Genomic DNA, 72,089 nt, shown 5'->3' on the forward strand with positions numbered 1-72,089 from the left:
AAGGTCGACTATCTGGTCGATAACATCGGGCAAGGTGGCGGAAAGTAACTCTTGAATTTAAATTTAAGAAAATATCAAGAGCAAAGTAAGGAGGTATCATGGGAAGTTTCGAGCGGGCAGACAACCGTTCGATTCCTGAAACAGAGTGTGAAAGGAGTCCAAAGCAATGTGAATAAGTATTGAGTCTGATACCAGAATTGATGATCTCTCGGAAGGTGGCTCATGAATTACATACGAGGCCATGCGCGAGGAATAGCTTTGGGAACAAGGGGGTGTACAAGATAGTCAGGTTTCGATCCTGTGGAACTGTGGGTTATGGGCCCACCATGTAGGTTAAAAGTAAGAAGGGCGATGACGTCTTGCACGGTTATGATAGCAAGGCATGCCAGAGAATAGCCTGATAGTTATGTTGGCAACAACATCGGTACCAAGGGCGAGGAACGAAGAGAACCATTTCCTGCTTGTTGAACGAGGCGGACCAATAGGCAAAGTTCTCATCCATCAGTGGTTACCGGAATGTTTTCAATAATAGTAACAGGGTCTTACTGACAGAGTTGTACACCGACGTGTTTACATAAGAAGTGAATTAATACTGCTTAGATCATATAGATCACAAGAAATATTAAACAAAACAATGGAAAGGAAAAGGTTTTCATCAGATTAAACAGAACAATGGAAAGGAAAATGTGTTTAAACACATATTTCAGGGTATATCCTTCCCAAGGACAAGCAGAGCATTTATTTATGATATGCATGGGTATCTGTGTAAATGGGCAATATCGGTGGACTGAACTGCAGAATGCCAGAATAAGAGGGGGATAGCTAGTCCTGTCGAAGACTACGCTTCTGGCAGCCTCCATCTTGCAGCATGTGGAAGAGAGTAGATGGTAAGTTCACCAAGTATCATCGCATAGCACAATCCTACCCGGTGATCCCCTCCTCATTGCCCTGTGAGAGAGTGATCACCGGGTTGTATCTGGCACTTGAAAGGGTGTGTTTTATTAAGTATCCGGTTCTAGTTGTCATAAGGTCAAGGTACAACTCTGGGTCGTCCTTTTACTGAGGGACACGGCTATTCGAATTGATAAACTTCCCTGTAGGGGTGCACCACATTGCCCAAGACGCTTGACCCCTCTGGCCGGACAGACTTTCCTAGGTCATGCCCGGCCTCGGAAGATCAACACGTCGCAGCCCTACCTAGGCACAACAGAGAGGTCAGCACGCCGGTCTAAATCCTATGCGCGCAGGGGTGTGGGCCCATCGCCCATTGCACACCTACACGTTGTGAACGCGACCGGTAAGCAGACCTAGCCTCCCTAATACAAGAGCAGGTGTTCCAGTCCAATCCGGCGCGCGCCGCTCAATCGCTGATGTCAAGAAGTCTTCGGCTGATACCACGATGTCGAGTTCCCATAACTGTTCCCGCGTAGTTGGTTAGTGCCTATAGGCCAGTGGCCAGACTCAGATCAAATACCAAGATCTCGTTAAGCGTGTTAATTGATGTAACCGCATACGCCGACCAGGGCCAGGCCCACCTCTCACCTAGGTGGTCTCAACCGGCCCTGTCGCTCCTCCACAAAGTAATAGTCGGGGGCCGTCGGGAACCCAGGCCCACCACTACCGGGATGGAACCACCTGTCCTTTCGGCCCCCACATCGGAATCACTTGCGGGTACTCTACGAGCCGACCCGACTTTAGTCACGACATGTATCATATAATATGTATGTAAGTATATACCTGTGATTACCTCCCGAGTGATCACGACCCGGTAGTATAGCATGGCGACGGACAAGAATGTAGGGCCACTGATGGAATACTAGCATCCTATACTAAGCATTTAGGATTGCAGGTAAGGGTAATAACAGTACTAGCAAAGACAAGCTATGTAGTAGAATAGGATTACCCGAAAGCAGTAACATGCTACACTACTCTAGTGCAAGCAGTAGAGAAGGATTAGGCGATATCGGGTTGATCAAAGGGGGGGCTTGCCTGGAAGCTCTGTTGCACATGAAGGAGGGTCGTCAGTGACGTAGTCGTACTCAGTGGCATCAGCGTCGGTCTCGGGGTCGACCGGAGAAGAAGAGGGGGGAAGAAATAGTAAATATGGAGCAAACAAAGCATCACAAAACATAACATGACAATACGCGGTCATATGTGTGCCTAACGCGATAGTAGGTGCTACTGGCGAAGGGTGAAAATATCCAGGAAAATCTTCCCGGTGTTTGACGTTTTTCAGACAGACGAACCGGAGGGGGTTGTTGCATGTTCGCTATGCTAGGAGCATGCGGCGAATGAACGGACTATGTATTCGGATTCGTCTCGTCGTTTTGAGCAACTTTCATGTATAAAGTATTTTCATCCGAGGTACAATTTATTTTATATTAATTTTCAAAGCTTTATTCATTTTTTGAATTTAATTTAATTCGAAAATAAAAAAATACAAGGGGCTGACATGTGGGTCCAAGGGGTAGGTTGTAACACCCCGGTGTAATGATGCTACAGTAATCCATGAGATCAAACTAGTCATTTTGCTATAACAGTGCTTAGTCACTTTGATCAATATTCCATTCCCAATTCCAGTTGAGTTCAATTTCAAATGCTGAGTGAAATTCGAAATTGCTCAAACTTGAAAATTAAAATGTTCATCTTGTGCCAAATAATACATAATTAATATTGGTGGTGAACCAACATTTTTGGAATGTGTTTAACTGGCCTAAACTATTTGAAACAGAAGTTTAAAAAGATAAAAAGACAACTAAAAGAAGAAGAGGAGGTGAGAGAGAGAGAGAAAAGGCCCCTGAACCCCCTGGGCCTAAACCCCCGGGCTAGGCCCAACATGCCATGTGGCCCACTCCCCCTCCCTTGTCGTCTCCCACCTCCCACTGTTCGACCGACCGGGCGCCTCGGCGCCACCCGCCCACCTCGCCGGCCTCGCCGGGAGAGGATAAGGGCGACGCCTCGAGTCCTCCCCCTCACCTACCGCCACATCTACTCCCCTAGACGCCTCGCCATTTCCCCCTTCTCTCTTCCTCGCTCGCTCACCCCCCTCTCTCTGACCCGAGCGCGCCCGCTGCCATCCTCCATCGTCACCGCGGCCACCGGAGCCGTCTCGTCCTCCTGACCTGTCCACCAGCACCGTCGACGTCTTCTCCCTCTTCCCCGGCCTCGCGTCCGAGCCAGAGGCCACTACACCGTGGATCGCCGGAGTTCCTCCGCTCCGTCCGTCACCGACTCCGTCGACCCATTGCGCTCCTAAACATCCAAGGGCCACCGTGAGCCGCACCATAAGCCGCCGCACCGAACCCCTCTCTTTCTCCTCTCTCCCCGTGCTCGCAATCGTCGTTCTTCTTCATGGCCGAACCGCCGCCGCGCCGTTCGTCGCCGTCGTTTCGGTCGACATTGAGCTCGACCGAGTTATCGGCCGTGCTCGTCGACACCGTAGGGACCCGTAGCATCCTCCATTTCGTGCAACCGCCCTCTCTAGCATTGATTCCGCCGTTACCCGGAAGCCGCCGCTGCTGCAACTCATTGCCGACGCCCTTTCCGGCCTCCCCAGCTGCTGCCGCTACCGCCACTCGACGTGGTTCGTTCACCGCGTCCGAATGGCGCCTCTCACGCGTCAAATAGGCCCCAGACGGCTATTTCTGAACCTCGCCGGCGATGCGCCGCCGCGAAACGGCCCGACGGAGTTACTCCGGTCACCAGCACCGGCGTGGGCTGACGAGGACGCCTAGGGCCCGTCCCCTGAGCCACTGGCCGTGGGCCTGTGGGGCCCTGTTGACTGAGTTGACTCAGTCAACTCTGTTGACTGGGCACCCCTTGTTAATGACAGGCGGGCCCCTCCCACTAATTAACTTCAGTGTTTTTTTAAAATCTTTAATTAACCTAAGCAGCCACTGACACCCGGGGCCCACCCCCCTTAATTAGCTCTGTTTAAATAAAATGAACTTTGTTAGCTCTTTGTCTATGACATGCGGGTCCCATTGGACCCACAGGTCAGTTTTGACCTGGTCAGCGAGTCTGTTGACCGCTGACATCATCCCCACGCAATGCTGACATCATATTCCTTTTCTGTTAAGTCTGTTATTTAAATAATTCCAGAAAATGCTTTAATCTTTGAAAAATCATATAAAATAAACCATAATTCAGATGAAAATGTTTTCTATATGAAAGTTGCTCAGGAAAATCCAACGAATTCGAATACGCAGTCCGTTTAACTGTCAGATGCTTCTAAATATCTAAACATGGAACATTTCCCCTCCGGTCCTCTGTCTGACACAGGTCCGGAACCGGGAATACAATCCCAGTTGATTTCTCCCTGCACCTATATCGTGTAGCCATACGTTAGTTCACCTCTAGCACCGCGTATTGCCATGTTATGCCTTGTGATGCCTTCTTTGCTCTGTATTGACTGTTTCTTCCCCCTCTTCTCTCCGATAGACCCCGAGACCGATGCTGCCCCTGTGATCGACTACGTCTCCAACGACCCTTCTTCCTTTTCAGCAGAGCTTCCAGGCAAGCCCCCCCTTTGATCATCCCGATATCGCCCATTCCATTCTCTCATGCTTGCATTAGATTTTGCTACTGTTATTGTTTGCTCCAATTCTGATGCACGACCTGCTTTTGTAACCTGCTTATTGTTACCTTACCTGCTTATCCTAAACTGCTCAGTATAGGTTGGTTAGTGATCCATTAGTGACCCCCACCTTGTCCTTGTTGCTCCTGCTTCATCATCGAAGACCCGATCAATGGGATTCCGCCTTGACCACTTCCGATACGGCTCTGTCGTGCAACCCCTCAAGTGTGAACCTCGAGGGTGGATCCTCTTACGTTCACTTTGATGATTACATCGAGTGGAATTCACCGGGGGTGATTCCTCGGGTTTTCCCCTTGATGTTTGGACACATAGATACTTAGACTTTACAACTATTACTTGGAAAGGCGGGTCGACCCTGTGGGGTACCGCCGAGTGATGTGGAGATGGGTTGACCTAGAAGGTGCCCGCGAGATACTTACGAGGCGTGGCCGGGCATTCTTAGCCCTTGCCGCAAGTCCTCGAGACGGGGCGACATGGTCACATCTTTCGTGAGTCTCTGCTTGTTACAGCGCGTTCCTAAACCACTACGATTTGGATATTTGTTCAGAGGGGCCTCTGGCCTGATAGCACTAACCATCACGTGGGCATAGTATGGTCGTTCTGCGTCGTATGCATCAGCGGAAGCTTAATAGACGTTAGCGACTGAGCGACACGTGCCGGCTTGGACTGGTAAGCACCTGCCTTTTTAAGGAGGTAGCTAGGTCTGCTGACCGTCCGCGTTCGCAACGTGCAGGAGTTCCCGGGGCGATGGCCCATGACCCCTGGGGGCATAGGTTTAGTCCGGCGTGCTTGACCTCTCTATTAAGCCTAGGTCGGTTTGCGCCGTATTGTTTGGCCGAGGCCGGGCATGACCCAGTAAAGTGTGTCCGACCGGAGTTAATCAAGCGTGGTGGGTAAGTTGCTGCACCCCTGCAGGGAAGAAAACATCAATCGATAGCCTATCCTACGGTAACGGACACTTGGAGTTGTATCCCGATTGATACAACTAGAACTGGATACTTGAGGTGATAACTGGATAGTATGGCTCTGGGATTCCATTGTCACAGGGAGTCGAGAAAGGATCTCTGGCCAAGGTTGATAACACTACTACTACTTTACTTTATGCTACTCTTATCTCTTCTGATGCTGCAAGATGCTTGGAGCTGCTTGAAGATGCTAGTCTTCGATAGGCTGGGCTTTCCCCTTCTCTTCTGGCATTCTGCAGTCCAGTCCATAGATACAGCCCATTTCATTGATACCAATGCACATGTAGTGTAGATCCTTGCTTGCGAGTAGTTTGGATGAGTACTCACGGTTGCTTTGCTCCCCTTTTTCCACCTCTTTCCATTCTTCCCGGATGCTGCAACCAGATGGTGGAGTCTAGGAGCCAGATGCCACCACCGACGGCTACTACAACCCCGAGGGTGCCTACTACTACGTGGAGGCCGCCGACGACTAGGAGTAGTTAGGAGGCTCCCAGGCAGGAGGCCTTGCCTTTTCTATCGTTGTTGCTTTTGTGCTAGCATTCTTGAGGCAAACTTGTCTAACTTATGTCTGTACTCAGATATTGTTGCTTCCGCTGACTCGTTTGTATTCGAGCTTATGTATTCGAGCCCTCGAGGCCCCTGGCTTGTAATATAAAGCTTGTATTATTTTAATTTGTGTCTAGAGTTGTGTTGTGATATCTTCCCGTGAGTCCCTGATCTTGATCGTACACATGTGCGTGTATGATTAGTGTACGATTGAATCGGGGGCGTCACATAGGTTGACCCAGTCAACATTTGACTGGTCAACATAGGAATAGCGAAGCGGGTCCCGTGTGTCATAGACTTGGGCAGTTTTAATTTAATTTGTTACTTTAATTTACAGGGTCCACATGTCATAGGCACTACACCTAACCATTATTTATCCTAACTAGTAAAATGCCCGTGTGTTGCCACGGGCGATAATACATGTATAAATTATAGACGTGTCCGTCTAATTGAATGACAAAGTTTAGTTGAGGATTATCTTGATTGTATAATACATGTATTATTGCCCGAGAACCAAAAGAATCGAGTACTTGTATCTCGTGTTGTTTGACAACAGATAGATACCAATGCTTTTGGTTCATATTGATTGGAATGAACAACTAACACAAAATATATAATTCGTTGCCCCGGCTAGGTAAACAAATTGATAACAAATGATATGATAGAACCATAGGTAGAAAAATTAGTCTAACCATGTCATGATGTAGATACTTAAGCACCTTTTCAACGATGTGGTGATGACTCTCAAGGCTTATGGGAATTTCACCATCTCGCTTAAGTATTCCAGAATCATATGTACTTTCCAAGAAAACACGTGAACAATGTCTACAAAATTTATCCTGGACCCTTAGACAGTAAATATATGCATTTATGGCCTATAGTAGAAAAAGTAACAAATAAATTTGACATTCTTGAATTGTGTAAGTATGACCATCGAAATATATTTTAGCTGATCTCGCTCTCCACCCATATCTCGTCTTCTAAAAGACATTCCAAATCTCGACATGTCAAGGTTGTGTCATGGATATTCACTAACTTGGTTTTGCTAGGGAAGGACATGATGTATTCCTTCATTTCAGTAAATTTAATAGCACATGCATTTTCTTTTATCTCATTCAGATCCATCCGAAACAACATAGACATAAGTAAAGCTTAATTGAATAAAAAAATGTGGTGGTTGTTTTTATAGCGCCTATGGAAGCTGATCCGCCGGTTGCTAATATGTGAATGCAAGGATCTCACCTCGGCGGGTGCGACGGACATGGGGCACACCTTCCTTCGGGATATCAGTATGCCACCCAAGTTCACCTCTAGGGAAGAAAAGAGGGTACGACAACGCATCATAGCATCCATGGTAGGACTTGATGCCATATATATCTCTATTCTTCCCTTGTAGGATGACGCTATTGTTGAATTGTCTTCGACATTCACTACCCTCCGCCCACACAACAGCTACTTCTAAAGTGGTCGACGTGTTATATCTTCTTTGATCCATCCGTTGGTCAAGGTTAAGTGTTATGTGATAGTCATCAACATCATCAACATGGTCCATACTCCAGAGATGTTCAGAGTATGGGTTGCCATGAAGTATGTTGACCAATTGTGTGATTATTTCTTTGCCTTTCTGGCACTGCTCTTTACGGCAACTGCGATACATGCGTTCTAAACTGGGGTCATCATCATAGAAGTAGAGCTCCAAGTGACTACAGTCCAAACCATCTTGTTTGCCGAATGACCGTATGTTGTGGTACATTTGGCCATGGGCACGAAATGTATAGATATGGTGCTTTGATATGTTAGTGGTATCACTATCAAGGTGACAATATAGTGAGGTGAATGAGAAGTGGCCGTTGAAAAACCTGATATTGTCACGAAAATGCCTGGAATCAGAGTCTGCACTTGTCCATAGCCTCATGAGCTCGGGTGGCGTATCTGGGTTGGCCAGTTTGATCTTCCTCTTCCGGCAGCAAAAACCCATGGACTCACGCTCGAACTTCTTTGCATAGCAGTGTTTGCAGTCCTCCACCGACTTCAGCTTGTGTGTGTTGGTTGGGAGTTTGCTATAAACCATATCATAGGGATCTGGAACATTTGAAATGGAAGTAGTGTCGTTGTCATCGTCAACATCCTCCATTTCAACATCCTCGTCATTGTCCTCCTCTGAAATTGTTCAACGCACTGGCAATATGAGTACAAAAAACATGCACATAATATACACGGGACGTCGTGGAACATGATTAAAATACCCATCCCAGCGAACATGTAGCCTTCCTCGTCTTCCGGGTCGTCCTTCAATATGACACCCTCTCCATCACCTATCCCACAATTATTTATGAGGCTCATGTCTCCGATAAATCTTCGTGCATGAATTTACTAAAAAAAGCATACAATGGTCATTGGATCGTGAGTGTGTTGTATGTTCTTGCATCGCAAAGTTATATGGAGATGTATTCTCTATGAATACAACATAAAACTATAATCAATATGATTATGAACGACTTATCTTAGAATGTTCGAACAATTAAGAGAAAACATTACCATTATTGACAAGGACAGATTGTGAAGGAAGTTCAAAACCATTAACACCTTCCACCGTCATTGTTGGATTTTGACCTAACGATGCATTCACATCATTGTTGGGTGCTAGATGTATTTCTCTAGGCTCACAGAATTGCGATGTACTTTCTGTTATTAGAACATAAAAATTTTAGTGAATAATTCTAGAGAATCAGAATACTGAAGTCAAGAACATTACCATTGTTAATGATGACCGATTGTGTTGGATGTTCAAACCCATTTACGCCGTCTAGCACAATCGATGGGTTTTCATCGATCGATGTGGGTCGATTCTTCCTACCACTTGCATGGAAAGCTTGGTTTCGACGATCCATCAAAGCTTGCCTTTCCCCGGGTGTCAGATGTTTTCTTTGTGGCTCCATACTGACAACCATATCTGGTGTGTCCACGCACAATATATCCTCAGAAGCGGACTGGATATAAATAGGGGAACTAGTGAGCTCGGGAATAGAACAATCACGTTTGACTACGGAGCCATCGGGACCAAATAAACTTGCATTTTCGCGAACTATCTTGGGGATGTAAATGAGTTCTCCATGGCCAAGGAATCTTGGTTGAGAGTGTTGCGCAAAGACGTGCGGCGAGCGCTCTTTGCATCTTTTTTCTCATGAGTCATACTGGCATACTGCTCCCTATCATTAGCACGTTTACTTTCCATTTTCTCTGTTGAAATCAAATGTAAGTATAACACCATAAGAGTACTGATTGTGTGATCTCGGCTATTAGGGAACAATTCTGATTGGTGTTGTGTAATTATTACCTGTCGAAGATTTTGTCTGCTGATAGGCTTGACGCTTACTTTCTAGCAGTGCATCTTTCTTGTTGTTATCCATGTGAGCATACCGTTCCCTATCATTAGCACGTGTATCGTTGACTTTCTCTGTTGAATCACATGAAAGCGGCAACATTTTCAGAGTGCTGGTTTGTTACATGCAACGAATTTACAATTTTGACTGGTGTGGCGCAAATTTACTTGTTGATGATTTCGTTTTTTGATAGGCTTGACGTTGTCTTTCCAATGGAGCTTCTTTTTTATTGCTCTCCACGTTCGCATATCGTTCCCTATCTCGTTGCCTCCTTCGCTCTTTGGGATCTATGGGTTGTGGCTGAATATGGGATGATGTGGGACTAACAGTACTGCAACTGTTGAAGTCCATAATATCTACAGAATAATGAATCATTACATACGTAGAAAAATGAGTAATGAATTATTAGCATATAGAGTAAGATTTATTGGTTGTATTTATACCAGTCTGATGGTTTTCTTCGCTTTGAACCGTCAATTCAATCAATTGCCTCCTGTATGTGTCATTTCTGCTTAGCCATTCATTATCTTCAAGAGGAACCATATTTTCCTTCTTGCAAGAAGTGTCTTCTTGTTCTAACAAAGGCACGCGTCAGGTTTAGTTGCTTAGAAACATGGAACAATGGAATTGATATATTTGCAAGTAATATTATGCCTACTATTAAGCACCTTTAACAACCGACATGTGTGGACCTGATCGTGTCTCTTGGGAATTAACCAATAGTCGAGCTTTCTTATCTTGATAGGCTTCACGACGGTTCTTAAGTAGTTCATTTCTTTTCTCTTCACCCATCTGTGCGTATCGTTCCCTAGCACGTTGCCGCTTGCGCTCTTTCGCATCCATAGGTTCTGCTCCATTACTAATATCGACGACACCTAAACAACAAAACAATAACAATAATATTTCTTGTGAGATTGTACACTTACACATCATTAGATCATTAAATAGTACTTTTTGCTCATAGAGTTCGACATGATAAATATTACTTTGGTTTATAGATCTCGTCATTTCTTTCAAGTGAGTACGATCACTCGATCGTGCCGGAGACTTCATCTGCAAGGAAGACGGTGTCAAAAAAAGTTTTAATTACATGGCCACCGTGATAAGTTTGTAGAGTGCACGCTTATTCTACATTACACTTCATATACGACTTATGCACTACCATTTATTATATCACATTTCATATAAATTTCACGCTTATTACACATGATGAATGACTTTAAAGTTATTCATGCTTTTAGCTATTTGCCAAAAGTCGTCAACAGTAGTGAAACGCAGTTGATATTAATATACCTGAACATGATAAATTATAATTTGTTGCCACAAAAAATGATTTTACACGGTGATACATATTTCCCTTCCGTAACACTAATAGCACATGGTAATACAAACATATTGTTCACATCTTGCTGTTTACATTTCATCAGACTATTCATTGAGGATCGTTTACATGTCACCATGTATTCTAAACATGCGAATATATATATTTAATTTCGGCCCAGTTGCACAACAGAGAACACGAAGCCTATTATGACATTTGGCCCGCCCGCGAGATCTAATTTGTTCAATGGCCTATTACAACAAGGGCCACCATCCATTCTGAATTGGCCGAACTTGGGCCTGCCACCACCGTTGTGCCACGATGCGCACCGCCCGATCCTCTGGACGGCACAGATCAACCCTCGGATCACAAAATCAGCTCCGGTCGAAAACCTACGCAAAATATCACCCAATGATCGCCGACATTCATGGAAAGGAAGGAGATAGAGCGGCTGTGACGGCGCCGAAATCCATGCCGCTGCGGCGGGCAATTTGGGACGCTCGTCGGCGACGTCGTGTCCGGCGTCGCTCTACCTCGCTCTGCTTGTTGAGGATGTGCGGGCCGCCGTCCTTGAAGGTAGACGTTCTGGCCATGGTGATGAGGGCTGCGTGTGCGGTCGCCCGTGATGGCAGGCGCGGTGGTCAGGAAACGGTGGCTGCGCGTGATACGGTGACGACGGGTCGGGAGATGGCGTCTGCGCATAAGACGGAGGCTGAGCGGCCTCTGTGTGCTGGAGTTTGCTCCCGCGGCGTGGAGAGGAGCTGCAGCCCGCACATCGCAAAGGGATGGAGGCCCCCTTCTCCCATCCAGTTGCTGATTTTATGTGGGTATGTGTCCTTCTGCAACCTCACGTGTTAGTTTGAATCATACTATTGTATTCTGCTCGAAGCCCAAATAGTAAATAGGATGCATTTTGCTTAGAGTCGATGCTCACAAACATAGGACTTATCGAAGCAAATTAGATAGGAGTCTGTGTGCGTTTATCTCAGCGGCGTGGCACCCAGGAAAGATCAGCTAGCAAGGAAGAACAGGGGAACAATTTTTTGAAACCAATGACATGGAGTGTGCGTGAGGTTTGTATGCTTATAACGTTGTGCGTGGAATTAGGCTTATATGCAACGCACGGGATAGGAAGGTGATGATCCCGTATTAATTAATTAAAGTTAATGCGCAGATTCTTGTGTGTCATTTATATGCTATGCATGGGAGAGGAAGGAATTAATGGGGAAAGTAGAAAAATGGAAAGAACATAGATAGTCAAAGAAGGAAGACTATTGATCACGGTTTCAATGAAAGAAGGAAGGAGATTGAATGAATTGATTGCGTTTGAATTGATTGTGTCTGGTTACCTTAGGTGAATTGATTGCGTTTGGAATGATTGCCTCTAGTTACCTTATGTGATTGACTGCGTCTTGTTTGTCCGGCCAGAGGGAGAAAACCGGGACGGGGGAAAGAAAATCGGGACAGGGTTGAGGGTGTGGTACGAGAGGTTAGACGAAGCGGGGAACATAACAGGGGAAACGAAACACTACGTTTATTTTAGATAGTAGAGATAGAGAAGAGACTAGTACTACTAATCAGCTAACTAAACTAAACAGGGCCGGCCTCATCCAGAGAGTCAGCCGGTCATGCGCGCACACACACCATACACATACACACACGCTAGAAGCAGCAAAGCAGAGCAGCAACTGGCAGCGGCAACAACTAAGCAATAGCAGCGGCGGCATAGAGCAGCAGCAAGCGCGGCTAGCAGAAGCAGCAAGGCACCAACAAGGAGCAGTGGAAGCAGCTACGCAGCCGAGCAGCAGCAACAACAAGGCAATAGCAGCGGCAAGGCAGCAGCTTCAGGCGGCAATGGGAGCAGCAGCGCAGTAGCAGCGAGCAGTAGCAGAGAGCAGCGGCAGCCTACGAGCGAACGAGGCGGGCGCGGGCGGCGCGCGGCTGTGGGGAGCCGCGGCCAGGGAGGCTGTGCGGGGGTGTAGGGGAGCGCCCGGGCGACGGTGGCCATGGGCGTGGGTGGAGGGCGACGACGGCTTCGACAGCTACGGAGTGGCAGCGAGGGTGCTCGAGCTCGAATCCGAGCTTGGGAATAATCGGGGAAGTGCCTGAGCCTGCAGATGTGCTTAGTGGGCTCGGGGAAGGCTCGGAGGTGCCGGAATCAACGGCGAAGCTCGACGGGGCCGAGGAAGAAGAAGGCGGTGCGGGGCTCGACGCGGTGGCTCCCGGCGGGGAGGTGGCGTCCGCGAGGTGGTGGCGAGGGCGGGGGCTGGTGCGGCGGCGATGGCGGGATCGGGCCCCCGAGTGCCCCGATCCAGAATCGGGAGGGGGAAGGAGAGAGACGTGGGGTCGTGGGGGGAGATGTGGGTGCGGTTAGGGTTTGATGCTGGGCAGGGGAGGTCATACAGGCCTGCTTAGCTGGGCCGGATAGCGCAGCGGTCAGCTGGGCCGTGGCCTAGTTGGGCCAAGGGGGGATTGCTTTATGTTCTACTTTTTCTCTTTGTTTATTTTTCCCTTTTACTTATTTTCCTATATTGTTTTATTTTAATCTCTAATTTATTTTCAATTCAAGAAATATAAAAGTAGTTCCTAATTTGGTATAACTAAATATCCTACTGCCACATTAACTATGGCACCCAAATAAAATAGCTTAGTATTTTATTAAATATAAAAGGCATTTATTTAATTGTTTAAGATTTTGTTTTATTTATTTTAGTATATTTAAATAATTTATAAAATGTGGTTTCTCCACCATAATTACCTATGCATTATTTGGCTCCACCCGAACATTTAGTTTTAATATTTGAAAACTTTTATTGTTTGACTTAAATTCAAATTTGAATTTGAATCGATTTTGAACTAACTCGAGATTAACAATAGTAACCATGGTGATGTGGCAACATTAACGTGTTATTAGTGTAGCCTAATTATCCGGGCGTCACAGAAAGTGACAACATAGGAGACTCTCCATATGAAAAACATGGTGCTACTTTGAAGCACAAGTGTGGAACTAGCATGCCCCTTCTCTCTTTATTTCTTTTATTTCTTTTCTTTATTTTTTCTCTCATTGTCCGGAGTCTCATCCCGACTTGTAGGGGAATTATAGTCTTCATCATCCTTTCCTCACTGGGGCAATGCTCTAATAATGAATAATGATGATCATCACACTTCTATTTAATTTACTTACAACTCGATACCTATAACAAAATATGACTCTATAGGAATGCCTCTGGCAGTGTACCAGGATGTGCAATGATCTAGCGTAAAATGTATGAAAAATGATGAACGGTGCCTGAGCCATAAATACTATGTCAACTATATGATCATGCAAAGCAATATGACAATGAATGCTCAAGTTATCAAAACAGAAGCGGTGGAAGTTGCATGGCAATATATCTCGGAATGGCTATGGAAACGCCATAATAGGTAGGTATGGTGGCTGTTTTGAGCAAGATATAATAAGGCTTATGTGCGATAGAGCGTATCATATCACGGGGTTTGGATGCACCTGCGAAGTTTGCACCGACTCTCGAGGTGAGAAAGGGCAATGCACGGTACCGTTGAGGCTGAAAATTGCAGAAAGGTAAGAGTGTGTATAATCCATGGACTCACATTAGTCATAAAGAACTCATATACTTATTGTAAAAGTTTAGGAGCCCTCGAAGCAAAGTACTACTACGCATGCCCCTAGGGGATAGATTGGTAGGAAAAGACTATCGCTCGTCCCGACCGCCACTCATAAGGAAGACAATAAATAATAAAGCATGCTCCAACTTCAGAGCATAACGAGAGACTATACGTGCATGCTTCGGGAATCACAAACCTTAACACCAATATTTTTACTAACCACAACCGTTACTAGTACCTCCCACATATTCCATCTCTATATCGCAAAACTATTGCAAGGAATCAAACATATCATATTCAGTGATCCACAAGTTTTATGTAGGATTTTATGACTAACCATGCAAATGACCAATTCCTGTTGACTCTCTAAATAGATAAAAGTGAAGCATGAGAGTTTAATTCTTTCTACAAAATACCATGCGCTAACAAATATAAGTGAAGCAAAAGAGCATTCTACAAATAACGGTTTTCTATGTGAAGAGAAACAGGCAATCCAAACTTCAAATGATATAAGTGAAGCACATGAAGCATTCTATAAAGCCATACTCAAAAGATACAAGTGAAGTGCAATGAGCATCCTATAAATCAACCATGGACTATCTCATACCAGCATGGTGCATAAAAGAAAAGTGAAAAATAAACACAAAAGTCGCTCCAAGATTTACACATATCACATGAACGAAACGAGAACGAAAACATACCGATACTTGTTGAAGAAAGATGGGATGCCTTTCGGGGCATCCCCAAGCTTATACGCTTGAGTCTCCTTGATATTTACTTGGGGTGCCTTGGGCATCCCCAAGCCTGAGCTCTTGCCTCTCCTCCTTCTCCTTATATCGAGACCTCCTCGATCTTTGATAACTTCATCCACACAAAACTCAATAGAAAGCTCGGTAAGATCCGTTAGTATAATAAAGCAAATCACTACTCTAAGTACTATTGAAAACCAATTCATATTTTGTTTTTGCATTGTAGCTACTGTATTATAACTTTTCCATGGCTTATACCACCGATAAAATGGATAGTTTCATCAAAACAAGCAAAACAATGCATCAAAAACATAATCTGTCTTAAACAGGACAGTTTGTAGCAATCTGAACCTCTACCAGACTTCTGGTACTCCAAAAATTCTGAAAAATTAGGACAAAATAAACAATTTTTATAGAAATACTATGCAGAAATTTTCAGAAACTTTCAACATTCCAGTAAAAAAATGGAAAATCACGCACTAGAGCCAAAGTTTCTGTTTTTGCACCGCACATACCAACAAGAAATCTACTTATCCTAAAGGCAATTCTTGGCATAATAATTTTACAATACAAAGGATTTGTACAAGGGGATAATTATTTTTGTTGAAAAGTTTCTGAAATTAAGATTCACAAAGTTTCCATGGGCATGAACAAAGTTCAAGGCTAGCTCCCACTTTCACAATGCTCGTCCCTCTCACTTTCACTTTTCTTTTTGTGAAGTTTTAAGTACCCCTCTATATTTTTTTGGTTTTAAAACTTTATAAAAGTAATCAATAGAAATAAATGACTCTCTAAAACTTCCGGGTTGTCTCCCTGGCAGCGCTTTCTTTAAAGCCATTAAGCTAGGCATAAAGTGCTCAAGTAGTGGATCCACCCGGATCCCAAGGTATATCAAAGCCAATTTTAATTAACAATGATTTGGCATTTAGTAGTGAGCACAAAGCAACATATATCATGCAATGATGAAGTCTAACTCTCTTCCTATGCATCGGCATGTCATACAAGAACAATTCATGAACATCAAGTAAAGGCCAATACATAGCATAAGAAGTTTCTTGCAATTTTATCGTATTGGAAACATAAAGAGGCGGAGATCTAGTTCCTCTCTCATAATAATTGCAAGTAGGAGCAGCAAGCACATGCATATTATATTCATCAAAATCATCATGTGCAACAGTAAAACGCAACCCATCAATGTAATCCTTAATAATTAAGTGCAAATTTCTCTGATATAGTGTAGTTTGGAGAATTCAAAAGATAATAGGACTATCATGTGTGGATGCCATAGCAACAATTTCATTCTTAACATAAGGAACTATAGCAAGTTCATCTCCACTAGCATAATTCATATTGGCATCATGGCCACAAGCATCAAGTTCATCAAAAAGGGATGTTTCAAACGAATCCAAGGGATCATAGCAATTATCATAACATTCATCCTTCGGTAAGAACGAAGGGACATTAAACAATGTATGAGTTGAAGAGTCACTCTCATTAGAAGGTGGGCACGGGTAGATAATCCGTTCTTCCTCCGTTTGTTCTTCGCTTTGCTCATCATCTTTTTCATCCAATGAGCTTGCAGTTTCATCAATTGCGTCTTCCATAGACTCTTGCAAAATATTAGTCTCTTCTTGGACAGCGGAGACGTTCTCAATAAATACATCAATATTGTAATTGTATTTATAATTATCATAGCAATATTTAAGGATAGCAAAATTTCCAGGTCTATAAACTGAATCATCAAAATCTTCAAACTTTAAAAACAAAGATTCAATTTCATAAGCACCCTTAAATGCAGCAAATTCTTCTATTCGTTCCACATCATAGTAATCATATATACCATTAGCATAAGAAGCCAAGGTTTCATTATCTCTAAATTCACATGAAAAGGGGAGGTGTCGAGCCTTCATTCTAGAGCAACAAGTATAATCATATCTCGAGCATAAATTCCAAGCATACCATTGCAACATTTCAATTTGATCCCACAAAAGTTTTCCTTTTTGAGTCAAGCGATAATCCCTAAAGTATTCACGTTGATCCAATGTTACTCCCATTATCAAATTGAATGGGGCTTTCTCAGGATTATCAAAGTAGTGCATAATATTTTTCACATAACGAGCATCGAGGGTTTTAGGAGGTTCCCCATCTCCATGAGTAGCAAGTACCACTAATTTTTTTGGTGTTTCGTGTCCCATATCCATAACTAAAGATAGAGAACAACTTAGAATAGGAAATAAAAACTACTTAGTGATAAAGCAAACAAGCACACACGAGAATATTCATCCCACGCTATTGCTCCCCGTAACGGCACCAGAAAAAGGTCTTGATAACCCACAAGTATAGGGGATCATTTGTAGCCTTCTTTGATAAATAAGAGTGTCGAACGCAACGAGGAGCTAAAGGTAGAACAAATATTCCCTCAAGTTCTATCGACCACCGATACAACTCTACGCACACTTGACGTTTGCTTTACCGAAAACAAGTATGAAACTATTTTGCAAGAATAAAACTATAAGTACTTTGAGAGAATAAAACTACGAATAAATTGTGAGATAATAAAAGTGGATAGCTTTTTTCAACAAGAAAGTCATTTGTCCCTAGGCAATCGATAACAAGTACCGGTAATCATTCTTGCAATTTTACATGAGGGAGAGGAATGAGCTAACATAGTTTATCTACTTGGATCATATGTACTTATGATTAGACCCCTAGCAAGCATCCGCAACTACTAAAGACCATTAAGGTTGTGAAACCCAATCATAGCATTAAGTATCAAGTCCTCTTTACTCCAATACGCCATAACCCACTTATCCGCGTTTAGGCTGCTGTCACCCCCGCAACACTGAAAATAAGCAAACCATGAACATATTGCAACACCCTACAGCAGGGACCCCTCCGTTTGCGTGACACGGAGGGCACCATATAGGACATCACCATAAATAAAATATACAATCATACCAACCAAGATCACGATTAACCCATAGGACAAAACAGATCTACTCAAACTGAAGGAAATATGCACTAGAGGCAATAATAAAGTTGTTATTTTATATTTCCTTATATCATGATAAATGTTTATGATTCATGCTAGAATTGTATTAACCGGAAACTTGATACATGTGTGGATACATAGACAAAACACTGTGTCCCTAGTAAGCCTCTACTAGACTAGCTGATTAATCAAAGATGGTTAAGTTTCCTAACAATAGACATGTGTTGTCATTTGATGAACGGGATCACATCATTAGCAGAATGATGTGATGGACAAGACCCATCCGTTAGCTTAGCATAATGATCGTTCAGTTTTAGTGCTATTGCTTTCTTCATGTCAAATACATATTCCTTCAACTATGAGATTATGCAACTCCCAGATACCGGAGGAATACCTTGTGTGCTATCAAATGTCACAACGTAACTGGGTGATTATAAAGATGCTCTACAGGTATCTCCGAAGGTGTTTGTTGGGTTGGCATATATCAAGATTAGGATTTGTCACTTCGAGTATCAGAGAGGTATCTCTGGGCCCTCTCGGTAATACACATCATAAGCTTGCAAGCAAACGACTAAGGAGTTATTCATGAGGTGATGTATTAAAGAACGAGTAAAGAGACTTGCCGGTAACGAGGTTGAACTAGGTATGAGGATACCGATGATCGAATCTCGGGCAAGTAACATACCGATAGACAAAGGGAATAACATATGTTGTCATAGCGGTTCGACCGATAAAGATCTTCGTAGAATATGTATGAGCCAATATCACTACATGAAACAGATAATTTGCCATCTGTGGGTCTCTTTGCCGTCTGCTTTTCGTCGGGGCAGATGGCAAAGAAAAATTTTGCCATCATCTATAGACGGCAAAGAAAAACAGACGACAAAATAAACTTTGCCGTCTGCGAAAAAATCACAGACGGCAAAGAGCTCACTTTGCCGTCTGCCAAGGAAAACACAGACGGCAAAAAATCTTTGCCGTCTGTGTTAGTTTTCATAGACGGTAAAGAATCTTTGCCGTCTGTGTTATTTTGGCAGACGGCAAAGTGAGCTCTTTGCCGTCTGTATTGTTTTTCGCAGAGGGCAAAGAGAAAGCACACCACGCGGATCAATCACGTGGATCGATGACGTGGCACAAATCCAACGGCGCCCCCGCCAGCCTCTCTCTCTCTCATCCCACGATGCACACACCCCCACCCACCTACTGGCCCACAACCACCAACTCCCCTGCCTTATCCCTCACCCTCCAGTTCACTCCTCTGCCCACCCCCTCTCTCTTTCTCTTCGCTCGACGCCAGCCCACCGCTCGATGCCACCCTCGCCTAACTAGAAGTCGCCGCTGCGTGTGCCCTCCTCCGCGCGCCGCCCGCCTCTGCCGGCTCCGCCCTCCTCCGCTCAGCTCGGCCCGCGCCACCCGCATCTGCGCGCCGCCCGCCTCCGCCGGCATCTGTGCTCCCGCCAGCGCCGCCCCCAGCCTCCACTCGGCTCCGCCAGCGCCGTCCCCCGCCTCTGCTCGGCTCGGCCCGCGCCGTCCCCCGCCTCGTCTCGGATTTGCCCGCATCGTCCGCCCGCCTCCGCCAGGCTCCGACAAGACCCCGCACCACCTCACGGCTGGCGCCCTGGACTGCAGCGAGGCAACGGCGCCCGGCTGCTTCGGCGATCCCTTCGGACTGCAGCGAGGCAACGGCGACCGACGACGGCAAGGCTCAACCGTGCAGGAGCTTTCAAGGACTCGATTACTTTTTTCTTTCTCTGTTTAGGATCCTCCCTGCATTACTCAAGTAATGCTTTGTAATTTCTTGGTTACTTTGGGCCCCGTAGTAGCATGCATTGTACCGACATGTTCTAATATGCACTGTACCGCCATGTTATTCTTAATAATGCAGTTCTCGGGTCTTCCAGGTCCTTCTTGTCCAAAAAGCCATGGAAAGTGGCAAGAAACGGCCAAGCCATATCTTTTTTTATTAAAATAATTCTTTTTTTTGTGTGGAACAAAAATCCTTTGCCGTCTATGTGTATTTGAGGCTGACGGCAAAGATGGATTTTGGCAGACGGCAAAGGTACTTTTCTTTGCCGTCAGTTTTTATGCAGGTTGATAGCAAAAACAGTTATGGCTGACGGCAAAGACTTTGCCGTCTGCCCGATAAAAAGCTGACGGCAAAGCAGCCTTTGCCGGCATCCTCTTTGCCGTCACTCTTTGCCGTTAGTCGGCTGACAGCAAACTCTTTGCCGTCAGTCGGCTGACAGCAAACTCTTTGCCGTCTGTATTTTGCTCTTTGCCGTCTGTACTTCCCAGACAACAAACTAGCTGATTCTTGTAGTGTATGAGCATCTAGGTTCTGCTGTTGGTTATTGACCGGAGAGGTGTCTTGGTCATGACTACATAATTCCCGAACCCGCAGGGTCGCACATTTAACATTCATTGATGCTAGAGTAGTATTGGGATATTTGATGAGTGGTAACCAAATGTTTTTCAGAGTCCCGGATGAGATCCCAGATGTCACGAGGAGTCTCGGAATGGTCGAGAGGTAAAGATTTATATATGGGAAGTCATATTTTGGGTTCCGGAAAAAGATGCAGTTTTTTTCGGTATTGTACCAGGAAGCTTCTAGAAGGTTCTGGAGGATTTCGGAGGGGTCCGGAAGTTCACAAGTGGTTCCAGCACGACCCAAGGGCTAGCATGGGCTGCGGGGAGGCGCCCTGTCCTTATTGGGCTAGGCACACCAAGACCTCAAAAGCCCATGTGGCTAGGGAAGGCGAATACGGAAGGAGTCCTAGTAGGAGTCCTCTCCCCCTTAGCTGCGCCCTAGGGCTTGGAGGGGCTGTTTACCATGCCCCTCCACCTATATATAGAGGGGAGGCGGTGCCCCAAGAGAACACACTAATACGTCTCCAACGTATTTATAATTTTTGATTGTTCCATGCTATTATATTATCTGTTTTGGATGTTTAATGGGCTTTAATATGCTCTTCTATATTATTTTTGGGACTAACCTATTAACCGGAGGCCCAGTGCCAGTTTCTGTTTTTTGCCTATTTCAGTGTTTCACAGAAAAGGAATATCAAATAGAATCCAAAGGGAACGAATCCTTTGCGAGGATCTTTCTTGGAACAAACGCAATCCAGGAGACTTGGAGTGGAAGTCAGAGATGCAACGAGGCGGCCATGAGGCAGGAGGGCGCGCCCAGGGGGTAGGCGCGCCCCCACCCTTGTGGGCCCCTCGTAGCTCCACCGACGTACTTCTTTCGCCTATATATACCCTTGTACCCTAAAAACATCCAAGAGAGCCACGAAACCACTTTTCCACCGCCGCAACCTTCTGTACCCGTGAGATCCCATCTTGGGGCCTTTTCCGGCGCTTCGCCGGAGGGGGAATCGATCACGGAGGGCTTCTACATCAACACCATAGCCTCTCTGATGATGTGTGAGTAGTTTACCACAGACCTTCGGGTCCATAGTTATTAGCTAGATGGCTTCTTCTCTCTCTTTGGTTCTCAATACAAAGTTCTCCTCGATGTTCTTGGAGATCTATTTGATGTAATATTCTTTTGTGGTGTGTTTGCCGAGATCTGATGAATTGTGGATTTCTGATCAAGTTTATCTATGAACAATATTTGGTTCTTATCTGAATTCTTATATGCATGATTTGTTATCTTTGCAAGTCCCTTTGAATTATCGGTTTTGTTTGGCCTACTAGATTGATCTTTCTTGCAATGGGATAAGTGCTTAGCTTTGGGTTCAATCTTGCGGTGTCCTTTCCCAGTGACAGTAGGGGCAGCAAGGCACGTATTGTATTGTTGCCATCGAGGATAAAAAGATGGGTTTTATATCATATTGCTTGAGTTTATCCCTCTACATCATGTCATCTTGCCTAATGCGTTACTATGTTCTTATGAACTTAATACTCTAGATGCATGCTGGATAGCGGTCGATGTGTGGAGTAATAGTAGTAGATGCAGAATCGTTTCGGTCTACTTGACGCAGACGTGATGCCTATATTCATGATCATGCCTAGATATTCTCATAACTACGCGCTTTTCTATCAATTTCTCGGCAGTAATTTGTTCACCCACCGTAATATATGTTATCTTGAGAGAAGCCACTAGTGAAACCTATGGCCCCCGGGTCTATTCTACATCATATAAGTTTCCGATCTATGATTCTAGTTTACTATTTATTTTATTTTGCAATATTTACTTTCCAATCTATACAACAAAAATTCCAAAAATATTTATCTTACTATCTTTATTAGAGGTCACTTTTGCAAGTGGCCGTGAAGGGATTGACAACCCCTTTATCGCGTTGGTTGCAAGGTTCTTGATTGTTGGTGCAGGTACTAGGTGACTTGCGTGTAATCTCCTACGGGATTGATACCTTGGTTATCAAAAACTGAGGGAAACCTACTGGATTGATACTTACGCTACTTTGTTGCATCACCCTTTCCTCTTCAAGGGAAACCAACGCATGCTCAAGAGGTAGCTAGAAGATTTCTGGCGCCGTTGCTGGGGAGATCTATGCTCAAGTCAAGACATACCAAGTACCCATCACAAACTCTTCTCCCTCGCATTACATTATTTGCCATTCGCCTCTCGTTTTCCTCTCCCCCACTTCTAAAACGATTTTCGAAAAGATTTGCCTTTTCTTTGCCCTTCTTCTGTTCGATCTTGTGTTACGATGTGCCTTCTTTTTGCTTGCATCTTCACTTGCTAAAAGTTTATGGATCCTCATCCGCTTGCCAATCTTTTTAAGAGATCCAATTATGATCAACCAATTGCTAGTAAGTTGAGTGCACTAGATTATCCTTATGGAGTTTTGCTTGAAATCCGTGAATCTAAAAATTGTGATGAAGTGCTTTATAGAGTGATTCACGATAGCTCCTTGAATGAAAAACATGATTGCAATGATGTTATTATAAATTCTATTAATGTCAATTGTGCTAATAATATGCAAAACCCTAAGCTTGGGGATGCTAGTTTTGCTATGTCCACTACTTGTTGCAATGATCATGATCGGGGTGATTCTTCTTATGATCTTGAAAATTCATTCGAGCCCCATGATGAATATGAGATTGATAATAATGTTTGCAATAATATTAAAAGTGGGTTTGGAAGAGTGTCAACTTTATATCCCACACATTTGGAGAATGTTCAATCTTATGAAATTTTTGATAAAAGTGGGTTTGGAGAGGTCATGACTTTAGTTAATGTTAATCCCACTATTTTGGAAGCGTGTCAACTTTGCATGCATGTCGATCGTGTTGAAAATATTTTATATGATAGCTATATTGTTGAATCTGATTATGATCCTACATGTAATTATGATGAGAGAGGAAAATATGATTGTAGAAATTTTCATGTTACAAAATTACCTCTCGTTATGTTGAGATTGCTATTGTTTCTTTCTTCTTCCTTGCATATGGTAGTTTTTTCTTGCCTTGATAATTTGTTTGCTTATAAAATGCCTATGCATAGGAAGTATGTTAGACTTAAGTGTGTTTGTCACATGTTTTATAATTCTCTCTTTGTGCTTCAATTCTTGTCTTTCATGTGAGCATCATTGAAATTTTCAATGCCTAGCTAGGGGCATTAAACGATAGCGCTTGTTGGGACGCAACCCAATTTTATTTTTTTTCTTGCTTTTTGTTCCTGTTTAGTAATAAATAATTCATATATCCTCTGATTAGATGTTGTTTTATGTTTTAATTAGTGTTTGTGCCAAGTAGAACCTTTGGGAAGACATGGGTGAAGTCTTTGCAATCTTGCTGTAAAAAACAGAAACTTTTGCGCTCACGAGATTAGATGCCATTTTTTACTGGAGAGTGCTTTTAAGTTGATTATTTTTTCAGATGATTAATAGACAAATTCCTCACGTCCACCAATTTATTACAGAATTTTTGAAGTTCCATAAGTATTTGTTTGATACAGATTGCTACAGACTGTTCTGTTTTTCGTGTGTTGTTTGCTTATTTTGATGAATCTATGGCTAGTATCGGGGGGCTTGTACCATAGAGAAGTTGGAATACAGTAGTTTTAACACCAATATAATTAAATAATGAATTCATTACAGTACCTTAAAGTGGTGGTTTGTTTTCATATACTAACGGAGCTCATGAGATTTTCTGTTTAAGTTTTGTGTTGTGAAGTTTTCAAGTTTTTGGGTAAAGATTTGATGGATTTTGGAATAAGGAGTAGCACGAGCCTAAGATTGAGGTTAACCAAGGATCCCCAAGGTAAAATTCAAGGACAACCAAAAGCCTAAGCTTGGGGATGCCCCGGAAGGCATCCCCTCTTTCGTCTTCGTCTATCGGTACCTTTACTTGAGGCTATATTTTTATTCACCACATGATATGTGTTTTGCTTGGAGCATCTTGTATGATTTGAGTCTTTGATTTTTAGTTTACCACAATCATCCTTGCTGTACACACCTTTTGGGAGACACACACATGAATCGGAATTTATTAGAATACTCTATGTGCTTCACTTATATCTTTTGAGCTACATAATTTTTTCTCTAGTGCTTCACTTATATCTTTTTAGAGCATGGTGGTGGTTTTATTTTATAGAAATTTTTGATCTCTCATGCTTCACTTATATTATTTTGAGATTCTTTTAGAACAGCATGGTAATTTGCTTTGGCTATAAAATTAGTCCTAATATGATAGGCATCTAAGATGGGTATAATAAAAACTTTCATATAGAGTGCATTGAATACTATGAGAAGTTTGATACTTGATGATTGTTTTGAGATATGAAGATGGTGATATTAGAGTCATGCTAGTTGAGTATTTGTGAATTTGAAAAATACTTGTGTTGAGGTTTGCAAGTCCCGTAGCATGCACGTATGGTAACCGTTGTGTAACAAATTTGAAGCATGAGGTGTTTCTTTGATTGTCCTCCTTATGAGTGCTGTCGGGGATGAGCGATGGTCTTTTCCTACCAATCTATCCCCCTAGGAGCATGCGCGTAGTGCTAGGTTTTGATGACTTGTAGATTTTTTCGATAAGTATGTGAGTTCTTTATGACTAATGTTGAGTCCATGGATTATACGCACTCTCACCCTTCCATCATTGCTAGCCTCTTCGGTACCGTGCATTGCCCTTTCTCACCTCGAGAGTTGGTGCAAACTTCGCCGGTGCATCCAAACCCCGTGATATGATACACTCTATCACACATAAGCCTCCTTATATCTTCCTCAAAACAACCACCATACCTACCTATTATGGCATTTCCATAGCCATTCCGAGATATATTGCCATGCAACTTTCCACTGTTTCGTTTATTATGACACGCTTCATCATTGTCATATTGCCTTGCATGATCATGTAGTTGACATCGTATTTGTGACAAAACCACCATTCATAATTTTTCATACATGTCACTCTTGAGTCATTGCCCATCCCGGTACACCGCTGGAGTCACTCATATAGAGTCATATTTTGTTGTAATCTTTGAGTTGTAAATAAATAGAAGTGTGATGATCATCATTATTAGAGCATTGTCCCGTGTGAGGAAAAAAAGAGAAAGGCAAAAAAAGAGAGAAGGCCCAAAAAAAGAGAGAAAGGCCAAAAAAAAGAGAAGGCCCAAAAAAGAGAGAAAAAGAGAGAAGGGACAATGTTACTATCCTTTTTCCACACTTGTGCTTCAAAGTAGCACCATGATCTTCATGATAGAGAGTCTCTTATTTTGTCACTTTCATTTACTAGTGGGAGATTTTCATTATAGAACTTGGCTTGTATATTCCAACAATGGGCTTCCTCAAAATGCCATAGGTCTTCGTGAGCAAGCAAGTTGGATGCACACCCACTGGTTTCTTTTGTTGAGCTTTCATACATTTATAGCTCTAGTGCATCCGTTGCATGGCAATCCCTACTCCTCCCATTGACATCAATTGACGGGCATCTCCATAGCCCGTTGATGAGCCGCGTCGATGTGATACTTTCTCCTTTTTTGTCTTATCCACATAACCTCCATCATCATAGTCTGTTCCACCTATAGTGCTATGCCCATGGCTAGCGCTCATGTATTGCGTGAAAGTTGAAAAAGTTTGAGAATACTAAAGTATGAAACAATTGCTTGGCTTGTCATCGGGGCTGTGCATGATTTGAGCATTTTGTGTAAAGAAGATGGAACATAACCAAACTATATGATTTTGTAGGGATGAACTTTCTTTGGCCATGTTATCTTGAGAAGACATGATTACTTTGTTAGTATGCTTGAAGTATTATTACTTTTATGTTAATATTAAACTTTTGTCTTGAATCTTTCGGATCTGAACATTCATGACACAATAAAGAAAATTACATTGAAAATTATGTTAGGTAGCGCCACATCAAAAATTCTGTTTTTATCATTTACCTACTCGAGGACGAGCAGGAATTAAGCTTGGGGATGCTGATACGTCTCCAACACATCTATAATTTTTGATTGTTCCATGCTATTATATTATCTGTTTTGGATGTTTAATGGGCTTTACTATGCTCTTTTATATTATTTTTGGGACTAACCTATTAACCGGAGGCCCATTGCTAGCTTCTGTTTTTTTGCCTATTTCAGTGTTTCGCAGAAAAGGAATATCAAACGGAATGTACCCTTCGCGAGGATCTTTCTTGGAACAAACGCAATCCAGGAGACTTGGAGTGGAAGTCAGAGACGCAATGAGGCGGCCACGAGGCAGGAGGGCCCAGCCCCACTCTCGTGGCCCCCTCGTAGCTCCACCGACGTAATTCTTTCGCCTATATATACCCCTATACCCTAAAAACATCCAAGAGAGCCACGAAACCACTTTTCCACCACCGCAACCTTCTGTACCCGTTAGATCCCATCTTGGGGCCTTTTCCGGCGCTCCGCCGGAGGGGGAATCGATCATGGAGGGCTTCTACATCAACACCATAGCCTCTCCGATGATGTGTGAGTAGTTTACCACAGACCTTCGGGTCCATAGTTATTAGCTAGATGGCTTCTTCTCTCTCTCTTTGGTTCTCAATACAAAGTTCTCCTCGATGTTCTTGGAGATCTATTTGATGTAATATTCTTTTGCGGTGTGTTTGTCGAGATCCGATGAATTGTGGATTTATGATCAAGTTTATCTATGAACAATATTTGGTTCTTCTCTGAATTCTTATATGCATGATTTGTTATCTTTGCAAGTCCCTTTGAATTATCGGTTTAGTTTGGCCTACTAGATTGATCTTTCTTGCAATGGGAGAAGTGCTTAGCTTTGGGTTCGATCTTGCGGTGTCCTTTCCCAGTGACAGTAGGGGCAGCAAGGCACGTATTGTATTGTTGCCATCGAGGATAAAAAGACGGGGTTTATATCATATTGCTTGAGTTTATCCCTCTACACCATGTCATCTTGCCTAATGCGTTAATCTGTTCTTATGAACTTAATACTCTAGATGCATGCTGGATAGCGGTCGATGTGTGGAGTAATAGTAGTAGATGCAGGCAGGAGTCGGTCTACTTGTCTCGGACGTGATGCCTATATACATGATCATACCTAGATATTCTCATAACTATGGTCAATTCTATCAATTGCTCAACAATAATTTGTTCACCCACCGTAATACTAATGCTCTTGAGAGAAGCCACTAGTGAAACCTATGGCCCCCGGGTCTATTTTCCATCATATTAATCTTCCAACACTTAGTTATTTTATTGCTTTCTATTTTACTTTGCATCTTTATCATAAAAATACCAAAAAAATTATCTTATCATATCTATCAGATCTCACTCTCGTAAGTGACCGTGTAGGGATTGACAACCCCTTATCGCGTTGGTTGCGAGGATTTATTTGCTTGTGTAGGTGCGAGGGACTCGTGTGTGGCCTCCTACTGGATTGATACCTTGCTTCTCAAAAACCGAGGGAAATACTTACGCTGCTTTACTGCATCACCCTTTCCTCTTCAAGGGAAAACCAACGCAGTGCTCAAGAGGTAGCATGCATCACCCTTTCCTCTTCAAGGGAAAAATCAGCGTAAGCTCAAGAAGTAGCAGGTAGAATTTCTGGCGCCGTTTTCGGGGAAGTTCTATATCAAGCCTACCAAGTACCTATCATAAACTCTCATCTCTTGCACTTACATTATTTGCCATTTGCCTCTCGTTTTCCTCTCCCCCACTTCTAAAACATTTTCAAAAGAACACAAAAATATTTGCTTGTGCGCTAGATTGCTTGCTTGATCTTGATGTCTCAAGAAAATACCAAGTTGTGTGACTTTTCCAACACTAATAATAATGATTTTATTAGTACTCTGATTGGTCCCGCCACTAGTGCAGAATCTTATTAAATTAATACCGCTTTGTTGAATCTTTTTATGAAAGATTAATTTTCTGGTAGTCCTAATGAAGATGCTACATCCCATCTAAATACTTTCGCTGAGTTGTGTGATATGCAAAAGAAAAATATGTGGATAAAGATATTGTCAAATTGAAGCTATTTCCGTTCTCACTACGAGATCGTGCTAAAACTTGGTTTTTCATCTTTGCCTAAAAATAGTATTGATTCATGGAATAAGTGTAAAGATGCTTTTATTTCGAAGTATTTTCCTCCCGCTAAGATCGTCTCCCTTAGGAATGATATAATGAATTTTAAGCAACTTGATCATGAACATGTTGCACAATCTTGGGAGAGGATATAATTGATGAAAAGACATTGCCTTACTCATGGTTTAAGTTTTATGCCACATCAAATTTTGCATCTAGAAATCTTTTAGATTCCTCCACGGGAGGTGTTTTTTATGGAAATCACATTAGGATAAGCTACTAAACTCCTAGATAATATTATGACAAATTACTCTCAATGGCATACAAAAAGATCTTCTACTAGTAAAAAAGTGCATGAAATTGAAGAATTAATACTTTGAGTGGGAAGATGGATGAACTTATGAAATTGTTTGCTAGTAAGAGTGCTACTGTTGATCCTAATGATAGGCCTTTGTCCACTTTAATTGAGAATAATAATGAATCTATGGATGTGAATTTTGTTGGTAGGAATAATTTTGGTAATAACGCGTATAGAGGAAGCTTCAACCCTAGGCCATTTCCTAGTAATTCCTATAATAATAGTGGTAATTCCTACAACAATTCTTATTGAAATTATAATAAAATACCCTCTGATCTTGACAAAAATATTAAAGATTTCATTGATTCTCAAAAGAATTTTAATGCTATGGTTCAAGAAAAATTGCTTACGATTGATGATTTGGCTAGAAAAGTTGATAAAATTTCTCATGAGATTGATTATTTTAAGATTAGATCTATGCCACCCAAGATTGATATTAATTAAGCTCTAAAAGCTATTCAAAATTGTATTAATGAAATTAGAGAGAGAACCGCTAGGATGCGTGCTAAGAGAGATTGGCTAGAAAAAGCATGTTTTTCTAGTTTTCGTGATAATAATGATGAAGATCTTAAAGTGATTGGTGTGAATCCTCTTGAATCTTTGTTTGCTAATATAAAACTTGATAAATATGGGAATGGAGATGAGTCAACCTAACTAGAAGGCGTCCAAATAATTTGGAGGGTGAAGATCTTAATGACAAAATTGATAAAAGTGGGATTGGAGAGGTCAAAACTTTAGGTAGCGATGAACCCACTCTTTTGGATTTCAAGGATTTTAATTATGATCATTGTTATTTAATAGATTGCATATCCTTGTTGCAATCCATGTTTAATTCCCCTCATGCTTATAATAAAAATAAGGCTTTTACTAAACATATCGTTGATGCTATGATGAAATCTTTTGAAGAAAAACTTGAGTTGGAAGTTTCAATCCCTAGAAAACTTTATGATGAATGGGAACCTACTATTAAAATTAAGATTAAAGATTACGAGTGCAATGCTTTATGTGATTTGGGTGCTAGCGTTTCAACTATTCCAAAAACTCTATGTGATGTGCTAGGTTTCCATAAATTTGATGATTGTTCGTTGAATTTGCATCTAGAGGATTCCACTATTAAGAAACCTATGGGAAGGATTAATGATGTTCTTATTGTTGAAAATAGGAATTCTGTGCCCGTAGATTTTATTGTGCTTGATATACATGTTAATCCTTCATTCCCTAATATTCTTGGCAGAACTTTCATTAGAATGATTGGCGCAATTATTGACATGAAAGAAGGAAACATTAGATTTCAATTTCCGTTAAGGAAGGGCATGGAACACTTTCCAAGAAAGAAAATTAAGTTACCATATGAATCTATTATGAGGGCTACTTGTGGATTAAATACCAAAGATGACAATACCTAGATCTTTGCATTATGGCTAGCTAGGGGCATAAAACAATAGCGCTTGTTGGGAGGTGACCCAATTTTATTTTGTGTTTTTGCTTCTGTTTTTCAATAAATACACAACATTACTTCTGTAATATTTTTGTTTTGGTGTTTTAATTAGTGTTTGAGCCAAGCAAGACCTTTGGGATGTTTTGGTATATCATTGATTTGATTTTGCTGAAAAATAGAAACTTTTGTCTCTAGTAACAGAATTGTTAAAATTCACTAGAGCGTGGAAAAATTCTGTATTTTTTACAGAATATTGATATATGAATTGCCTCTATTTTCCTATTTTTTCAGAATTTTTGAGTTACAGAAGTATACGAAATTTCGGGATTACTACAGACTGTTCTGTTTTTGAAAGATTCTGTTTTCATTGTGTTGTTTACTTATTTTGAGAAATCTATGGGAAGTATTGGGGGGTATGAACCATGGAGAAGTTGGAATACAGTAGATGTAACACCAATATAAATTTAGAATGAGTTCACAACAGTACCTAAAGTGGTGATTTGCTTTACTATATTAAAGGACAACCAAGCATCTAAGCTTGGGGATGCCCCAGATGGCATCCCCTCTTTTGTCTTCAATCCATCGGTAAATTTACTTGAGGCTATATTTTTATTCACCACATGATATGCGTTTTGCTTGGAGCGTCTTGTATTATATGAGTCTTTTCTTTTTAGTTTGCCACAACATCCTTGCCATACACACCTTTTGAGAGGGACACACATTAATCGTGAATTTATTAGAATACTCTATCTGCTTCACTTATATCTTTTGAGCTAGGCAGTTGCTCTAGTGCTTCACTTATATATTTTTAGAGCACGGCGGTGGTTTTATTTTGTAGATATTGATGAACTCTCATGCTTCACTTATATTATTTTGAGAGTCTTAAAAATAGTATGGCAATTTTCTTAGGTTATGAATTTGGTCCTAATATGATGGGCATCCAAGAAGGATATAATAAAAACTTTCATAAAGAGCATTGAATATACGAGAAGTTTGATTCCTTGCATTTGTTTTGAGATATAAAGATGGTGATATTAGAGTCATGCTAGAGAGTAATTGTGGATTAGTAGAAATACTGATGTTAAAGTTTGTGATTCCCGAAGCATGCACACATGGTCTATCGTTCTGCGATGAAGTTAGAGCATGATTTATTTTTGATTGTCTTCCTTATGAGTGGTGGTCGGGGACGAGCAATGGTCTTTTCCTACCAATCTATCCCCCTAGGGGACTTCCACCGTTCCGTTTATTATGACATGTACCATCATTGTCATATTGCTTTGCAGGATCCTGTAGTTGGCATAGTATTTGTGGCCTGGCCACCGTTCATATTTTTTATACATGTCACGCTAGATCATTGGACATCCCGGTATACCACCGGAGGCATTCATATAGAGTCATATCTTTGTTCTAGTATCGAGTTGTAATTCTTGAGTTGTAAGTAAATAAAAGTGTGATGATCATCATTATTAGACCATTGTCCCATGTGAGGAAAGGATGATGGAGGCTATGATTCTCCCACAAGTCGAGATGAGACTCCAGACTTAAAATAAAAAAGAGGCCGAAGAGCCCAATAAAAAAAGAGGCCAAAGAGCCCAAAAGAAAAAAGAGAAAAAATGAATGAGAGAAAAAGAGAGAAGGGACAATTTTACTACAATTTTCCACACTTGTGCTTCAAAATAGCACCATGTCCTTCATTATAGAGAGTCTCCTATTTTATCACTTTCATCTACTAGTGGGTATTTTTCATTATAGAACTTGGCTTGTATATTCCAATTATGGGCTTCCTCAAATTGCCCTAGGTCTTCATGAACAAGAAAGTTGGATGCACACCCACTTAATTTTCTTTTGAGCTTTCATACACTTATAGCTCTAGTGCATCCGTTCACTAAAAAAATACACTTCCGTGATGATACGTGTTTGTCACAGTAGGTCACGTTTTCTGTCATGCATGTACATCCATGACGATTTTATGACAGAATCAAGATAGTCATACATGTGTTGTCGTAGAAGTGTTCCATGACATTACGAAAATTATCATCACGGAAGTGTCCACTTCCATGACGATAAATCACGCGTCATAGAAGTGCTTTCGTCAAGGGTAACCGACACGTGGCATCCACAGTAACAGGTCGCCGTTAAGTTACCGGGTTCTGGTTTGGATCCAATAACCCGTTAACAGCCCGAACCAATGGGGATTTTCCACGTGTAAAATTCTCATTCGCCGGCAGATCCACGTGTCGGCCCGGCGTTCAGACAGTTGTCATCCAGCGAATGGATGGAACGCGCCTATGATACGTCGACATGTGTCTCGGACCAACAGTGGCCCATTCAGGTTAAAAGGCTGGGCCTGTCAAAATAAGTGGGCCGGCCCATTAGCGTCCTACTTGAGTCAGGCCCATTCACAAGCACGGCCCATACAAGTTACACAGAATCGGCCCATCAAAGGCCCAATATAGATTTGACAATTTCCAGCCATCGTCAGTTTCAGCCCGTTAACGGCCCGCTACGTCTTTGGGCCCGAGCTTCTTTCGGCCTGTTAGCAGCCCATCGTCAGTTCCAGCCCGTTAACGGCCCGGAATGTCTTTCGGCCTTTTCTCTGCCCATTCTGAAGTTGGGCCAATTCTAGCCCATTGTGACTTTAGGGCTGTCCTCGGCCCATTCGGTAAATGGGCCAATTCCTAGCCCATTTTGTCTTTGTCCTGTTAATGGCTCGTATATTAGTTCGGCCTTTGACATTGGGTCCATTAGGGGCCCCTGTCCGTAGGGCAAAATTTCAGCCCGACGCGACTTTCGGCCTGTTCAAAGCCTAGTTTGCAAATTGGGCCTCCTCTGGCCCATAACACTTTCAGCCTCTTACTGGCCCGTAAAGTAAAAGGGCCAAGGCAAAATTGACATTTAGTTCGGCCTGCTAGAGGCCCGCGGGCCAATTCCATTTATATAGCCCTATCGAGCTTTTGGCCTGTTAATGGCCTGCTAAGAGCCGTTGTTACGGTGGGCCACATCATTTAGGATCCACTAAATATTATTTTGACCAGCCCAATTAAGGGCCGCTTTGACTACACATGTTTGTTCGTTCGTATGGCATCTAGGAAATTTTTGGGCGTGTTGGCCCCCATTTCAATGATATAGCATATTCAAAGAGTTATCCTACTCTATACCATCGCCTCTAAAAAACATACACTATACAATAAAAAGACTAAGGCATAGAAACATAGAATAATCCTACACTATACAATAAAGAAATTACAGCCGAATATACCCACTAAGCATTATAGTTCGGCACCAGTGATAATAAAGCATACACAAACAGCAAATTACATACACTGGACAAATAAAGCTCATACTGTTGGGGGGCAGTAATTTCAAAAAAATTCCTACGATCATGCAAGATCTATCTAGGTGATGCATAGCAACGAGTGGGGAGAGTGTGTGCACATACCGTCGTAGACCGAAAGCGAAAGCGTTTTATCAATGCGGTTGATGTAGTCGTACGTCTTCACGATCCGACCGATCCTAGCACCGAACGTACGGCACCTCCGTGTTCAGCACACGTTCAGCTCGATGACGTCCCTCGTACTCTTGATCCAGTTGAGGCCGAGGGAGAGTTCCGTCAGCACGGCGGCGTGGCGACGGTGATAATGAAGTTACCGGCGCTGGGCTTCGCCTAAGCACTACGACGATATGACCGAGGTGTGTAACTATGGAGGGGGGCACCGCACACGGCTAAAAGATCAACTTGTGTGTCTATGGGGTGCCCCCTAGCCACATATATGAAGGAGGGGGGAAGAGGAGGCCGGCCTAGGAGAGGCGCACCTATAGGGGGAGTCCAACTAGGATTCCCAATCCTAGTTGGAGTCCCCTGCCTTTTCCAAGAGGGGAGAGAGGGAAGGTAGGAGAGGGAGAAGGAAAGAGGGGGTGCCGCCCCCTTCCTAGTCCAATTCGGACCAGCCCATGGGGGGCGCGCGGCCTCCCCTTGTGGCCCTTCTCTCCTTTCCACTAAGGCCCATGAAGGCCCAATACTTCCCCCCGGAGAATTCCCGTAACTCTCCGGTACTCCGAAAAATACCCAAACCACTCAGAACATTTCCGATGTTCGAAAATAGCCTTCCAATATATCAATCTTTACGTCTCGACCATTTCGAGACTCCTCGTCATGTCCGCGATGTCACCCGGGACTCCGAAAAAACCTCGGTACATCAAATCACATAACTCATAATACAAATCATCATCGAACGTTATGCGTGCGGACCCTACGGGTTCGAGAACTATGTAGACATGACCGAGACACATCTCCGGTCAATAACCAATAGCGGAACCTGGATGCTCATATTGGCTCCTACATATTGTACGAAGATCTTTATTGGTCAAAACGCATAACAACATATGTTGTTCCCGTTATCATCGGTATGTTACTTGCCCGAGATTCGATCATCGGTATCATCATACCTAGTTCAATCTCGTTACCGACAAGTCTCTTTACTCATTCCGTAATGCATCATCCCGCAACTAACTCATTAGTCACATTGCTTGCAAGGCTTATAGTGATGTGTATTACCGAGAGGGCCCAGAGATACCTCTCCGATATACGGAGTGACAAATCCTTATCTTGATCTATGCCAACCCAACAAACACCATCGGAGACACCTGTAGAGCATCTTTATAATCACCCAATTACGTTGTGATGTTTGATAGCACACAAGGTGTTCCTCCGGTATTCGGGAGTTGCATAATCTCATAGTCAGAGGAACATGTATAAGTCATGAAGAAAGCAACAACAATAAAACTAAACAATCATTATGCCAAGCTAACAGATGGGTCTTGTCCATCACATCATTCTCTAATGATGTGATCCCGTTCATCAAATGACAACACATGTCTATGGCAAGGAAACTTAACCATGTTTGATTAACGAGCTAGGTTTAGAAAAGATGAGAGTTTAGAATAGAATGAGGTCTAGAGAGAAAACACTACCCATATGCTCATGAGACAAACACAAACAATATCACTCCATCAATTCAAACAAGGCATACAATCGATCTAACTAGCGTTACAAAAGTGCTTGAACTATACTATATATATGGGGGAAAACTACTACTGATATGGTGGTCTACTAGAAATTTGATCAGTCGAAGACTCCATGATATCTGCTCTAGCTTCATCAACAAAGTCATCTTCACTAGGGTCCGAGTCGGTGTCGTCGATGATGATGTAGTTATCCGGGCGAGCGCATTCATCATCTTCTGCTTTTGGCACTGGATTTCCCATGAATACTCCAATCTTCTTCTCCAGGTCGTGATTCTTCCCTACTAGCACGACGATTTCTTCCAAATAATCCTCGCGTGTAGCCTTGTGTTCTTCCTCCAACTCCTTGATCTTTGTCAATGCCTTCTTCAGATCTATCTTGTCTGAGCATATCTGGTTCTCCTGGCGACGAATGTGTTGGTTTTGCTCCTGGATGAAAGCTGCAATTGATCCATCCTTCTTGGTGCTGATCATCTCCCATTGCTCGTCTCGGTGTCCACAAATCTGATAAATAGTATCCTTCAGATCCCTGTGGTAGACTTCTCCAATGCGTCCCATAGAGATGTGGGCTGCCATGCTCTTCCCTAAACTCCAGGTTGGTGCTTCAAAAGCCAACTTTATAGGCTCGGTGACTGGCGTAAACGTCCTTCCTGGAACTTGAACTTGAATCTTCCAGCTCTCCTCTTCAGGTACTGTGGCATTGTAGGTTCCGGTGATGCTTGGTATTCCAATGTTCAAGTACTTAGTGACTTCCTTCAAGTGTCGTCCAAAAGGCGTATCTTCATCTGGTTGCATGAACTTGCTCCTTGCATCCGCCATTCCTAAAAGAGTAGAAAGTGGAGAGGAGTCAGAAATGAGAAGAGAGAAGTGTTCTAGGGTTTAAGCTTAGTGGTCGTGTCCTACAGTCAGCGTGTGCTCTGATACCACCTTTGTAGCGACCAGACCTCAAACAGTCTGTGCTGCTGTGCACCAGTGTCATCCCTGGATCAGTAATGCTGACACGCACAGTACAAATGGAGGATTTATAACAGAGTAGCAATCACACACTTATTACAACGAATATCTCAAAAGAGAATAAGTATGATAAATATGGCTTAAGGCCATCTAATACGATAACAGCGGAAGACTTGGAAGATAAGTGAGTCCATCAACTCCAACGGCATCACTGAGTATAAGACCACGACCTAAGGCACCTTACTCGTCGTCTGAAAAGTCTGCAACATGAAACGTTGCAGCCCGAAAACGGGTCAGCACATGGAATATGCTGGCAATGTAACACACAGAGAATAATGAACATAATAATGCTATACTACATGCATATATGGCTGGTAGAAGGCTCTATGGTTACAGTTTTGCGAAAAGCCAATTTTTCCCTACTGCAAAGGAATAAATTTTATTTAACTATCATGGTGGTTGTGAAACATTGAGAAGGTACCTCCAACTCAATCCCAATTAAGTATCATCATTAACCCAAAAAAATTAATTAAAGTAACATGGTGATGAGATTCATATGATAATCCAAGTACTAGATACTCAAGTTGTCCATAACCGGGGACACGGCTAACCATGATTAGTTTATACACTCTGCAGAGGTTTGTGCACATTTCCCCACAAGACTCGATCGCCTCCGCTTGATTCTCGCACTACATGATGTTTGAGAAACGGATGACCGAGACACAGTCTTTCAGAAGCGTTAACTCTCTACTCCGGGTAGACAGTACCACCTACATCCCCTACATCTGCTAGTCTACCTCTTCAAGAGCTCACACAACCTACTCAACTATGCTAGAGCCCATAATAGCTTGTGGCTGCACACGGAAGTTTCTAGCATGAATAATCTCATGATCCCTTTGAGCCTGGGTGGCGGTCCATAGGATGATCACACGGGTACTCCGGGATATCCAAAAATACAGGCAACACTGGGTTCTCCAGGTGCCTCAATCCACCCAGATGTGAGTTTTAGTTGCCACCTTAAGTAAACCATTAGTTAACAATCTCACATCTGTCGTGAATATCTCTCAGACCCAATCCACGTCTACAAGCATAGCATGGCAATATAAGCAACGTAGAAGTAACTCCCAAGGGTTTGATAATAAAGGGCAATAGGTACTACCTCAACTACTTCCCAATACCCACAATTTAATTAGATCCTAACCATGCAATGTTTGAGGATTGATCTAATGCAATAAAACTGGGTAGTGAAAAGTATGATCAAAGTGTTACTTGCCTTGCTGATGATCCGTGAAACCTAGAGATTCGAAGTAGCAAGCGGCGCACTCCGGGTACTCTATCGCAAACAAACAAGAAAACAATAAGTACTCATCTAATGCACAAGTAAAACTCAAATAAAGATCCAACCAGAAAGTTCAACTTAAGAACTCCGGTTTGCAAAAAGATTCAACTCAAACGAAGCAACGAAAGTCAAACGGCGAAAGAATCAAGCTTCGTTTACTAATCTGGTTCTAGGTCAAAGTTTACAGTAGCAAAAACTTGTTTGAGTAGGTTAAACAAAAAGAGAATTTCGAGACGAAACTCTAGGCGCTTGAATCGCCTGATTCCGATAAACGAGTGAGAAGTTAAACGAAAACGAAGATCTGATCAGAAATCGCGATCGGGATAATCGAAAAAAAATCCAATGAAAAAGAAAATTGACGAACAGTTAAACGAACGAACGTTCGTTAACAGCGACAATCTGACGAACATGTTCGTTCAAACGAACGGGTCGGTGAACGTTCACTAACTAATAAAACCAGAAAAATAAACCGATCTATAAAAAAACTAGGGTTTAGAAAAAAATAAACCGAATCGGTTTTTTTTAAAACCAGACTCGGCGGCGGCGGCTTCGGCTACCTCGGCGGGCAGCTCCGGCGGGGCGGGCGAGGGGCGGTGAGGGCGGTGGGGCTCGGGCGGCGACGGGGCTCGACGGGAGGCGGCGGGCTGCGGCGCGGGCGCTCCTGCGGGCGGCGGCGGGTGAGGAGAGGTGGCGGGGCAGGGGGTATTTAAGCAGGGGGAGGGGGTGGCGTGGAGGAGGGGGCAAGGCGGCGGCGGGCGGCGCCTACGAGCCGGACTCGGGCGGCGGCGCGGTGGCGTGCTCGGGAGGGAGACGACGCGGGAACGGGCCGGCCTGGCTCGGCTGGGCCTCGGCCCAGTCGGGCGCGGGATTTTATAAAAAAAATATTCGCCGAATCTAAAAAAAAATCGTAGAAAAATAAATAAAAATCCAAAAATGTTAAAACAAAATTTTCCCGTCTAATTAAAATAATTAGAACAAGATGAACATTTTCTTGGCCAAAAAAATGCATTTTTGAAAACGTGCAATTTTTTTAATGCAATTAAAATTGCAAATAAAATCCGAGTAAAATCAAATATTTGATTTTAATATTTTTCCTCCAATATTTCAATTATTGTGGAGAATTCATATTTTCTCCTCTCATTTATTTTAGTATGAAATATTTTTGGAGAGAAAATAATCAAAACCAAAAATCCTCGTTTTATTATTTGATAAAAATCAAATATGAAAAACCGGGAAAATCCCCAACTCTCTCCGAGGGTCCTTGAGTTGCTTAGGATTTATCGAGGATTTGCCAAAATGCAATAAAATATGCTATGCAATGATGATCTAATGTATAACATTCCAAATTGAAAATTTGGGATGTTACAAACCTACCCCCTTAAGATGAATCTCGCCCTCGGGATTCGGGTTGGCAAGAAAATAGGTGAGAGTGGTTCTTCCGTAGATCTTCCTCTCGCTCCCAGGTGGCTTCATCTTCGGTATGGTGACTCCACTAGACTTTGCAAAACTTGATAACCTTGCTGCGGGTGACACGGCTGGCATACTCAAGAATCTTAACTGGTTTCTCCTCATAGGTCAAATCACTTTCCAGCTGAATCGCTTCCAGTGGCATTGTATCTCTCAGTGGTATCTCAGCCATCTCTGCGTGGCACTTCTTCAACTGCGAAACGTGAAATACATCATGAACTCTGACAATCCTTCAGGCAATTCCAGCTTGTAGGCAACTTCTCCCATACGTTCCAAAACTCTGTATGGTCCTACAAAACGAGGCGCTAACTTTCCCTTAACTCCAAAGCGCTTCACTCCTCGAAGTGGTGATACTCGAAGATAAACTCTGTCTCCGACTTCGTGAACTGTCTCCTTACGTTTAGAATCCGCATAACTCTTCTGCCTGGACTGGGCTACCTTGAGCCTATCGCGAATCAACCTCACTTTCTGTTCAGACTCCTTAATCAAATCTGGTCCAAACAACTGACGGTCCCCAACTTCGTCCCATAACAATGGTGTTCTACACCTCCTTCCGTACAAAGCTTCGAAAGGGGCCATCTTCAAACTGGTTTGATAACTGTTGTTGTAAGAAAACTCTGCATATGGCAAATTGTCGTCCCAACTAGATCCATAATCTAGCGCACAAGCTCTCAACATGTCTTCCAAAATCTGATTGACTCTCTCGGTCTGTCCATCTGTCTGTGGGTGAAAGGCTGTACTGAATTCTAGCCTGGTTCCCAAAGTTTCATGTAACTGATTCCAAAACTTCGAGGTAAACTGGGTTCCTCTATCTGATACAATGGTCCTCGGAACTCCATGCAAACATACGATTCTGGTCATGTATATCTTTGCCAACTTAGCACTGGTGTAAGTGGTCTTCACTGGGATGAAATGAGCTACTTTCGTCAAACGGTCGACTACAACCCATATTGAGTCATAGCCTGAACGAGTCCTGGGCAATCCCGTGATAAAATCCATGCCTAGTTTATCCCACTTCCATTCGGGTATCGGCAATGGTTGTAGCAATCCCGCTGGCTTCTGATGTTCTGCCTTCACTCTCTGACATACATCACAAACTGCTACATACTCCGCAATATCCTTCTTCATTCCGGTCCACCAGAAAGTATCCTTCAAATCCAAATACATCTTGGTATTTCCTGGGTGAATCGAGTACGGTGAATCATGGGCCTCTTGCAAGATCAACTTCCTGATCTCCGGATCATTGGGCACGTAAACGCGGTCCTCAAACCATAAGGTATCGTGCTCATCCTCACGAAATCCCTTGGCTTTTCCTTTGCTCATCTTTCTCCTTGTCTGTCTTATGATCTTCTCTGATCTTTTCCATCAAGGTAGACTGAATCTCCAATGTTGCTAAATAGCCTCTTGGAACTATCTCCAAACATAGCTCGCGAAGATCCTCGGCTAACTCCTGGGGTAACTCTCCTGTCATGAGTGTGTTGACATGGCTCTTGCGGCTCAACGCATCTGCTACTACGTTAGCCTTCCCTGGGTGATAATGCAATCTCATATCATAGTCCTTACTAAGCTCCAACCATCTCCTCTGCCTGAGATTCAACTCCTTCTGCGTGAAAATGTACTTCAAACTCTTGTGATCCGTGTACACCTCACAATGGTTTCCGATGAGAAAATGTCTCCATGTCTTCAACGCATGCACTACGGCTGCTAATTCCAAATCATGCGTGGCATAATTCTTCTCATGGGGTTTAAGTTGTCGTGAAGCATATGACACAACTCTTCCTTCCTGCATAAGCACTGCTCCAAGTCCTCGACGAGAAGCGTCGCAATAAACTTCATAATCCTTGCGTTGATCTGGCAGAATCAACACTGGTGATGTAACCAATCGTTTCTTCAATTCTTGGAAACTAGCTTCACATTCCTCAGTCCAATTGAATTTGGTGTCCTTCTTCAATAGCTCAGTCATGGGCTTTGCAATCTTTGAGAAATTCTCAATGAATCTCCGGTAGTATCCTGCGAGTCCAAGAAAACTCCGGATCTCTCCAACTGACGTGGGTGATTCCCAACTTGTTACTGTGTCAACTTTGGCGGGGTCTACTGCTATTCCTTCTCCGGATATAACATGTCCGAGGAATCCAACTTCCTTCAGCCAAAATTCACATTTGCTGAACTTGGCGTATAGTTGATGTTCTCTGAGCTTCTCAAGTACCAAACGCAAATGCTCCTTATGCTCTTCTTCATTCTTGGAGTAGACTAAAATATCGTCAATGAACACCACGACGAACTTATCCAAAAACTCCATAAACACTTTGTTCATCAGGTTCATGAAATAGGCAGGTGCGTTAGTCAGACCAAATGACATAACGGTATACTCATATAGCCCATACCTGGTGGTAAAAGCCGTCTTAGGTATATCCTGCTCTCGAATCTTTAACTGATGGTATCCTGATCGTAGATCGATCTTGGAAAATACCTTAGCTCCTTGTAAGCGGTCAAACAAATCATTGATCATCGGCAGTGGGTACTTGTTTTTGATGGTCACTTCATTCAATCCACGATAATCAACAACCATCCTCAACGATCCATTTTTCTTCTCCACTAGAAGTACTGGTGATCCCCAAGGTGACGAACTTGGGCGAATATAGCCTTTATCCAGTAACTCCTTAATCTGCTTCTTAATTTCCTCCAAATCTTTTGCGGGCATCCTGTACGGTCTCTTAGATATTGGCCCTGTGCCTGGCAAAAGTTCAATCAAGAACTCAATGTATCTATCCGGTGGCATGCCTGGAAACTCTTCTGGAAATACATCCGGGTAATCCTTCACCACTGGTACTTCCTCCTGTACAACTCCTAATAAGGAATTCACTTGAGTCCTCTTCGGCATATGCCGGGATACATACTTAATCCTCCTTCCTTCTGGGGTGGTAAGCAAAATCGACTTACTGGCATACTCAATGTTCCCTTCATACTTTGATAACCAATCCATGCCTAATATCACATCCAATCCTTGCGATTCCAATATTATTAGGTCTGAGGGAAACACGTAGTTACCAATCCTTAATGGTAACCGTTCACACCATAAACTAGCCATATACTCTGCTCCTGGCGAGGTTACTAACATGGGTGACCTAAGGGCTTGGGTTGGCAGTTTGTACTTATCCACAAATCCCCTTGATATGTATGAATGCGATGCACCAGTATGAAAAAGAACGAGTGCAGTAAATGACTTAACCAAAAACTTACCTATTACTGCATCAGGCTGTGCTTCAACCTCTTCCACGCTAACGTGGTTCACATGTCCTTTGTTGAAAGGGTTCGGCTTCTTCCCAGAGCTTCCATTGCCATTTCCATTCTGGGCTTCAGGACAGTCAGTTGCATAATGTCCAGTCTTCTGGCACTTGAAACAAGTAATGTGACTTAGATCCCTCTTGGCTGGGGTAGATGGGTTATTACGGTTCTGCCCGTTGCTTCCTCCGTTCCCATTACCATTCTTGGGTCCACTATGGTTGTGCGAACTACCTCCTCCATGGGTATGCTAAAACTGTCCTCCCGATTTCGGGGTAAAACGTGGCTTCTGCTGGGCTCCAGAATTATACTTCCCTTGTCCATACTTCCTCTTACGGTTTTCAATCTGCTGCTGCTTCCCTTCAATCATGAGTGCTCTATCTACCAACTCCTGGTAGTTGTTGAAGGTTGCTACCATTAGCTGGATGCTCAGCTCATCATTCAATCCTTCCAAAAACTTCTCCTGCTTGGCTACATCTGTGGCAACGTCATCTGGTGCATAACGTGCTAACTTACTGAAATCCTCCACATACTGGCCTACGGTGCGTCCTCCTTGGCGTAGGTTGCGAAACTCACGCTTCTTCATAGACATAGCTCCTGCTGAAACATGGGTTGTACGGAAAGGTTGCTGAAACTGGTCCCACGTGACAGTGTCAATAGGGTGTGTGGCTGTGTAATTCTCCCACCATGATGCTGCGGGTCCATCAAGCTGATGTGCGGCAAAACGCACTCTTTCCGCATCTGTGCATCCTGCAGTGGTCAACTCCCTTCCAACTTTGCGGAGCCAATCATCTGCAACAATCGGCTCGGTGCTGCTGGAAAACACCGGCGGATTTAGCCTCAAGAAACGGGCTAAGTGATCAACAGGTGGTGGTGGTGGGTTGTTGTTGTTGTTGTTGCCTTGGTTCTGTACTAACACTTGCATCAGGGCATTCTGTTGCTGAATCAACTGGGTGATCTCCGGTGGGAAAACAAATCCGGTGTCGCGTCTCGGAGGCATCTGATAGGTTAGAAAAGATGAGAGTTTAGAATAGAATGAGGTCTAGAGAGAAAACACTACCCATATGCTCATGAGACAAACACAATCAATATCACTCAATCAATTCAAACAAGGCATACAATCGATCTAACTAGCGTTACAAAAGTGCTTGAACTATACTATATATATGGGGGAAAACTACTACTGATATGGTGGTCTACTAGAAATTTGATCAGTCGAAGACTCCATGATATCTGCTCCAGCTTCATCAACAAAGTCATCTTCACTGGGGTCCGAGTCGGTGTCGTCGATGATGATGTAGTTATCCGGGCAAGCGCATTCATCATCTTCTGCTTTTGGCACTGGATTTCCCATGAATACTCCAATCTTCTTCTCCAGGTCGTCATTCTTCCCTACTAGCGCGACGATTTCCTCCAAATAATCCTTGCGTGTAGCCTTGAGTTCTTCCTCCAACTCCTTGATCTTCGTCAATGCCTTCTTCAGATCTATCTTGTCTGAGCACATATGGTTCTCCTGGCGACGAATGTGTTGGTTTTGCTCCTGGATGAAAGCTGCAATTGATCCATCCTTCTTGGTGCTGATCATCTCCCATTGCTCGTCTCGGCGTCCACAAATCTGATAAATAGTATCCTTAAGCTCCCTGTGGTAGACTTCTCCAATGCGTCCCATAGAGATGTGGGCTGCCATGCTCTTCCCTAAACTCCAGGTTGGTGCTTCAAAAGCCAACTTTATAGGCTCAGTGACTGGCGTAAACGTCCTTCCTGGAACTTGAACTTGAATCTTCCAGCTCTCCTCTTCAGGTAATGTGGCGTTGTAGGTTCCGGTGATGCTTGGTATTCCAATGTTCAAGTACTTAGTGACTTCCTTCAAGTGTCGTCCAAAAGGCGTATCTTCATCTGGTTGCATGAACTTGCTCCTTGCATCCGCCATTCCTAAAAGAGTAGAAAGTGGAGAGGAGTCAGAAATGAGAAGAGAGAAGTGTTCTAGGGTTTAAGCTTAGTGGTCGTGTCCTACAGTCAGCGTGTGCTCTGATACCACCTTTGTAGCGACCAGACCTCAAACAGTCTGTGCTGCTGTGCACCAGTGTCATCCCTGGATCAGTAATGCTGACACGCACAGTACAAATGGAGGATTTATAACAGAGTAGCAATCACACACTTATTACAACGAATATCTCAAAAGAGAATAAGTATGATAAATATGGCTTAAGGCCATCTAATACGATAACAGCGGAAGGCTTGGAAGATAAGTGAGTCCATCAACTCCAACGGCATCACTGAGTATAAGACCACGACCTAAGGCACCTTACTCGTCGTCTGAAAAGTCTGCAACATGAAACGTTGCAGCCCGAAAACGGGTCAGCACATGGAATATGCTGGCAATGTAACACATAGAGAATAATGAACATAATAATGCTATACTACATGCATATATGGCTGGTAGAAGGCTCTATGGTTACAGTTTTGCGAAAAGCCAATTTTTCCCTACTGCAAAGGAATAAATTTTATTTAACTATCATGGTGGTTGTGAAACATTGAGAAGGTACCTCCAACTCAATCCCAATTAAGTATCATCATTAACCCACAAAATTAATTAAAGTAACATGGTGATGAGATTCATATGATAATCCAAGTACTAGATACTCAAGTTGTCCATAACCGGGGACACGGCTAACCATGATTAGTTTATACACTCTGTAGAGGTTTGTGCACTTTTCCCCACAAGACTCGATCGCCTCCGCTTGATTCTCGCACTACATGATGTTTGAGAAACGGATGACCGAGACACAGTCTTTCAGAAGCGTTAACTCTCTACTCCGGGTAGACAGTACCACCTACATCCCCTACATCTGCTAGTCTACCTCTTCAAGAGCTCACACAACCTACTCAACTATGCTAGAGCCCATAATAGCTTGTGGCTGCACACGGAAGTTTCTAGCATGAATAATCTCATGATCCCTTTGAGCCTGGGTGGCGGTCCATAGGATGATCACACGGGTACTCCGGGATATCCAAAAATACAGGCAACACTGGGTTCTCCAGGTGCCTCAATCCACCCAGATGTGAGTTTTAGTTGCCACCTTAAGTAAACCATTAGTTAACAATCTCACATCTGTCGTGAATATCTCTCAAACCCAATCCACGTCTACAAGCATAGCATGGCAATATAAGCAACGTAGAAGTAACTCCCAAGGGTTTGATAATAAAAGGGCAATAGGTACTACCTCAACTACTTCCCAATACCCACAATTTAATTAGATCCTAACCATGCAATGTTTGAGGATTGATCTAATGCAATAAAACTGGGTAGTGAAAAGTATGATCAAAGTGTTACTTGCCTTGCTGATGATCCGTGAAACCTAGAGATTCGAAGTAGCAAGCGGCGCACTCCGGGTAATCTATCGCAAACAAACAAGCAAACAATAAGTACTCATCTAATGCACAAGTAAAACTCAAATAAAGATCCAACCAGAAAGACTTAAGAACTCCGGTTTGCAAAAAGATTCAACTCAAACGAAGCAACGAAAGTCAAACAGCGAAAGAATCAAGCTTCATTTACTAATCTGGTTCTAGGTCAAATTTTACAGTAGCAAAAACTTGTTTGAGTAGGGTAAACGGAAAGAGAATTTCGAGACGAAACTCTAGGCGCTTGAATCGCCTGATTCCGATAAACGAGCAAAAAGTTAAACGAAAACGAAGATCTGATCAGAAATCGGGATAATCGAAAAAAAATCCGACGAAAAGAAAAACTGACGAACAGTTAAACGAACGAACGTTCGTTAACAGCGACAATCCGACGAACACGTTCGTTAAAACGAACGGGTCAGTGAACGTTCACTAACTAATAAAACCAAAAAAATAAACCGATCTATAAAAAAACTAGGGTTTAGAAAAAAATAAACCGAATCGTTTTTTTTAACCGGACTCGGCGGCGGCTTCGGCTACCTCGGCGGGCAGCTCCGGCGGGGCGGGCAAGGGTGGCTCGGGCGGCGACGGGGCTCGACGGGAGGCGGCGGGCGGTGGCGCACGGGCTCCGGGGCGGCGGCGGCGCGGGCGCTCCTGCGGGCGGCGCTGGGTGAGGAGAGGTGGCGGGGCAGGGGGGTATTTAAGGAGGGGGAGGGGGTGGCGTGGAGGAGGGGGCAAGGCGGCGGCGGGCGGCGTCTACGAGCCGGACTCGGGCGGCGGCGCGGTGGCGTGCTCGGGAGGGAGACGACGCGGGAACGGGCCGGCCTGGCTCGGCTGGGCCTCGGCCCAGTCGGGCGCCGGATTTTTTTTAAACATTAGCCGAATCTAAAAAAATTGCAGAAAAATAAATAAAAATCCAAAAATGTTAAAACAAATTTTTCCCGTCTAATTAAAATAATTAGAACAAGATGAACATTTTCTTGGCCAAAAAAATGCAGTTTTGAAAACGTACAATTTTTTTAATGCAATTATAATTGCAAATAAAATCCGAATAAAATCAAATATTTGATTTTAATATTTTCCTCCAATATTTCAATTATTGTGGAGAAGTCATATTTTCTCCTCTCATTTATTTTAGTATGAAATATTTTTCGGAGAGAAAAATAATTAAAACCAAAAGCCTCGTTTTATTATTTGATAAAAATCAAATATGAAAAACCGGGAAAATCCCCAACTCTCTCCGAGGGTCCTTGAGTTGCTTAGGATTTATCGAGGATTTGCCAAAATGCAATAAAATATGCTATGCAATGATGATCTAATGTATAACATTCCAAATTCAAAATTTGGGATGTTACAACACCCAAAGAGTACTAAGGTGTGATCATGTTTTGCTTGTGAGAGAGTTTAGTCAACGGGTCTGCCACATCAGATCCGTATGTATTTTGCAAATTTCTATGTCTACAATGCTCTGGATGGAGCTACTCTAGCTAAACGCTCCCACTTTCAATATGTATCCATATCGAGACTCAGAGTCATCCAGATCGGTGTCAAAGCTTGCATCAATGTAACTCTTCACGACGAACTCTTTATCACCTCCATAACCGAGAAATATTTCCTTAGTCTTCTAAGGATAATTTTGACCAATGTCCAGTGATCTACTCCTAGATCACTATTGTACTCCCTTGCCAAACTCAGGGTAGGGTATACAATAGGTCTGGTACACAGCATGGCATATTTTATAGAACCTATGGCTGAGGCATAGGGAATGACTTTCATTCTCTCTCTATCTTCTGCCTTGGTCAGGCTTTGAGTCTTACTCAACTTCACACCTTGCAACACAGGCAAGAACTCCTTTCTTCGACTGTTCCATTTTGAACTACTTCAAAAAGTTGTCAAGGTATGTAATCATTGAAAAAACTTATCAAGCGTCTTGATCTATCTCTATAGATCTTGATGCTCAATATGTAAGCAGCTTCATCGAGGTTTTTCTTTCAAAAAACTCCTTTCAGATACTCGTCTATGCTTTCTAGAAAATTCTACATCATTTCCGATCAACAATATGTCATTCACATATACTTATTAGAAAGGTTGTAGTGCCCCCACTCACTTTCTTATAAAAACAGGCTTCACCACAAGTCTGTATAAAACTATATGCTTTGATCAACTTATCAAAGCGTATATTCCAACTCCGAGATGCTTGCCCCAGTCCATAGATGGATCGCTGGAGCTTGCACATTTTGTTAGCACCTTTAGGATTGACAAAACCTTCTGGTTGTACAACTCTTATTTAAGGAATGCAGTTTTGATATACATTTGTCATATTTCATAAAATGTGGCAATTGCTAACATGATTCGGACAGACGTTAAGCATCGATACGAGTGAGAAAATCTCATCGTAGTCAACATCTTGAATTTGTCAAAAACCCTTTTCCACAAGTCGAGCTTTGTAGATAGTAACACTACTATCAGCGTCTGTCTTCCTCTTAAAGATCCATTTATTCTCAATGACTTGCCGATCATCGGGCAAGTCAACCAAAGTCCATACTTTATTCTCATACATGGATCCCATCTCAGATTTCATGGCCTCAAGCCATTTTGCGGAATCTTGGCTCATCATCGCTTCCTCATAGTTCGTGGGTTCGTCATGGTCTAGTAACATGACTTCCAGAAAGGATTACTGTACCACTCTGGTGCGGACCATAATCTGGTTGACCCACGAGGTTCAGTAGTAACTTGATCTGAAGTTTCATGATCATCATCATTAGCTTCCTCACTAGCTGGTGTAGGTATCACAGGAACTGATTTCTGTGATGAATTACTTTCCAATTTGGGAGAAGGTACAATTACCTCATCAAGTTCTACTTTCCTCCAACTCACTTCTTTCGAGAGAAACTCCTTCTCTAGAAAGGATCCATTCTTAGCAATGAAAATATTGCCTTCGGATCTGTGATAGAAGGTGTACCGAACAGTCTCCTTTGGGTATCCTACGAAGACACATATCTCCGATTTGGGTTCGAGCTTATCAGGTTGAAGCTATTTCACATAAGCATCGCAACCCCTAATTTTAAGAAACGATAGCTTAGGTTTCTTGCAAACCGCAGTTCATATGGTGTCATCTCAACGAATTTAGATGGTGCCCTATTTAACGTGAATGCAGTTGTCTCTAATGCATAACCCCAAAACAATAATGATAAATCAGTAAGAGACATCATAGATCGCACCATATCTAATAAAGTACGATTATGTCGTTCGGACACACCATTGCACTGTGGTGTTCTAGGTGGCGTGAGTTGCGAAACTATTCCACATCATTTCAAATGAAGACCAAACTCGTATCTCTATATTCGTCTCCACGATCAGATCATAAAAACTTTATTTTCTTGTTGCGACGATTTTCCACTTCACTCTGAAATTCTTTGAACTTCTCAAATGTTTCAGACTTATGTTTCATATAGTAGATATACCCATATCTGCTCAAATCATATGTGAAGGTCAGAAAATAACGATACCCACCGCGAGCCTCAACACTCATCAGATCGCATACATCAGTATGTATTATTTCCAATAAGTCAGTTGCTCGCTCCATTGTTTCGGAGAACGGAGTCTTAGTCATCTTGCCCATGAGGCATGGTTCGCAAGCATCAAGTGATTCATAATCAAGTGATTCCAAAAGCCCATCAGCATGGAGTTTCTTCATGCGCTTTACACCAATATGACCTAAATGGTAGTGCCACATATAAGTTGCACTATCATTATTAACTTTGAATCTTTTGGCTTCAATATTATGAATATGTGTATCACTACGATCAAGATTCAATAAACCATTTATATTGAGTGTATGACCATAGAAGGTTTTATTCATGTAAATAGAACAACAATTATTCTTTGACTTAAATGAATAACCGTATTGCAATAAACATGATCCAATCATATTCATGCTCAACGCAAACACCAAATAACATTTATTTTCGGTTTAACACTAATCCCGAAGGTAAAGGGAGTGTGCAATGGTGATCTTTATCAACCTTGGAATCAGTTCCAACACACATCATCACCTTGCCCTTAACTAGTCTCTGTTTATTTTGCAACTCCCGTTTCAAGTTACTACTCTTAGCAACTGAACCAGTATCAAATACCGAGGGGTTGCTATAAACACTAGTAAAGTACACATCAATAACCTGTATATCATATATACTTTTGTTCACTTTGCCATCCTTCTTATCCGCCAAGTATTTGGGGTAGTTCCGCTTCCAGTGACCATTTCCTTCGCAGTAGAAGCACTCAGTTTCAGGCTTGGGTCTAGCTTTGGGCCTCTTCATGGGAGTGGCAACTTGCTTGCCATTCTTCTTGAAGTTCCCTTTCTTTCCCTTGCCCTTTTAATTGAAACTAGTGGTCTTGTCAACCATCAACATTTGATGCTTTTCTTGATTTCTACCTTCGTTGATTTCAGCATCACGAAGAGCTCGGGAATCGTTTTCGTCATCCCTTGTATATTATAGTTTATCACGAAGTTCCAGTAACTTGGTGATAGTGACTAGAGAACTCTGTCAATCACTATTTTATCTGGAAGATTAACTCCCACTTGATTCAAGCGATTGTAGTACTCAGACAATCTAAGCACATGCTCACTAGTTGAGCTGTTCTCCTCCATCTTGTAGGCAAAGTACTTGTCAGAGGTCTCATACCTCTCGACACGGGCATGAATATGAAATACCAATTTCAACTCTTGGAACATCTTATATGCTCCGTGGCATTCAAAAAGTTTTTTGAAGTCCCGGTTCTAAGCCGTAAAGGATGGCGCACTAAACTATCAAGTAGTTATCATACCGAGCTTGCCAAATGTTCATAATGTCTATATCTGCTCCTGCAATAGGTTCGTCACCTAGCGGTGCATCAAGGACATAATTCTTCTGTGTAGCAATGAGGATAATCCTCAGATCACGGACCAAGTCCGCATCATTGCTACTATCATCTTTCAACTTATTTTTCTCTAGGAACATATCAAAAATAAACGGGGAGCTACATCGCGAGCTATTGATCTACGACATAGTTATGCAAATACTACCAAGACTAAGTTCATGATAAATTAAAATTCAATTAATCGTATTACTTAAGAACTCCCACTTAGATAGACATCCCTCTAGTCATCTAAATGATCACGTGACCCAAATCAACAAAACCTTGTCCGACCATCACGTGAGATGGAGTTGTTTTCCATGGTGAACATCACTATGTTGATCATATCTACTATATGATTCATGTTCGATCTTTCGATCTCAGTGTTCCGAGGCCATATCTGCATATGCTAGGCTCGTCAAGTTTAACCTGAGTATTCTGCGTGTGCAAAACTGGCTTGCAACCGTTGTATGTGAACGTAGAGCTTATCACACCCGATCATCACGTGGTGTCTCAGCATGAAGAACTGTCGCAACGGTGCATACTCAGAGAGAACACTTATACCTTGAAATTTTAGTAAGGGATCATCTTATAAAGCAACCGTCGTACTGAGCAAAATAAGATGCATAAAAGATAAACATCACATGCAATCAAAATATGTGACATGATATGGCCATCGTCATCTTGTGCCTTTGATCTCCATCTCCAAAGTACCGTCATGATCTCCATCATCACCGGCATGACACCATGATCTCCATCATCTTGATCTCTATCAACGTGCCGTCACATGGTCGTCTCGCCAACTTTTTCCTTTTGCAACTATTGCTATCGCATAGCGATAAAGTAAAGCAATTACATGGCGCTTGCATCTTATGCAATAAAAAGACAACCATAAGGCTCCTGCCAGTTGCCGATAACTTAACAAAACACGATCATCTCATACAACAATTTATATCTCATCACGTCTTCACCATATCACACCACAACATGTCCTGCCAAAACAAGTTAGACGTCCTCTACTTTGTTGTTGCAAGTTTTACGTGGCTGCTATGGGCTTCTAGCAAGAACCGTTCTTACCTACGGATCAAAACCACAACGATTTTTCATCAAGTGTGCTGTTTTAACCTTCCAGAAGGACCGGGCGTAGTCACACTCAATTCAACTAAAGCTAGAGAAATAGACACCCACTATCCACCTATGTGGAAAGCACGGCGGTAGAACCAGTCTCATGAACGCAGTCATGTAATGTCGGTCTGGGCCGCTTCATCCAACAATACCGCCAAATCAAATTATGACATGCTGGTAAGCAGTATGACTATTATCGCCCACAACTCTTTGTGTTCTACTCGTGCATATAACATCTACGCATACACCTGGCTCGGATGCCACTGTTGGCGAACACAGTAATTTCAAAAAAATTCCTACGATCACGCAAAATCTATCTAGGTGATGCATAGCAACGAGCGGGGAGAGTGTGTCCACGTACCCTCGTAGACCGAAAGCGGAAGCGTTATATCAATGCGGTTGATGTAGTCGTACGTCTTCACGATCCGACCGATCCTAGCACCGAACGTACGGCACCTCGGTGTTCAGCACACGTTCAGCTCGATGACGTCCCTCGTACTCTTGATCTAGTTGAGGCCGAGGGAGAGTTCCGTCAGCACGACGGTGTGGCGACGCTGATAATGAAGTTACTGACGCAGGGCTTCGCCTAAGCACTACGACGATATGACTGAGGTGTGTAACTGTGGAGGGGGGCACCGCACACGGCTAAAAGATCAACTTGTGTGTCTATGGGGTGCCCCCTGGCCACGTATATAAAGGAGGGGGAAGAGGAGGCCGGCCTACGAGGGGCGCGCCTATAGGGGGTGTCCTAGTATTCTCAATCCTAGTTGGAGTCCCCTTCCTTTTCCAAGTGGGGAGAGAGGGAAGGAGTAGGAGAGGGAGAAGGAAAGTGGGGGGCGCCGCCCCCCTCCCTAGTCCAATTCGGACCAGCCCATGGGGGGGGGCGCGCGGCCTCCCCTGGTGGCCCTTCTCTCCTTTCCACTAAGGCCCATGAAGGCCCAATACTTCCGCCAGCGAATTCCTGTAACTCTCCGGTACTCCAAAAAATACCCGAACCACTCAGAACCTTTCGATGTCCGAATATAGCCTTCCAATATATCGATCTTTATGTCTCGACCATTTCGAGACTCCTCGTCATGTCCGTGATGTCATCCGGGACTCCAAACAACCTTCGGTACATCAAATCACATAACTCATAATACAAATCGTCATCGAACATTAAGCGTGCGGACCCTACGAGTCCGAGAACTATGTAGACATGACCGAGACACATCTCCGGTCAATAACCAATAGCGGAACCTGGATGCTCATCTTGGCTCATACATATTCTATGAAGACCTTTATCGGTCAAACCACATAACAACATACCTTGTTCCCTTTGTCATCGGTATGTTACTTGCCCGAGATTCGATCGTCGGTATCATCATACCTAGTTCAATCTCGTTACCGGCATATACCTCTCCGATATACGGAGTGACAAATCCTAATCTTGATCTATGCCAACCCAACAAACACCATCGGAGACACCTGTAGAGCATCTTTATAATCACCCAGTTACGTTGTGACGTTTGATAGCACACAAGGTGTTCCTCCGGTATTCGGGAGTTGCATAATCTCATAGTCAGAGGAACATGTATAAGTCATGAAGAAAGCAATAGCAATAAAATAGAACGATCATTATGCCAAGCTAACAGATGGGTCTTGTCCATCACATCATTCTCTAATGATGTGATCCCGTTCATCAAATGACAACACATGTCTATGGCTAGGAAAATTAACCATCTTTGATTAACGAGCTAGTCAAGTAGAGGCATACTAGGGACACTCTGTTTTGTCTATGTATTCACACATGTATCAAGTTTCCGGTTAATACAATTCTAGCATGAATAATAAGCATTTATCATGATATAAGGAAATATAAATAACAACTTTATTATTGCCTCTAGGGCATATTTCCTTCACATACATCATGGACACGCATCAACAAAACTTACCATTTGAACTATAATCTCTTCAAAAAATAGGATTGGCCGGATTTAGATAGCACAAATTTCAGTCTGCAAAATCTCCAATTCCTTCGTGGTTACCTCAGTGTCTCGTTTCATTTTTTTGACTCCTGCATCTAAAACCTGCAAGTCCAGTCTCAACTTGTTGATTGCACGTTGAGAATCATGTACACGCTGTCTTGCCACCTCTAGTTGATGCTCCAGAACATCAGCACATTCCAATTCCAATCCATAATCATTTGGTAACGGCCATGCTGCACTACTCGCAAAGTACACATGACTAGGGCAAAAATATAGTTACAACAGCGAAGCGAGCAAGACAGACTATTTTGTACATGGCAAAACAAGACTAACAATAATGTTACACGTCATCAAGCATAAGCAGGTGACATTTTAAAAATTATAAAAATGGTATTCTGTGCAGCCCGCATACAGAAATCTCTCTTAGCTCACCAGAGGAGCATGATGTTGGGGCGAAATCCAAAACACAGTCATGTTACAAATTTAGACAGCATGTTGCGTACAAGTAAGCAAGCGGTTGGCCATTCTGTAGCTCAATTAAAGTCTTAGGGAGCATAATGAACATCAAAGGGATTCATACAACCCTACTACAGCAAGCAAAACGATGCAATCATTAGCCTAGTATAAACAAGATTGTGAGCCTCCTACAGTAATAGTTGGTTAATACACTTCAAATTTTCAGGCACACTTCGCCAGAGTAATTAAATGGTAAGGCCTTTAATTATGTCAACTAATATTTATACAAGTACCCAACATCAGGCACCATTGTTTGGGCACCTCATTAACTGAGGACAAATAAAGCAATTGAAAAGAGCAATTTAACTATGCCTGAAACAAACAAGCAATTGAACTGTTGAGTTGGATACAGTGACTTACCTTAACTGGTTGAACAGGCTCAGCGCCGCTCCTCCTTCTCTTGCAAGGCTCCTTCCTAACATCTTCTACTTGGAAATCCTCAATCTTATCTTCATTGAACCCTCTCTGCAAGGTGACACAAACAAGTTACTCGTCTCCTTGGAAGATAAATATGCATACTTTCCAGTCTGTGAACAACACAAAAGGGTGAGATTATAACAAAACAACACCACGTAAAGAAACATGCCACATCTCTTGCACACAATGAAATGAGAATTTACTATGTGTGCACTATGTAAAAACTAGGCATACACTAGTACATCCCACACAGTCAGTCCCCGCTAAACGTTTCCATTCGTATGTACATCCCACATAGTCGCTCTAAGGAAAACGTTTCCGTTCACAGGTACATCACACACAATTTTTCCGGTTAAATCGCTTGCGTTATTGGATATATCACAAACGGTCCGTGGAACAAACTGTGTGGCAAAGGCTGTCCATCACACACAGTTTCCGTGGCCTAACGCAAACAATTTTCAAGAGAAAGTTGTGTGTGATTGTTCGTTGATCCAACATAGTTTATTCCTAGAAACTTTGTGCCTTGCCTGAGGTCATCGCCCACGGTATTTTTTCAACAACCGTTTAAAAAAGCAAAACCCAATTAGCAGGCTCATTCGCCACTAGCAGGCTAATTATCCAATTATTCATAATCCATTTATTAATCTAATTGACATTTCATAGTAAGCACACAATACATTTCATTTTCATAATTGAAATACATCAGAGTACAACATCATATAGCTTCAGCACTCAGCTACTCCATTACACAACTACACCAGGACCAAGTTTCACATGCAACATCTATAACCTTTCGAAATTAGCATCATAGACGGTACATAGACAGATGTATCTCATCTGGACAAATGCTGAAGCAGAAGGAGAATATTGAGCCTTCATTGATGTTGAAGGTCTTTGTAACTTTAGGCCAGTGCCTGTGGATGATTGCCCGTCCATCCTTCATCCTCTTCAGGAACACTTCAATATTGAACCGTGGGTGTTGTATGAATACCTTCCTCGCCTCCTGACCATACAGGTGGTTTGAGAGGTAATCATCAGTGAACTGCTTTGGAAAGGCTCGAAAACAAGGATGTGCATAAATATCTTTTCTATATTGGAAATGGGGCAAAGGAATAAAAAAGGCAAGGTATAATAGTTAGTACCATCCTGTAGTGAACTGATGTCTTCTTCATTGTGCAGACAAAGATCTTGTTGTTTTTTGTCGCTAATTTCTTTATCCTAACAATCTTTCTGAGTTTCTTGACTTGACTAGTATTCATGGACAACTCATTTCCCCATATGCAAAAAGGGTCGAACAGTGGGTCAAAACCTCTGACAGCAGGACCTACATGTGCAAGACCAAATTGTAAAAAACCTAAATATTAGAATGGTTCATGCAATTGCACAATAATGTGCTATTAGACAACGGACCATGCATGTGCTAACCTCGATTGTAAACCTCAGTGCTTCCCATTGTTTCCCTGCAACACATATAAGGTAGTTAGTCATCAGGTTAAGTAAGGGTTCGCATGGTATCAGTAAAATATGTTGATGAAAAATAAGCACATTGCAGATTCATCAGATTAATTCAAGCCACATGGAAAACCCATTTATCCAAACCAAGTATGATTAAGAACTAGGAAATATAGCAATTGTATATGTTTCTCATGTATTAAGTGCAGCCAAATTTGATTTATTCCTCACATGCACAACAATACAAAATTCTACCCGCGACAATTGGACATCGCAGTGTAGAATTGAACCAAGAAGTTAGCTAAACACCACAACAAATGAACCAAACATTAACTGAGCACCACATTGCACAATATAACATACTCCTAATAGAAGATCAGACAATTAACCAAACCAAGCATGCTTAACAACTTGGAAATATAGAAATTGTATTTGTTTCTCATGTATTTAGTACATCCAAATTCGATTTATTTCTCACATGGTATACAATAAAAGAATGCAGCCACAACAATTGAACATCGCATTGCAGAATTGAACCAAGCAGTTAACTAAACACCACAACAAATGAATCAAATGTTAACTAAGCACCACATTGCACAATATAACATACTCGTAATAGAAGATCAGACAGTTAACCAAACCAAGCATGCTTAACAACTTGGAAATATTGCACCCTAAAGAATTGAACATCACATTTGCAGAATTGAACCAAGCAGTTAACTGAACACCACATTGCACGACATATAGAATATATACACTAGAATTTGTTAAGGAAAGGCAGTAGATAGCAAACGATGGCCTCGAGAAAATGCCATGAACTGTCGTTTAAAGAAGCCAACCGTGTCGGCGCGCGAGGCGCACGAGGCATCATTGGTGGCCTCGACGGAGAGGTGCTCCTCCAAGATCTGGGGGTCGGCATGAATGGTAGCCATCGCGACCTCATCCGCGCGTGCGGCCGCGATTTGCTTCTCCGCTACCAAATGCTCCTTGGGATCCTGGCTATACTGCGTGCACCATGGCTTAGGGAGACACTTATTTGGTGGAGGGGTCAGTGATTTTGGTGGAAGGTGTCGCGCTCGCGCCGGCGGTCGGGGCATGTGGGATGTGGAAAGAGGAGGAGGATGGGGGTCGGGTGCGGATTACCTGCCTGGATAGGCGAGGCCGAGCAGCGTGAATGTGGGTCAACGGCGAGGAGGCGGCACTGCAAGCACGGAGTGAAGGTTTGAACTTGGAAAGGAAGGTGGAAAGGAGGGAAATGTGGATTTTGGTAAGGGGGAGGGGTGGGGAGGTAGATATTTCTGCGGAAGCCGAAAATTTGGAATCGCTTCAGCCAAAAAACTTTCGCGCAAAGTGTCATTAGACACGGTCTCTTATTCAGAACCGTGTACGATATGTGAACATCACAAACAATTCAGATAGCTTAACCCGTGTGTGATGAGTTTTGAACGTCAAAAATTTTGGTTTGAATTTCCATGGTTACAGTGGTCATCCAGGTCATTGCATAACTTGGGTACACAAAGGAGACTACAGCACACCCACACTTCTTAAGCGAGCAAGTTCAGCAATTAAATAGAGCTAGCTGACCTAAACATTACTCTAACTAATTAAAGACCGGTGCTCTTAATTAAATAAACAAAGAGTACTACTACGGCTGGTGCTCGTCGATCTTCGCCGCCGCCTCCATGTCCAGCTCGCGCCCGACGGTCTCCCGGGGAAGGGGCTCCATGGCATCAATCGCACCATACTCGGCAAGCATCTCGCCATCCACGTCCACCATATCTTTGGAATAGGCCGCCACGAGCAGGGCGTGGTTGGCCGCGATCTGGGCTTTGGCGGGCTCCGTCATGGCAAGGTATGACGCGCAAGAACGGATGGCTGCTCGAACTCTCTCGGCGATTGCCAACTCTTCGGCCGTGGGTTGCCAACCGTTGTCGGAGAAGCTTCCTTTGATTTGTGCGGTGAGCGCCACGAGCTGGGCGTGGACGGCCTCGCATGGTGGTGGGCGGCCTCCATCAGGGCTAAGGCCGCCGCTGCGGAACGGACGGCTGCTGTGCCGCTCTCGCCAGTTGCTATCCCCGAGGCAGATGCTGCTGCCGCCGCCTGAGAAGCAACAGCGGCCGTTTTGGCTGCCTTGGCCACCCGGACGCAGACTGCGGTCTCCCTCACGAATCTTGTTAGCACGCGCCTGGCGGCTGCGGTCGCGCTCTCGCCGGAGTGGGCCGCCGAAGTTGGCCTCACGACGCGGGTCCACGTCCCCATCTTTCACCGGCGACGATTGAACAGTGAAATGATATTTGGGGAGTGAGCTAGTGTGCTTGACACGCCGGCTGTTGACTGTAGCCAACGCACCTTCTCTCATAAGCCATTGGCATACAATACACCGATGGTGCTCCAAGATATTTTGTGTTGCATCTTATACGGTTGGCGATAATAAACTGTGTGCGATCTACTTGATTTATCATCTTGATCATTTGAATTAAATAATGGGGTCACAGCTACAAAGGATGGTGTTTGAATTGTTAGAACTTTTATCTGCAGTGAACATGCAACTATAGATCTGTCGTAAAAAAATTGAATTATTCAGGGTTTGTTTGTACATTTTTATACATTAACAGGGTTTTCCAGGCATTTTATGCGCATAATTCAAATTTTAACTACATGCACATGCTCCAGTGCATATAAACTTATTGAAAAAACAAATATGTGTCCTTGGTTGCATGCTTAGGTCCCATGCAAGAAACGGGAATGAAATTCAAACACCCTAGCACCGTCACTCGGCCGCAAACATTGAGATACCTGGTTTTTAAATTCTAGTAAATCCAAAACTCGTCTGAAATTCATGAAACTTGGCATGCTATCATGTAGCGGCATGAACATGCCGTGGTAATTTTTTTTCCCATTTGGGGCAGGTTTGGGTATACGCTTCTCACAAACCAGACCTTCTCACAACAAGCGTGATGTTTCGGTTGGGAACGTGCCACATTTGGGGACAAAACGATATTCGTTGGCTCTTATTGCTTTCAAAAATTTTCGAGTGTCAACATAGAACAACCAGAGTGTTGTGTTAAATTTTGGAATTTTTCGGGGTTCGTTTGGACATTTTTATATGCTAACTGGGTTTTCCAGGCATTTTATGTGTATAATTCAAATTTGAACTACATGCACATTCTCCAGTGCATATATATGGGATGAAAAATCAAATCTGTGTCCTTGGGTGCATGCTTAGGTCCCATGCAAGAAATGGGAATGCATTTCAAACACCAGGGCACCGTTGATTGCCGGCAAAACATTGAGATGCCTGGTTTTAAATTCTAGTAAATCCAAAACTTGTCTGAAATCATGAAACTTGGCATGCTATCATGTAGCGGCATCAACATGTCGAGGTACAAATTTTATCCCATTTGGGGGAGGTTTGGGTATATGCTTCTCACAAACCGGAGCTTCTCACAACAAGCATGATGGTTTTCGGTAGGGAACGTCCCACATTTGGGGACGAAACAGTATCCATTGCCTCTTATTGCTTTCAAATTTTTTTCTCCTGTCAACATAGAACAATAGGAGTGTTGTGTGAATTTTTGTGATTATTCGCGGTTCGTTTGGACATTTTTATGCATTAACCGAGTTTTCAATGCATTTATATGCATAATTCAAATTTGAACTACATGCACATGCTCCAGTGCATATAAATTGGTTGAAAAATCAAATATGTTTCCTTGGGTGTATGCTTAGGTCCCATGCAAGAAACGAGAATGAATTTCAAACAGCAGGGTATCGTTGATTGTCGGCAAAACATTGAGATGCCTGGTTTTTAAAATCTAGTAAATGCAAAACTCGTCTGAAATTAATGAAACTTGGCATGCTATCATGGAGCGGCATCAACATGCCGTGGTACAAATTTTGTCCCTTTTGGGGCAGGTTTGGGTATATGCTTCTCACAAACCGGAGCTTCTCACAACAAGCATGATGGTTTTCGGTAGGGAACGTCCCACCTTTGGGGACGAAACGATATCCGTTGCCTCTTATTGCTTTCAAAAATTTTCGAGTGTCAACTTAGAAAACCAGAGTGTTGTGTTAAATTTTGGAATTTTTTGGGGTTTGTTTTGACATTTTTATACATTAACTGGGTTTTCCACGCATTTTATGTGCATAATTCAAATTTGAACTACATGCACATTCTCCAGTGCATATAAATTGGTTGAAAAATCAAATCTGTGTCCTTGGGTGCATACTTAGCTCCCATGCAAGAAATGGGAATGAATTTCAAACACCAGGGAACCGTTGATTGCCGGCAAAACATTGAGATGCCTGGTTTTCAAATTCTAGTAAATCCAAAACTCGTCTGAAATTCATGAAACTTGGCATGCTATCATGTAGCAAGATCAACATGTCGTGGTACAAATTTGGTCCCATTTGGGGCAGGTTTGGGTATATGCTTCTCAGAAACCGGAGCATCTCACAACAAGCATGATGGTTTTCGGTAGGGAACGTCCCACATTTGGGGACAAAACGATATCCATTGCCTCTTATTGCTTTCAAATTTTTTCTCCTGTCAACATAGAACAACAGGAGTGTTGTGTGAATTTTTGTGATTATTCGGGGTTCGTTTGGACATTTTTACACAATAATAGAGTTTTCAATGCATTTATGTGCATAATTCAAATTTGAACTACATGCACATGCTCCAGTGCATATAAATTGGTTGAAAAATCAAATCTGTGTCCTTGGGTGCATACTTAGCTCCCATGCAAGAAATGGGAATGAATTTCAAACACCAGGGAACCGTTGATTGCCGGCAAAACATTGAGATGCCTGGTTTTCAAATTCTAGTAAATCCAAAACTCGTCTGAAATTCATGAAACTTGGCATGCTATCATGTAGCAACATCAACATGTCGTGGTACAAATTTGGTCCCATTTGGGGCAGGTTTGGGTATATGCTTCTCAGAAACCGGAACATCTCACAACAAGCATGATGGTTTTCGGTAGGGAACGTCCCACATTTGGGGACAAAACGATATCCATTGCCTCTTATTGCTTTCAAATTTTTTCTCCTGTCAACATAGAACAACAGGAGTGTTGTGTGAATTTTTGTGATTATTCGGGGTTCGTTTGGACATTTTTACACAATAATAGAGTTTTCAATGCATTTATGTGCATAATTCAAATTTGAACTACATGCACATGCTCCAGTGCATATAAATTGGTTGAAAAATCAAATCTGTGTCCTTGGGTGCATACTTAGCTCCCATGCAAGAAATGGGAATGAATTTCAAACACCAGGGAACCGTTGATTGCCGGCAAAACATTGAGATGCCTGGTTTTCAAATTCTAGTAAATCCAAAACTCGTCTGAAATTCATGAAACTTGGCATGCTATCATGTAGCAACATCAACATGTCGTGGTACAAATTTGGTCCCATTTGGGGCAGGTTTGGGTATATGCTTCTCAGAAACCGGAGCATCTCACAACAAGCATGATGGTTTTCGGTAGGGAACGTCCCACATTTGGGGACAAAACGATATCCATTGCCTCTTATTGCTTTCAAATTTTTTCTCCTGTCAACATAGAACAACAGGAGTGTTGTGTGAATTTTTGTGATTATTCGGGGTTCGTTTGGACATTTTTACACAATAATAGAGTTTTCAATGCATTTATGTGCATAATTCAAATTTGAACTACATGCACATGCTCCAGTGCATATAAATTGGTTGAAAAATCAAATCTGTGTCCTTGGGTGCATACTTAGCTCCCATGCAAGAAATGGGAATGAATTTCAAACACCAGGGCACCGTTGATTACCGGCAAAACATTGAGATGCCTGGTTTTTAAATTCTAGTAAATCCAAAACTCGTCTGAAATTCATGAAACTTGGCATGCTATCATGCAGCGGCATCAACATGTCGTGGTACAAATTTTCTCACATTTGGGGCAGGTTTGGGTATATGTTTCTCACAAACCGAAGCTTCTCACAACAAGCATGATGGTTTTCGGTAGGGAACGTCCCACATTTGGGGACGAAACGGTATCCATTGCCTCTTATTGCTTTCAATTTTTTTCTTGTGTCAACATAGAACAACATGAGTGTTGTGTGAATTTTTGTGATTTTTCGGGGTTCGTTTGGACATTTTTATGCATGAACTGAGTTCTCAATGCATTTATGTGCATAATTCAAATTTTAACTACATGCACATGCTCCAGTGCATATAAATTGGTTGAAAAATCAAATCTGTGTGTGCATGCTTAGGTCCCATGCAAGAAATGGGAATGAATTTCAAACACCAGGGCACCGGTGATAGCCGGCAAAACATTGAGATGCCTGGTTTTTAAATTCTAGTAAATCCAAAACTCATCTGAAATTGATGAAACTTGGCTTGCTATCATGGAGCGACATCAACATGTCGTGGTACAAATTTTGTCCCATTTGGGGCATGTTTGGGTATATGCTTGTCACAAACCGGAGCTTCTCACAACAAGCATGATGGTTTTCGGTAGGGAACGTCCCACCTTTGGGTATGAAACGATACCCATTGCTGTTGACTCTCTAAATAGATAAAAGTGAAGCATGAGAGTTTAATTATTTCTACAAAAGACCATGCTCTAACAAATATAAGTGAAGCAAAAGAGCATTCTACAAATAACGGTTTTCTATGTGAAGAGAAACAGGCAATCCAAACTTCAAATGATATAAGTGAAGCACATGAAGCATTCTATAAAGCCATACTCAAAAGATACAAGTGAAGTGCAATGAGCATCCTATAAATCAACCATGGACTATCTCATACCAGCATGGTGCATAAAAGAAAACTGAAAAATAAACACAAAAGTCGCTCCAAGATTTACACATATCACATGAACGAAACGAGAAAGAAAACATACCGGTACTTGTTGTAGAAAGATGGGATGCCTTTCGGGGCATCCCCAAGCTTAGACGCTTGAGTCTCCTTGGATATTTACTTGGGGTGCCTTGGGCATCCCCAAGCCTGAGCTCTTGCCTCTCCTCCTTCTCCTCATATCGAGACCTCCTCGATCTTTGATCACTTCATCCACACAAAACTCAATAGAAAGCTCGGTAAGATCCGTTAGTATAATAAAGCAAATCACTACTCTAAGTACTATTGCAAACCAATTCATATTTTGTTTTTGCATTGTAGCTACTGTATTATAACTTTTCCATGGCTTATACCACCGATAAAATGGATAGTTTCATCAAAACAAGCAAAATAATGCATCAAAAATAGAATCTGTCTTGAACAGGACAGTTTGTAGCAATCTGAACCTCTACCATACTTCTGGTACTCCAAAAATTCTGAAAAATTAGGAAAAAATAAACAATTTTTATAGAAATACTATGCAGAAATTTTCAGAAACTTTCAACATTCCAGTAAAAAATGTAAAATCACACACTAGAGCCAAAGTTTCTGTTTTTGCACCGCACATACCAACAAGAAATCTACTCATCCTAAAGGCAAATCTTGGCATAATAATTTTACAATACAAAGGATTTGTACAAGGGGATAATTATTTTTGTTGAAAAGTTTCTGAAATTAAGATTCACAAAGTTTCCATGGGCATGAACAAAGTTCAAGGCTAGCTCCCCCTTTCACAATGCTCGTCCCTCTCACTTTCACTTTTCTTTTTGTGAAGTTTTAAGTACCCCTCTATATTTTTTTTGTTTTAAAACTTTATAAAAGTACTCAACAGAAATAAATGACTCTCTAAAACTTCTGGGTTGTCTCCCTGGCAGAGCTTTCTTTAAAGCCATTAAGCTAGGCATAAAGTGCTCAAGTAATGGATCCACCCGGATCCCAAGGTATATCAAAGCCAATTTTAATTAACAATGATTTGCAATTTAGTAGTGAGCACAAAGCAACATATATCATGCAATGACGAAGTCTAACTCTCTTCCTATGCATCGGCATGTCATACAAGAACAATTCATGCACATCAAGTAAAGGCCAATACATAGCATAAGCAGTTTCTTGCAATTTTATCGTGTTGGAAACATAAGAGGGTGAGATATAGTTCCTCTCTCATAATAATTGCAAGTAGGAGCAGCAAGCACATGCATATTATATTCATCAAAATCATCATGTGCAATGGTAAAAGGCAACCCATCAATGTAATCCTTAATAAGTGCAAACTTCTCCGATATATTGTAGTTTGGAGAATTCAAAAAGATAATAGGACTATCATGTGTGGTGCAATAGTAACAATTTCATTCTTAACATAAGGAACTATAGCAAGTTCATCTCCATAAGCATAATTCATATTGGCATCGTGGCCACAAGCATCAAGTTCATCAAAAAGGGATGTTTCAAACGAATCCAAGGGATCATAGCAATTATCATAACATTCATCCTTCGGTAAGAACGAAGGGACATTAAACAATGTCTTAGTTGAAGAGTCACTCTCATTAGAAGGTGGGCACGGGTAGCTAATCCGTTCTTCCTCTGTTTGTTCTTCGCTCTGCTCATCATCTTTTTCCTCCAATGAGCTTGCAGTTTCATCAATTTCGTCTTCCATAGACTCTTGCAAAATATTAGTCTCTTCTTGGAAAACGGAGGCGTTCTCAATAAATACATCAATATTGTAATTGTATTTATAATTATCATAGCAATATTTAAGGATAGCAAAATTTCCAGGTCTATAAACTGAATCATCAAAATCTTCAAACTTTAAAAACAAAGATTCAATTCCATAAGGACCCTTAAATGCAGCAAATTCTTCTATTCGTTCCACATCATAGTAATCATATATACCATTAGCATAAGAAGCCAAGGTTTCATTATCTCTAAATTAACATGAAAAGGGGAGGTGTCGAGCCTTCATTCTAGAGCAACAAGTATAATCATATCCCGAGCATAAATTCCAAGCATACCATTGCAACATTTCAATTTGATCCCACAAAAGTTTTCCTTTTTGAGTCAAGCGATAATCCCTAAAGTATTCACGTTGATCCAACGGTAATCCCATTATCAAATTGAATGGGGTTTTCTCAGGATTATCAAAGTAGTGCATAATATTTTTCACATAACGAGCATCGAGGGTTTTAGGAGGTTCCCCATCTCCATGAGTAGCAAGTACCACTAATTTTTTTGGTGTTTCGTGTCCCATATCAATAACTAAAGATAGAGAACAACTTAGAATAGGAAATAAAAACTACTTAGTGATAAAGCAAACAAGTACACACGAGAATATTCACCCCACGCGATTGCTCCTCGCAACGGCACCAGAAAAAGGTCTTGATAACCCACAAGTATAGGGGATCATTTGTAGCTTTCTTTGATAAATAAGAGTGTCAAACCCAATGAGGAGCTAAAGGTAGAACAAATATTCCCTCAAGTTCTATCGACCACCGATACAACTGTACGCACACTTGACGTTTGCTTTAACGAAAACAAGTATGAAACTATCTTGCAAGAATAAAACTATGAGTACTTTGAGAGAATAAAACTATGAATAAATTGCGAGATAATAGAAGTGGATAGCTTTTTTCAACAAGAAAGTCATTTGTTCCTAGGCAATCGATAACAAGTACCGGTAATCATTCTTGTAATTTTACATGAGGGAGAGGAATGAGCTAACATAGTTTATCTACTTGGATCATATGTACTTATGATTAGACCCCTAGCAAGCATCCGCAACTACTAAAGACCATTAAGGTTGTGAAACCCAATCATTGCATTAAGTATCAAGTCCTCTTTACTCCAATACGCCATAACCCACTTATCCGCGTTTAGGCTGCTGTCACCCCCGCAACACTGAAAATAAGCAAACCATGAACATATTGCAACACCCTACAGCAGGGGCCCCTCCATTTGCGCGACACGGAGGGCACCATATAGGACATCACCATAAATAAATTATACAATCATACCAACCAAGATCACGATTAACCCATAGGACAACACAGATCTACTCAAACTGAAGGAAATATACCCTAGAGGCAATAATAAAGTTGTTATTTTATATTTCCTTATATCATGATAAATGTTTATTATTCATGCTAGAATTGTATTAACCGGAAACTTGATACATGTGTGGATACATAGACAAAACACCGTGTCGCTAGTAAGCCTCTACTAGACTAGCTAATTAATCAAAGATGGTTAAGTTTCCTAACCATAGACATGTGTTGTCATTTGATGAACGGGATCACATCATTAGCAGAATGATGTGATGGACAAGACCCATCCGTTAGCTTAGCATAATGATCGTTCAGTTTTAGTGCTATTGCTTTCTTCATGTCAAATACATATTCCTTCAACCAATAGATTATGCAACTACCGGATACCGGAGGAATACCTTATGTGCTATCAAACATCACAACATAATTATAAAGATGCTCTACAGGTATCTCCGAAGGTGTTTGTTGGGTTGGCATAGATCGAGATTAGGATTTGTCACTCAGAGTATCGGAGAGGTATCTCATAAGCTTGCAAGGAAACGACTAAGGAGTTAGTCATGAGGTGATGTATTACCGAACGAGTAAAGAGACTTGCCGGTAACGAGATTGAACTAGGTATGAAGATACCGACGATCGGATCTCGGGCAAATAACATACCGATAGAGAAAGGGAATAACGTATGTTGTCATAACGGTTCTACCAATAAAGATCTTCGTAGAATATGTAGGAGCCAATATGAGCATATAGGTTCCGCTGTTTGCTATTAAACGGAGAGGTATCTCGGTCATGACTACATAATTCCCGAACCCGCAGGGTTGCACGCTTAACGTTCGTTCATGCTAGAGTAGTATTGGTTTATTTGATGAGTAGTAACCAAATGTTGTTCAGAGTCCCAGATGAGATCCCGGACATCACGAGGAGTCTCGGAATGGTTGATAGGTAAAGATTTATATATGGGAAGTCATATTTTGGGTTCCGAAAAAATATGCAGTTTTTTCGGTATTGTACCGGGAAGCTTGGTTCCGGAGGATTCCGGAGGGGTCTGGAAGTCCACAAGTGGTTCCACCACGACCCAAGGGCTAGCATGGGCTGCGCGGAGGCGCCCTGGCCTTATTTGGCTAGGTTCACCAAGTCCTCAAAAGCCCATGTGGCTAGGGAAGGCGAAAAAGGAAGGAGTCCTAGTAGGAATAGGATTGGACTTGGAGTCCAACTCCTCTCCCCCTTAGCTATGCCCTAGGGCCTGGAGGGGCTGTTTACCATGCCCCAATAGAACACACCAAGCCCTTGGCGCTCCTCTCTCTCCCGTTACTCCGTAGTTCCACCGCCTCGTCCCGGCGACGCTTAGCGAAGCGCTATCGGTGTTCCAACACCACCATCACCACCATGCCGTTGTGTTGGTTGTGATCCCATCTACTTCTCCTCTCCTGCTTGCTGGATCAAGAAGGAGGAGACGATCGAGCTGCAAGTGTGCTAAACTCGGAGGTGCCGTTCGTTCGGCACTAGATCGGTTGGATCGTGATCGGATCACGAAGAGTACAACTACATCAACCGCGTGATAAACGCTTCCTCTTAACGGTCTACGAGGGTATAGACACACTCTCCCCTCTCGTTGCTATGCATCTCCTAGATAGATCTTGTGTGAGCGTATGATTTTTTTTTGAAATTGCATGCTATGTTTCCCAACACAAACATCATAAGATAACCATAGATCATTGAGAAATAGTATATGGAGATGAGCACCATGTTTAAGTAAAGATTACAGTGGGGAGAAGAGAGATTAAACTACTACATAGAGGGGGAGAGAGTTCGTGTTGATGGTAGAAAGAATGTTGATGTAGATCGCCGTCACGATCCTTGCCCCGACGGCGTTCTGGTGCCACCGGGAGAGAGGGGGAGAGAGCCCCCTCCTCCTCCTCCTCCTTCTTCTTCCTTGGCCTCCCCCTAGATGGGAGGAGAGTTCCCCCTCTGGTCCATGGCCTCCATGGAGGCGGAGGGGCAGGAGCCCCTCCGAGATTGGATGTCCCTCCCTGTTCTCTTCTGTTTCGCGTTCCCCAGATCTGGCCCTTCACGGTTTCTTAAATTCTCAGAAATCCTAACTCCGATTGCGCTGAAATTTTTACATGATTTTTCCCATAAATTATCTTTCTTGCCCTAGAAGAAGGGCCCCAACCTCCTTACGAGGAGGGCATAAGACACCTGGGCGCGCTTGGCGCGCCCTGGTGTATCTTGGGGCCTATGGGTCCCCGTTTACGTTGATTCCACCTCCCAAAATTCATAAATATTCCAAAATAATTCTCCATAAATTTTTTATTGCATTTGGACTTCGTTTGATATGGATTTTCTGCGAAACAAAAACATACAACAAATAGGAACTGACACTAGGCACTGGATCAATAGGTAGTCCACATAAATCATATAAAATGTTGCCAAAAGTATGTGAAAGTTGTATAATATTGACATGAAACAATCAAAAATTATAGATACGATGGAGACGTATCAAGCCACTAGGGCCCCCGTAATCTCCTCACGCCCTCGCACAATGCAAGATGTTGTGATTCCAGTAAGGGACCCTTGAGGGCGGTCACTGAACCCGTACAAATGGCAACCCTTGGCGACGGTCACTGAACCCGTACACTTTGGCAACCCTTGGGGGCGGTCACTGGAATCCATACAAATTGCTTGGGGTAATCTCCACAACCTAATTTGAGATCCCGGTGCAACCCCAGAGCTTTACACCACAATGATTGAGCTCCAAAGCACCACCAACTTTCTAGGGCGCCCAAGCGCCCAAGAGGAACAAGCTCTAGGGTACCAAGCACCCAAGAGTAATAAGCTTCTCAACTTTCACCGATACGTCTCCAATGTATCTATAAGTTTTGATTGTTCCATGCTATTATATTATCTGTTTTGGATGTTTTATATGCATTACTATGCTATTTTATATTATTTTTGGGATTAACCTATTAACCTAGTGCCCAGTGCCAGTTGTTGTTTTTCCTTGTTTTTGTCTTTTATAGAAAATCAATACCAAACGGAACGAAACTTTTTGACGATTTTTATCGGATAACAAGACACCTAGGAAGCTTCGGGAGGAGGCCAGAAGACCCACGAGGAGGCCACAAGCCCTAGGGGCGCGCCCCAGGGGGGCGCCCTAGGCTTGTGGGCCCCTCGCAGACCTTCTTACCCTAACCCCCGCACTATAAATTCCCAAATATTCCCCTTACATCAGAGGGCACACCAAAATACTTTTCTGCTGCCGCAAGCTTTTGTTCTCGTGAGATCCCATCTTGGGGCCTTTTCCGGCACTCCGCCGGAGGGGGATTCGATCACGGAGGGCCTCTACACCAACCTTACTACCCTTTCGATGATGCGTGAGTAGTTTACCACGGACCTAAGGGTCCATAGCTAGTAGCTAGATGGCTTCTTCTCCCTCTTTCATCTTCAATACAATGTTATTCTCGATGTTCTTGGAGATCTATTCAATGTAATCTTCTTTTGCGGTGCGTTTTTTGAGATCCGATGAATTGTAGAATTTTTATCAGATTATCTATGAATATTATTTGAGTCTTTTCTGAACTCTTTTATGCATGATAAGATAGCTTTGTATTTCTCTCGGATCTATAGATTTGGTTTGGCCTACTAGATGGGTTTTTCTTGCAATGTGAGAGGTGCTTTGAGGATGGGTTCAATCTTGCGGTGTCCTCACCTAGTGACAGTAGGGGTAGCGAGGCATGTATTGTATTGTTGCCATTAAGGATAAAAAGATGGTTTTTTTTACCATATTGATTGGATCTATCCCTCTACATCATGTCATCTTGCTTAAGGCGTTACTCCGTTCTTATGAACTTAATACTCTAGATGCATGCTGGATAGCGGTTGATGTGTGGAGTAATAGTAGTAGATGCAGGCAGGAGTCAGTCTACTTGTCACAGACGTGATGCCTATATTCATGATCATTGCCTTAGATATCGTCATAACTTTGCGCTTTTCTATCAATTGCTCAACAGTAATTTGTTTACCCACCGTATGCTTTCTTCAAGAGAGATGCCTCTAGTGGAACCTATGGCCCCTGGGTCTATTTTCCATCATATATTTTCAGATCTATAAGACCAAAAACCCAAAAATATCTTGCTGCTATTTATTTATATTTACTTTATTTTGCCTTTTACGTATCTTTTATATCTATCTCTATTAGATATCACTCTTGCAAGTGACCATGAAGAGATTGACAACCCCTTTTTCGCGTTGTGTGCAAGTGTTTGTTAGTTTGTGCAGGTGCATATATTGGGGACTAGCTTGTGCCTCCTACTGGATTGATACCTTGGTTCTTAACTGAGGGAAATACTTATCTCTACTTTGTTGCATTGATACGTCTTCAACGTATCTATAATTTTTGATTGTTCCATGCTATATTATATTCTGTTTTGGACATTATTGGGCTTTATTATACACTTTTATATTATTTTGGGACTAACCTATTAACCGGAGGCCCAGCCCAGAATTGCTGTTTTTTGCCTATTTCAGAATTTCGCAGAAAAAGAATATCAAACGGAATGAAACTTTCGGGAACGTGATTTTCGGAACGAACGTGATCCAGAGGACTTGGACCCTATGTCAAGACATCAACCAGGAGGGCACGAGGTAGGGGGGCGCGCCTACCCCCCAGGCACGCCCTCCACCCTCGTGGGCCCCATGTTGCTCCAACGATGTACTCCTTCCTCCTATATATACCTACGTACCCCCAAACTACCAGATACGGAGCCAAAAACCTAATTCCACCGCCGCAACCTTCTGTACCCGTGAGATCCCATCTTGGGGCCTTTTCCGGAGCTCCGCCGGAGGGGGCATCGATCACGGAGGGCTTCTACATCAACACCATAGCCTCTCTGATGATGTGTGAGTAGTTTACCTCAGACCTTCGGGTCCATAGTTATTAGCTAGATGGCTTCTTCTCTCTTTTTGGATCTCAATACAATGTTCTCCCCCTCTCTCGTGGAGATCTATTCGATGTAACCTTCTTTTGCGGTGTGTTTGTTGAGACCGATGAATTGTGGGTTTATGATCAAGTTTATCTATGAACAATATTTGAATCTTCTCTGAATTCTTTTATGTATGATTGGTTATCTTTGCAAGTCTCTTCGAATTATCAGTTTGGTTTGGCCTACTAGATTGATCTTTCTTGCAATGGGAGAAGTGCTTAGCTTTGGATTCAATCTTGTGGTGTCCTTTCCCAGTGACAGTAGGGGCAGCAAGGCACGTATTGTATTGTTGCCATCGAGGATAACAAGATGGGGTTTATATCATATTGCATGAGTTTATCCGTCTACATCATGTCATCTTGATTAAAGCATTACTTTGTTCTTATGAACTTAATACTCTAGATGCATGCTGGATAGCGGTCGATGTGTGGAGTAATAGTAGTAGATGCAGGCAGGAGTCGGTCTACTTGTCTCGGACGTGATGGCTATATACATGATCATACCTTGATATTCTCATAACTATGCTCAATTATATCAATTGTTCAACAGTAATTTGTTCACCCACCGTAATACTTATGCTCTTGAGAGAAGCCACTAGTGAAACCTATGGCCCCCGGGTCTATTTTCCATCATATTAATCTTCCAACACTTAGTTATTTTTATTGCTTTCTATTTTACTTTGCATCTTTATCATAAAAATACCAAAAATATTATCTTATCATATCTATCAGATCTCACTCTCGTAAGTGACCGTGTAGGGATTTACAACCCCTTATCGCGTTGGTTGCGAGGATTTATTTGTTTGTGTAGGTGCGAGGGACTCGTGCGTGGCCTCCTACTGGATTGATACCTTGGTTCTCAAAAACTAAGGGAAATACTTACGCTGCTTTACTGCATCACTCTTTCCTCTTC

Source organism: Triticum aestivum, chromosome 7D (assembly GCF_018294505.1).
Source record: "Triticum aestivum cultivar Chinese Spring chromosome 7D, IWGSC CS RefSeq v2.1, whole genome shotgun sequence".
Taxonomy (NCBI): Eukaryota; Viridiplantae; Streptophyta; class Magnoliopsida; order Poales; family Poaceae; genus Triticum; species Triticum aestivum.